The sequence below is a fragment of the Cupressus sempervirens genome, chromosome 2 (genome assembly GCF_028749045.1).
Source record: "Cupressus sempervirens isolate cs-2001-9-10 chromosome 2, ASM2874904v1, whole genome shotgun sequence".
Classification (NCBI taxonomy): domain Eukaryota; kingdom Viridiplantae; phylum Streptophyta; class Pinopsida; order Cupressales; family Cupressaceae; genus Cupressus; species Cupressus sempervirens.
In genome coordinates, this window is record NC_143119.1 from 339,475,934 (window position 1) to 339,548,022 (window position 72,089).

General features: G+C 34.8%; 1 protein-coding gene across 1 annotated transcript; it reads right to left on the reverse strand.

Annotated features, from left to right (window-relative positions):
• Window positions 1-10,547: 10,547 nt before the first annotated feature.
• On the reverse strand, window positions 10,548-39,698 carry LOC149572515 (1-phosphatidylinositol-3-phosphate 5-kinase FAB1B-like). The gene is made up of 13 exons (XM_089813639.1): window positions 39,569-39,698; window positions 39,374-39,484; window positions 37,957-38,801; window positions 36,976-37,779; window positions 36,654-36,807; window positions 36,216-36,560; window positions 15,274-16,122; window positions 14,813-15,144; window positions 14,172-14,298; window positions 13,900-14,070; window positions 11,841-13,775; window positions 11,487-11,753; window positions 10,548-11,295 (listed from the first exon to the last, which is right to left on the reverse strand). Exons 3-13 carry the CDS (start codon window positions 38,565-38,567, stop codon window positions 10,963-10,965), a joined length of 5,928 nt encoding a protein of 1,975 aa, XP_089669765.1. The 5' UTR covers window positions 38,568-38,801; window positions 39,374-39,484; window positions 39,569-39,698; the 3' UTR covers window positions 10,548-10,962.
• Between the last annotated feature and the right edge of the window lie 32,391 nt (window positions 39,699-72,089).

Here is a 72,089-nt window from a genome sequence, read left to right on the forward strand (position 1 = left end):
TTCATAATGATATAAAAGTTGTGGAATAGAGAGAAGAACCAAGATTTGAACTTAGAGAAGAAGTAAAATTGAGTCAATGACACCTACACCTAACAGGAATTTGACAAAGAATCACCCTACTAATTAGATTATTGGAAGTAAAGAAAAAGGAGTTATGACAAGAAATAGAGTACATGAAGAACTATGTTTGATTTCTCAAGTTAAGCCAAAGAGTGTAGATGAGGAATGCAAGGATGATCATTGGATTCAAACAATGAAAGAAGAACTGGATCAAATTGTAAAGAATGAGACATGGGAATTGGTTCCTAGACTTAAAGATAAGAATGTTATAGGTACTAAATGAGTTTTTAGAAACAAGATGAATGAACAAGGTGAAGTTGAGAGAAATAAAACAATATTGGTATGTAAAGGATATTCACAACAAAAAGGTATATACCATGAAGAGACATTTTCCCCAATTGCCAAAATTGAGGCAGTAAGAATGTTTTTGTTAGAAATAATAGTCTACCAAAATAAGTGGGGGGAAGGGGGGGGCGAGGAGGTGAATCAGTTATCCAACTAAAAAATTTGTCAAGCTTAATTAATCTTAACCATGTAACCAAAATAAACAACCATAACAAGATGCACATACAAAATTACACTAGTTTTGTCAACTAGGGAAACCCTTGATTAGAGGGAAAACCATGGTGGGAATGATGCCCACAAAGATGTTGAAAACACATTGATACAAGTATGATTAATGTGTTTCAATCATTATTTTGTCATTGATGTCAAACCTACTAATTGCTGGTAAGACAATTGCTTGTATGATTTAAATACTATCATTTATTTGATTAATGAAGAGGATTTGATCAAATGAGGTAACAATAGCACTTAGAGGAAAGGTTGAGATATTATATGAAAAAAGAGTACAAGAATCAATTAAGATAGTGATACTATAGTGAATTGATAATCTATTTAAGGTTACAAAGGTTGATTACACTGATCAAGTTTAGAAGAACAAGTTAAACAAAGTTTGTCTGCCAAGCTTGACAATTTGCATAGTAGGTGCCGAGAAAAGTTAGTGCAAGTTGAGCATAAAATTAGTTGGAGCCAAGAAAATTCAATTTTAGTGTAAGCCAAGTAAAGTTTAATTGATGTTGATCACCAGTAAACTTTATTTCATGCCAAGTGATTTGACAATGGATGCCAATAAACATAGTATGTCCCAAGCATTAGAAGGTAGTTAATGTCGAGTGTCAGCATTATGCGGAAGATCAAGAATTCAATGAATCTAATCTGACAAGTTTGATTTCTTGGATTGTGTGAATCATGTGCAAGATAAGGTTGATGAGCTAGTGGCACAGAATTCATGATAAACTATTTTGAGGCGGATTCAAGGAGAATTAAAGGAGAAGTTCCTAGAAGGAGATGAAATGAAAAGAAGGGTAGATTCACTGAATCCTACCTAATCTAACCTAACCCTAAAATAGACGATAGAGGATGAATGAAAAAATATCTTAATTCTCTTTTTATAGAGATGGCTGGTCAGAAACAAGGGTTGTCATGTGTGAGAACCTAAGGAAGAAAAGGATTCTAGGGTATTGCTTCATTCAGTGATCTAAGAGAAGAAAATGTATTAGCAAGCAAAGAAAGAAGGCTTAAGGGTATGGATTCTTGAAGCGTGAACAAGCTATCAGAGCTGAAGTGTGTGAAAGCTAAGTAGAATGGAGGATTAAAACAAAAATTTGTAATTTGCAAGTGTGTTGTAAGTTGTTATCAAACAAAGCCTTACTATTACTTTCTAATTATTGTATCAGTCTAAGGTAAATCCTTTGGATTAAGGTTGACCTAACAGTCATTTGTAAATCCTTTAACCAGGTGACATTCCAAGTAAATGATCGAAAGTCCTCTAACAAGGATCACTCCTAATATGGTGATTGAAATCCTTTAGCTAGGTCACTTTTAATAGTGTGTATTGTAACCCTTAACAGGTTTGGCCTTTCATAGGGCATCACTTCAGAAGAGTGAGAATGAGTAGCATGTTACTAGTGGTTTTTACCAATTGGATTTTCATGTTAAATTATTGTGTCAAATGTGTAATTGAATCTTTTAAATTTCATCTTTATATCCCTACAAATTAATTTGATAGTAAACTATAAGTTTAAGTGATTGCATAATGTAATGGACGCATGCATGATGAAAATGTTTTTATGGATATGGGTTCACTAAGTTGTGAAAAGTTTTAATTTTACATTTGGACCTTGGATAATTGATTCTCCCCCCTCTCAATTATTCTAAAGAATTCCAACAATTGGTATCAGAGCCATCTACTTAAGAGGACTAGTTTGAAGGTACTAGAAGCAACACGATCAAGATGTCAAAAAGAGAGGTACCCAAACTCAATAGAGACAACTTTCTTGCATGGAAAAGTTTGATGAAGCTACAACTAGGAGGACTTGGAGATTATGCACAATCTACCATTGATGTTGAGCATGTTGATCCTTCTAGAGTCTTAGCTTCTGAAGATCTGAAAAAGAAGAAAGAACACAATTAGGCAATGTTGGAGATTGCCTCTGCCCTAAGCTATGCCAAGTTTGATGATATCAAGGATTGTAACAGTGTAAAGAAAATGTGGGATGCTCTACACACTATCTATGGAGGCAACAGAAACGTTCCAAGAGCCAAAGTTGAAAGTCTTAAAGGTAAGTTCAATGATATGAGAATGCAAGAAAGTGAGAATGTTGCTCAATATTGTTCTAGGATAAAAGATGTTGTTAATGTAATAAGAGGAGCTACTAGTAAAATAGATAATGATACTATACTAAGCAAATTTTTGAGAACTATTACCCATCTATGCTATTAGAGTTTCTACAATACAAGAATTAAGATGTATACTAGGGAACGATCTGACTCTTGAAGGTTTGGTAGGTAGGCTCACTGATTTTGAGCTATCTAATTTTGATCATTACAAACTTGAAAATATTGAATCTATTTTCAAGGCTAAGCTATCATTGAAGGAACCCAACAAGAAAAAGAAGAAAAAGTTAAAATGTGTCCAGTGACAATGATAAAGATGAGGAAGATGTCGATCAACTTGAAGCACTATTGGTAAGGAGATTTCACAGAGGTAAAGGCAAGTTAAAAGGTAAGCTACCTATTATATGTTTCAATTGCAATGAGGTTGGTCATATTGCTACTAGATGTCAAGAGAAGAAGAATTACAAAGGTGGTGACAAGTACAAAAGTAGAAGAGATGAAGACAACAAAGATTACAAAGATAAAGGCAAGAAGTCTTCCTACATTGTTGAAGAGGAAACAAAAGATGAATATGCTGATCATGATGATGTAGTGTATATTGTAATGAAGAATGAATCCAATGAGGATGAGGCAACTGCACTAGTGTCTTATGTGAACAAGAATGATAGATGGATCATTGATAGTGGGTGTTTACATCACATGATCAGAGATAAAAGTAAGTTCATTACCTTGAATTGTTATGATAGAAATAATTTAAGGTTTGGTAATGATGCACCATGTTTGATAAAGGAAAAGGTTCTATCAAACTCATAATTTTTTTTATGTGACAATGCTTATTACATAGGACTTAACTATAATTTGTTGAGTGTGTCACAACTGAATAATTTAGAATGTAAGGTTGAGTTTGAGAAAAAAATTGCTAAGATATATGATACTAATGAAAAACTAATTGGAAAAGGTGATCAAACTAGAGGTAATTTGTTCTACCTTGATAAAGAGGACGATACTTGTTTAATTGTAGAATTTGATGATGTATGACTATGGCACAAGAGGTTATCTCATGATAATTTTGTTAACTTGGTTAGTATCAATAACATGAGAAGAGTTAGAGGTTTTCCTAAGTTGAAGAAGCCTGACAATATAATTTGCAAACAATGTCTATTAGGAAAAATGAAAAAGTCAAGTTTTAAGAGTAAGTGGTACCTCTAAAAGAATAATTGAGATTGTTCATACTGACTTGTATGGACCAATTGAAGTGCAAAGCTACAAAGGAGATAAGTACATTATGCTATTTGTTGATGATTATTCTAAAATGATGATAGTTATGTTTTTGAAATGGAAATTTGGTGTTTTCCAAATGTTTAAGATGTACTTAGCAAGAGTTAAAAAAGAAAAAGGTAAAATTCTAAAATGTTTGAGATCTGACAGAGGAGGAGAATTTACATCAAATGAGTTTGAGATGTTTTGTAATGATAGAGGAATCAAAAGATGGGCATCTGCTCCCAAAACCCCTCCACAAAATGAAATTATTGAAAGGAGGAATATGTCTTTAATATACTGTGCTAGTACACTCATAATGGAGAAGAATGTTGCTTTGAAATACTGGAAAGAAGCTGTAAATACAATTGTCTATACTTTAAACTATGCACAAGTCAAGAAAGGTACTCATTCAATACCTTTTTAACTATGATATGGATACTCAACCAATGAAAAATAGTTTAAGGTATTTGGAAGCAAATGTTGTATTCGCAAAGATTTTAGTAATGGTAAATTATATGCAAAAAGGGAAGAAGGTATATTTCTTGGTTATTCCATGATAAGTAAAGATTAGAAGTGTTTAAATACTAACACTAACAAAGTTATGGAAAGTGCAAATGTGAAATTTGATGAATATACAGAAGTATGTGAGGTTGAACCTATGAAGGAACCAGAAGAACACAAAACATATATATAGTTTTATGAAGGTATGTTTGCTAATGAAGATGTTGTAAATCAAGTTCCAAACCAACAACAAGTTTCAGTGACTATCAAGTCACACACTATGAATGTTGACTTGCATTCAGGAACCAAGCTACATTTAGGTACCGAGTTATAGAATGAATTTGAGGCACATTATGATTCTGAGATTAGTGTACATGGAAGATATTTTGAACTAATTAACAGGGATGCACATAGTGATTCAAAAGTTGAGAGACGATATTAAGAAAATAGAATAGAAGTTTGATTGTCTATGTCAAGATACATCACCCTACTGCACAAATCATTGGAGATAAAGATGCTACACTAATAGCAAGGAAAAAGTTGAGAAATGATACATGTTTGTTGAGCATGTAAGGACCCAAAATAGTGAAAGATGTCTTAGAAGATGTGGACTGGAGAAAAGCCATGGAAGAAGAGATTGAACAAATTGAGAAAAATAAAACATGGACTCTAGTTTCTAGACTAGAAGAAAAAAGATTGGTACCAAGTGGGTATACAAAAACAAGTTAGATAAAAATGGTGAAGTCACAAGGAACAACGCAAGATTAGTTTGTAAAGGATATGCACAGGAAGAAGGGATTGACTATGGAGAAACATTTTTTCCTATTGCAAGATTGGAAGGAGCAAGAACTCTACTTGGTTAACCTGCATACAAAGGTTTCAAAGTTTACCAAATGGATGTTATGTTTGCATTTCTAAATGGTATATTGGAGAAAGAGGTTTATATAAAACAACAAGAAGGATTTCTTGTATGTAGACTACACAAATATTTATATGGTTTGAAGCAAGCACCAAGAGCATGGTATGAGAGGCTTCATAACTATCTTGCGAAGATTGGATATGAGAGAACTGATGATAACAACAATCTGTACTTGAAGACAGAGAGAGGCAAAGGTATTTTGTTATTTGAAATTTTTGTTGATGATATCATATTTGGAGGTCAAGATACTTTATTTAAGGCTTTTGCAAATGAAATGAAGCAAGAATTTGAGATTTCTATGTTTAGAGAGATCAAGTTCTTTGTGAATTTGCAAGTACATCAGATGAAATATGGTATATACATCAATCAGTCAAACTATGTAAAGGAGGTATTAAAAACTTTTGGATTGGAGGATTCCAAGCAAGTAAGCACACCTATGGTGACATGACATAAATTGTCAAAGAATGATGATTTTGCTAAGGTGAATCAAACATTATACAGGTCTATGATTGGCAAATTGCAATATGTAGTACACAAAAGACTTGATATTGCATTATGTAGGGATAGTTGCAAGATTCTCTACTAATCTTAGGGAGAATCATTTGATAGATGTTAAGATAATAATGAGATATCTAAAAGGAATAGAAGACTATGATCTATGCTACAAGAAAAATGAGAAATTTGAATTAAGAGCCTATATTGATGTTGATTGGGCTAGAAATATTGGTGACAGAAAGAGCACCGGTGGAGGAACATTTTTCTTAGGCAAAAGGTTGGTTACATGGACTAGTGAGAAACAAAACTGCATTTCTCAATCTATGGCTGGAGCTAAATATGTTGCTACTGCAGTAAATTTTACAAACATTGTATGGATCAAATATCTACTCAAAAGTATGAAAGAAGAAATCACTGAACCTATGATACTTGATTGTGATAATACAAGTTCTATAAATATATCAAAGAATCATGTGATGTATACAAATACTAAGCACATTCCAATCAAGTATCATTACTTGAGAGAATTAATTCAAGATAATGAGGTGAAGATGGAATATGTCAACACTAAAAATAAAATTGTTGATATCTTTACAAAAGAATTACTTAGGGATGCTCATGAGTATCTACGAGGTAAACTAGGGGTGATACCCCTATCAAAGGCTATCTAAGAAGCATGAGGAGTGCCCTGCATCAAACAAGCTTGATTGACATATGTTACACATTGATGTAGTGGATCTTACTTTAGGAGCTACCTAAAGTAATCAAAGAGCTAGAACTACAAATTAGTCACAAGCTAGGTGACCAAGGGAGAAACTAAAAATGTTCATATCTGCATATGAAGATGACATGTCTTTGGCATTTTTGTCAAAGATGGAGATAAAGGAATTAAATAAGAGGGAGAAAGTGTACTAAGTTTTATGAAAGCTGAGGGAGATGAAGGAGAAATCTTGATCTACCTAATCCTGACTGTTGAGGGAGAAAGTGTACCTGTTGATTACATCTACTTGGTAAGAGGGAGATAATTTTGTGAAAAAATATAAGTGATCAAGAGGGATGCGATGTCCCCATCTTTTTAGTGACTCACTAGAGTTCTTAGCCTTTACATTCTTCGAAGACTAAGTGTTGAAATAAGGAGAAATTGATTAAATTAATTTCTTTTAGTGATTAATAAATTAAAATTAAAAGGTGACTTTATATTTTATTTTATTTTCTAGAAACACAATTAATTATTGTATTGCAAGGGAGAAGCTTCTAGAGAGTACATTTTTTAGAAATGGAATTAATTATTGTATTGGAAAACGGGAAGCTTTTAGAGAATGCAATTAAATAATATTTTATTTCCTTTTAGAAGAGTGAAGGAAAAGAATAAATAGAGGTGAGAGCTTCATTGTTAATCATCTGATTATTGTAAATTGCATTTGATATAAAATTAGGAGAAGAAACTAAGGTTTCTGATTTTAGTTAGCCATTGGAGAATGTCAACTCTTCAGTGTTGCAACCATTTGATGTGGTGAAATATCCACTGAATTTGGTATTCATGAGAGCTTCAATTTAGGAGTTCTATTTGTGCTTAAATTGGAGCATACATTTATTGTTGGCTGCTATAGTACACAAGAATGACGTCGCGCTACAGTACTTATGCTCGATTCATATCCATCATTGGGCATCACTATTATCAGGTTCCTCTTGCAACTATTAGTAATTAACATTGTAACTTTTTTAGGGCATATAATTTTGCTATGATAATTCAGAATCAGATTTTCGCATTACTGTAGTCATTATTGTAAGCCATTCGTTTTGGCAAACTCATAGCAACATTGGACATGAGAATGAATTAAATAAAAGAGATACATGTTGCATACCATTTGTTTGACAAAATGTCCATCTAATAGCATATATGATTAGCATAATAGATGTATGTCAATTGTTTGTCAAAATACCAGTTGGCTATAGGTATGCATTCCATATCTAATTTCCATGTATATGCATTGAAAATATAAAAAGAACTGCACTTGCATATTAGTTCATTGTTAGAGGCATTGTAATATCATTTGTGAACATTCTAAATTTTTAAGCATTGAAAGGCAGCAATACAAGTGTTTGACACTATTCCTTGAGGTAAAATTAGTCAGTTTGGGCAAGGGATATTACATTGGTATCAAAGCTAAATCCTACCATCGTGAGGGTTTAGCAATCACAAGCCACCTGGGGTTGGCTCTCATAGATTTTTCACTATTAAGCGAGCTTTGTTTGATAGGGAATAAGATTTTATCAGGCAGACAGACACCATGGGTGATAGGCAAGAGCATAGCCCACCAAGAGACAATAGGAATGAGGATCACGAAACAAAGAAATTTTTTAGAGCAATGGTTATAAGACAAAAGCGAATGGCTCAGGCTTTGCAAGCACTCACCACCATGGTTGAGCACATGAACCCACAGGATAGACAGAATTTGGAACAAGGGGATAACATGACTGTAGTGGGATCACCTAGAACTCATAGAACTCTTTCCAAAATAGCAGACAGACCCACACATCCTATTTTTGTTAGAGAGGAACCAGTGCAAGAACCAATAGAGGAATTTGAGGATAAAACATTTGCAGATATCCTTATGGCTGCAAATGATAAATGGGAATTATTGGCACTACAGGTTCGGGAGAGGATGACCTTTGAACGTTTTGTAAATTAAAAGAGAGAACATTACAGGTCACTTAGATAGGATAGGAGGCCTAAGGGTCAAAATAGTGAGCTAAAGAGGGCTACAGGAAAGCTTACTATGCCTACATTTGATGGGAGTGGTAAGATGACAGATCAAGTTTGTATTCATAAGCTTGACACATTCTTGGCACTGAGACCAATGACAGAGATTGAAGCTATCAAATACATCACTTTGCATTTAGAGGGAGTAGCACATAATTGGTGGTATCATGGTATGGTAACACTTCAACATAATCAGGTGACAAATTACCAAGACTTTGTGGATAGGTTGGTTGAAATATTTGACAAGAAAGATCAAGAGGTTTACTTTTGGGAATTAACATAGCTGAAACAAACATGCAACTTGGAGTATTTCATTGGTGAATTTCAGTAGTTGGCAGTCATGGTGTCAAACATTTCAGAGCATAGATTGATAGTTCTTTTCATTTAGGTCCTATATGAACCACTAAGAGGTTAGATAATGACATTTGATCCCATTTCTTTACAGGAAGCTATGAAAAAGGCAAGAAGTATGGAACATGCACTACAAACAAACAAATTTTAGTCCAAAGGAGCATCTTCTGGTAAGGATAAACCATTTTATAAAAAACCAAAGAAGACTGATTTTTAAAATGATTCTAAAGATAAAACTCCAGTACCTTTTGACAGGGAAACATTAAACGATTTGAGGAAGAAAAAATTATGTTTCTATTGTAAGGGACCCTATGATGCAAACCATGACTGTCCTCTTAGACCAAAGGGCAAAGCTAACAAAATTATGTGGGCATTCTATGAGGAATCAGAATCAAATAATTCAGACCAACAATCTGATATAGAAAAAATAGATAGTGAAAAAAAGAAAGACAAGACTAAAAACTTGTCTACAATGGAGTCCACAGATGGGGAAGGAGATGAGCAACTCAGGGAAGCTCATCTCACTAATATTAAGCAGGAAGGATCCTTTCGACCGAGAGGAGTACTTACTGGACAACAAGTTATAACTTTGGTTGATACCGGTGCCACTCATAATTTCATTGATTCTAGGTTGGTGGAGAAGTGTGGCATACAAATAGAGGAGTTTGGGAGAATTAGAGTGAGGGTAGATGATGGCTATGTCCTCAATTGTGATTGTAAGATCACCGGACTCCCTTTGAAAGTTAACAATTATGCATTTAAGGTAGATTTCTATGTTGTGCCTATGGGAGATATAGATATAGTTCTTGGGATGAGTTAGTTGCATGAGATTGGTGAGTTCACTCTTAATCTCATGAAGATGGAGATGAGGTTTAAAGTGAATGGGAAGACACAAATTCTAAAGGAAATCAGGGACAGTGATTTTAGAATGGTCTCTTTCTGGAGAATGGCTAGATTGATTCAACATGATTAGGTAGAGTGGGCACCAGAGTGCATGTTAATGGCATTATAAGAGGGACAACAGAAGACTGAATATTCTCTTGATATTTAGGAGCTTAGAGTTAAACACTCCTAAGAATTTTGGTAAAAATGCAGTATAGGAAGTATGAATATAAATAGTAGTACATTGTCCTTCGAACCCATACACAGGAATCATCACATATCAGCACCAGTCTGAGTAGACGATTTGTTTTACTCTTAACATTTTTGGCAACATGTCACATATCCAGAAACCAAACTATCATCTGCATGGGAAAAAAACTAATACCTGTCAGCAAACATGAATATTGTATGCCCATAACCGTATTCATATGTTCAGCAAAATTTGTTACAGTAACAAAGCCAGGGTATAATTAAAACAGGTAGCAATATTCAGTTGAAGTTGTCATACATAGCAATGAGCAATATCATGAAATACCAAAAAATGGCCCGAGTCATCTACCAGTTCCAACAAAAAGACATATAAGAAGCGTAATTTCATTAGAAAGCCTGTCATAAGATCCTTCTGAGGGCGCTAAGTTGGTATGAAACCTTAAGTGATTAATCACCAATAAAATTAAAGAATATCAATATCTACAACAAATATGTTACACAGCTTCAGAGTTCAGACCATACATATGGATGGACCTGAAATCAGCTGATATGATATAGGAACATTGTTTCATCTTGAATAACGTAGGCATCAGATAACACAGCATTCTCATTACTGCATGCTATGTTGCCCATTGAAACATGAGTTCCGAGAGATTACAATATGGAATGACTGCTTGTTCTTATTAAAAAACAAGGTGTAAGAATACATGGACTATTAAAATCTTAACAACATAATAGTCCAAAAAAGACATCGCATTTTTATATTTCATTGTCTAAAGAATGCAAAAAGACAATTCAGACAGCCTTCTAGAATAAGGCAATATGCCTTGAAATTTAGAAACTAAGGTGGATCTCCTTGTACAAAGGTTGGAGCAACATCCTCACAGATATCAGAATGAGAAACACTAGAGTCTACAGTGGGTGGAGTCCATTGATCAGGAACCATTAAAAAGTACGTAGACATTGCTTTTCGAAAACGCTTCTTGTACTGTTTTGGAGAAATGACAGTTGGTGATGCATTTTTTGGACCGCCAAGAATACCAGAGGCTTTCACCCACGTTTCAAGATGCTTGTCCCAGGTATATTGCCTCAAAAAATCAATAATGCCCAATACCAATTCACGGCGCTCTTCATCAACTCCAACCAGCAATGAATAATCCATCACATCTATCAACTGCAAATTGAACATCAAATCAAACATGTTACAGATAAAATGTTTTCTTTTTCTTTTCTTTTTCCTTTTTCCTTTTTTAAAGTAAAACATAGAATGGGGCAGCCAATAGATAAGGTAGTTAGAGAAGCTGCCCATCTCCATACTCTGCCGAATAGAAAAAGGAAAAAGAAAAAAACAGATTAGAATATTACAGCCAGAAATGCAGTATCATTCCAGACAGCTCTCTCCAACAAGCGTTTGGCCTTGTTCCCAACAAAAATTGGTGAAGTTGGCATAGCTTCTATAAGATTCTGGTCCAGAAGAACCTTATTGCTTCCTGTTGAATCTGGATTGTAGCGTGACCGAACAGATCCCTTAAGGTCATATAAACGAGTCACATTCCTGCCATATAAAAGGTTCTCCATTATCATCAAATCCATCTTGACCTCCCTTCCACCTTTTGCATGCTTTATAGTAACCTGTCATCAATCAACTGTTTATGAGGCAAGGTGTTGCTATCTTGCTAAAATTATATCCTACACCTGCAATTAAAATTTGATGCTAACCTGATAAATACCAAGAATCTTTGCAAGACAGGTTGGGCTCCCTGTACTGAGAGAATCTGAAAGATATTTAAAATATTCAGGTGCAAACTTCATAAAAGATTCCAATTCTGTCTTGGTAACCTGCTTGACAATGAATCTGTCATCCAGAGTTTTCGCAAAAAACACATTGCTCTTTCCACCTTTTGCTCCCCATGTCCTGCAGTGGCAAAGGGAACGAATGAAGTCCAACTCTGTTCGGCAACATTTTTTCCTAAGTGCCTCAAACTGCACTGCATAATAACAAGTCACCATGTATTTAACCTTCCAACCAAGGCTTTCATCATCAAAAGAAACTTTTACATGCATGGTCTTGTCAAAAGGAAAGGGATCTGAAACTACAGCCCCTTTGCTTCCTGAAGTAAAGCTGTCATCAGATCCATAGCTTTTTTCTCTATGAATGACTTCAGATAGCTCAGATCCTTCATACACCTGAAGGGAATAGCTATGAGCTGCATCTATACCAAATGAATCCTCAATTTCCTTTTCTTTCTCTCTTTCTTTTTCCTTTTGTTTATTCTTATCAGATATGTGGGCATGATATTCATGAGAGGTGAGAGCATAAGCTATTATGCTTGTAGGCTCATCATCATAAATAACAATAATTATGTCATCAATGCCAGGAACAAGGGATAACCTTGCTCCTCCTTGATCACCAAACTGACTGACTGATGATACAAATGAGGGAATATGGTTATCAAGGGAATCAAATCGGGGAGCTAACCCAGATAGAGATCCCTGAAAATTCTTACTGTAGGCCTTGTACAAATCAGAAAAAGAAGCTCCAATCCAACTGCCAAATTCCTCCGAAATGTCAGATTTCACTGGTGAGGTGGGTGCACTAACTTGTAATCGCTCTTGTTCACTTTTATCTTGTACATTTGCAATGTAATCTATACTTTTTGCTTTTCCTGCAGTCGGGGAGAAATTTTTTTCAACTTGCAAAGGATCATGCTCATTTCTAAAAGCATGTTCAATGTCAGGACAAGCATTTCCAAAAGCTATGCCAGTACTAACCTCCTGACACTGAGATGCTATTTTCACATCCTGAGCTTCAATTGACTGACCCTCACCAGTCCATGCTGCATCTAATGTATCAGAGATATTTACAAACTTATTAGCTTTCCCTTCAGACACTGTCCTGTTGAATTCGAAATCCCCCACAAAATCATCTTTTCCGTCCCCACCATCAACTGTGTCAGTGAGTTTATTTTCTTGGATTATTCTGTAGATGTGATTTCCATTAACATCTGTGCTGAGTGGATGACACGTCAAAGCTTTCTTTATTGTGCTTGGATCATTACAGGAGACATTTATATTAGTTTCATCATGTTGCAATAACTTCAGCTTTTCAGTTTCCAAGGACTTGTTCATTTTACCAACCGCATCTGATCCATTATCAATGTTCTCTGTGCTCATCAAACTGTCATTCAAAAGATGATTCTGGAAGCTATCTTCTATGCTTGAAGCTTGGGTGATACTTTGCCTATTCATAGCAAGGGTCCCCTCAGATTTCAACTTCTCAGAAATACCAGAATTGTCCTCAACATTTTCCCCTGATATGCAGCTATTGCTCTCAGCTGCTGGTGCTACAATTTTACAAGCATCTCCATCATTCTTCTCTATTCTGTTCCTCTGCAAAGTCTTTTCACATACACTCAAGTTGTCAACTCCGTCATCTTTGTTTTTCTCCTTTGGCACAAGCATATTTAACTCTTCTGGTATACTAGAAGTTGAACTACCAGGAGGCCTTTTAAGAAAAGAAGCTAAGAAGTGGAGACGGTGTTCCCACTCACGTGATTGACAGTTAAGCCTGAACCTCACACGATTCAACTCCAAAATATCAACAATGGGCTGCCCTGGTTTATGGCCTTTTACCATTGACTTCTGTATCATGTGCTGTTTCACAAATATATGTCAAACTAGGATTCCTTATTTCCTCGCCCAGTTGATGAGTTTGAATTAAAAATACAATGCTAAACATGAGAGGTCATTTAAATTAATTTAAAACTGTAATAATCACCTCAAGGCAAGTTTTCTCTTTCTGCAAGATCCCTTCAAACTCTGCAATTTTTCTTCTTGATTCTGGAACCTTATTTCCTGCATAGAAACATCCAGAGCTTGCAATTTTCTCTCCAATCTGTCGTAGTGAATCAAATACTTCAGCAAAAAGCAATTCTGCCTTATCTTCAACCTGTTTAGTACCATAGTATAGTCAAATTTGATAGCAAAATGTTGGTTCACATGCATGTGATGCTTTAAATTGAGTACAAATATGTATTCAAAATCACTTACATCTGATATTTCCTTTGTCAGCCACTCTTGTTGATTTGGGTTATTAAACTCCAACTTTGGAGGTGGCAAATACACAGAATAGACATGTATAGGAGCATACCGAAAACAGGCAACCATTCTTCCGAACCTGTTTTAATGTCTTTATTAGACAGTTCTAATTGAAGTGCTAAATACATGGATAATCTCTAACTAACTAAAAATCATTAATGAAATATTTTCCCAGTATTGAATCAAGTAGTTAAACCATCAACTATAGATTTATCATTGTGTAGTCCCAATTTCAAATCCTCAAAGTGACATATAAGCTGGAATTCTAAGTGACAACTCTTGGTGTTCCACCATTTGGCTTATTGTAATAACTTCCCAGTTGTTACTCTTAAGGAATTAACTATTTGCATAAGATAGCTCAGATGTTCATCTGAGCTTTATTGGCAGACTATAACACAATACTACTATAAGCCAAATAATGGAGGACCAAGAGTCATAACTTAGCAATCCACCTCAGGTGTCACTCTTGGGATTAGAAATGGGGGCACAGATGCTTGCTTAAGCTATATTTGTAGATTGTCATTTAGAAAAATGAAATACTACATGTGGAAGAAAATGGTTGCTCCATATATAAAAAGTAACAGCAGTAATACCCATAGAAACGAAGGCAATCCCTATGTAAAGAATGGCCACAGTTGGCAGCCCCACTTGCTGCAGCATGATTGGAGAAACTGAGCTCCAGAAATTTTCCAAATGATAATGCACATGCAGCATCCGACATAACTACTCTTCGTGTTGGAAGTGGTTTCCTAGTTTTGCGTGTGCATTTTACACAAAGGTGCCACATCCATATTTTGCCTTCTCTTTCACCTGGTAAGACAGTCTCATCAAGACGTTTCACAGCTATTGTAAGGCTTCCTTGTGGATGAGTATAGCAATGCACATGGGCCTCAGTTGGGGCATCACAGGAATTACATCTGTAATTCTGCCATTTGCAAGCTAAAGTGTTAAACATATAAACACTTTAATAAATTAAATCCAACATTACCTCAATTTGATAGAAACAAACCAGGCTAAAAACGATGAAAATTTGATAGAATTAGCAATTCCCTACCTGATTAAATATATCATCCCGTAAGAACCTTCCCAAAGGCTTGTCAAAACTTCCGTAGTATTTTATGCGAAATAGATGAGCACGTTCGCATATTGTTCCTTTCCACACACAACGAGTTGATAAGGAAACCAAAATACTTTGTTGATCAGGAGGTGGGAAGTCTTCTTTAGAGGGCCGTTGTCCCTCAAAATGCATGTTATTGTGGTTGTCATGCCCTGTTATTTTATGATCCATAAATAATGTGGCTTTCGGTTGCTTTTCCATATTGTCCTGGTTCTCCAATTGCAGTTCATGTGATTTTTCCTCCATCGGAAATTGATGCCCAGCAAATCCAGGAGTACATGTAACTGGGCTGTTATCTATAATAGATATATTTGACCTTTGATCTGCAGAATTAAAACTATTGGTGAATCCTCCATGTGAATTTGAACTTGAAAAGGGAACTGCAACTTCAAAAGTTTTCTTTATTGAAGAAGACAACTCAGATATTAAATTCCCAGAGGATGGCAAATAGGAAAAGTTTTTAGCGATTGCATGCATGTCATTTTGTTGCACGCCACTGTTTTCAGTCAAAGCTCCTTTTGCTGGAAAACACATATCTGCTTTATTTATCTGTACTGAAGAAGGAATCATAAATCCAGGAATTGTAGAAATGGACCTATCCAAATTTGATATCTTGTCTGGTAGAGCAACAGTTACTGGAGACCTGAGGGAAAGTTCAGGAAGGGTGGCACCTTCATCTGCCAAGAAAGAGGTTTCCACAGCTAAATGATAGGCTGCAAATACAGAATATTGAATAACACGTTTCACCTTCTTCAACTCATCACTATTTGAACCCTTAAGCAACACCTGGCAAGAAATAAAGAATATAAAACTTATCTTTAGCTAAATAAGAAAATTACAATCAGTTTTCATGCATTTACAAATAGATGTATTTCATCAATGTTAAACAACTATTTCAAAATGAAAACTAACTTAAATCTCCTATTTACATCATCCAAAACATACAGGTAACATTGTGCTTCCTTAATCAGTTTTAGCAGCCAATAAAGTGTTACAAAAATTTCTCAAGAGTCAAATTGTCATACTATTGTGTTACAACTAGAAAAACTAGTTATGAAAACATGTATAAGAATTATATTTCAAGTGAAACTTTGGCAATATGAATTGTGTGTCAAATATGTCAAATATGACTGCTGATTATTACTGATATTTTATAGACAGCGAGACTGCCATTCACCACTAATTATATGAAACCCTTATACATTAAAATTAACCATATATGAAATGGAATTGGATAATGAATTGTTGGATAAATGCGACAGTAGCACCAGATGAATTGTAAACACAAAAACCCTAATTCTAATTTTTATTTAGGCTAGCCAGCATAATCAACAATAGTGTATGCAATAGCAACTATAAAACCTCGTAAATTGCACATATTAGGTTTGCACATAATCTGAAAATGTCCTAAGACAATTCTTTAAAAATACCATTTTTAAATGTGTAGGGACAGGAGACTTCCAGAGGTCCCCGAGACACTCAAGGGACTCATGGCCGTCCTAGTGGCCATGATGGGACAGCAGGGGGCACCCTGTTCCCATCCCTAAGTCCCCATGACGTCTCCATCTTGAAAATGTGGGGCTCCAAGAGAGTAAATATGTCCAGTCTTTGGCTGTGAAAAACCAATTCATTTCTTGATGTTCTACAAGACATAACTTGCCTCAAAAAATCAGAAGGATCTTTTGCAAGAGTATAAAAATCAAAATGACATTTAAATTTTGTTTTAGGAAAGAAGAAAGACACCTCTTACCCACTGTTCATTACTTGACTGTCATGAGCCCAAACCATCTTAAAAGAAATGCAGTAATAAAAGCCAAATAATTGGGCAACATGACCAGAAAATATAGACAGACAACACAAATCTCGCAACAACTGTTGTTGACCAGTAAGAATACATCCTTCCTCTGCTAGAATCAAAAGAGAGCATCCTTTCGAGTCACAACAATGAGGTCAGCCTCAAACAGTTGTAGCACAAACACATTGAAAGGAGATATGTTACATAAAAGATGGAAAATTAAAAACAGAAATTTATTACATGTTTTTGGAAAAAAATCACTCAGTAAATCTGTTTCTTTTTCCCATCTCAAAAATTTATATTTAAAGTTTTGAAATTAATTTGCAAAATTTTAGTTCCGTCTTTATATCAACTAGTCAAAAATTCTCTAGTTTCAAAACATTGATGCTGATAGGGAGGACATTCTATGAAGGGTCTGTATGGTGGAGATACTAGAGGTGACAGTCACTGCTGCATCTGATTTTTATAAAGCAGAGGACAATTTAGATACTTGCAATGAGTTTGATGAATAGTTCATGTGGTTCTTGACTAATAATAGTTTGACAATTGATGTGATATGAATATAGAATGTAATATATATTATCAAATATGTGGCTTTTATTTATTTTTTATTTTAGTCTTCAATCTACACATCAAACTGATATTCTGTTAATTAATATTTATATTGTCATATTTCTTCCATTTATGTATAGATGTTTCCATGCCATAACATAGCAATTTTCCATTACAGGAGTAAAGCTTTTCTACCTCTAAAAGGATCCAGATGTGGGTGGCTATGTCACCAGCACAGACAAAACTTTAAACAATAGTTCCATCTCAAATTGCAGTGTTGTGAGATTTTCACACCATCACCCCATTGCAAAATGGGGACCCCATCTTTTTGCTTTAGTGGTAGGAGTAGTGGTCTTAGAAGTTTGAACAATTTAGGCCTGTTGGGAAGTCAAGTCTGTTTGGGATGTTAGCGAAAGTTGGGCTAAGCTAGTCAAGGATATGGAGTTGAAACCAAGTGATTTGTGATGAAATGAGTCATTAGAAAATCCTTGCTCCAGCTTCAATTTGACCTTAGAAAGTCACAAAAGGATATGGAGGTAACATCACTAAAGGCCTGCTATATCCTAAAGTTTGGCTAAGTCTAGAATTTTTAGAACCCCCAAAATCTAGAATCTTTATTAAACTCCTATGAAGCTGTCAGCTATCAAAAACATGCTAATAGTATTTATATGAAGTATAGGGTACTGGGAAGGCAATCATGAGGCAGATGTGTTGTCAAAATGGGCAACAAATTTCAAACCTATAGGGTATTGGGAGTTCGAAAGATTTGACAATGAAGGTCAGGAGATCTAATAAGGGACCGTGTACTCACATGTGCAAAATTTATTCCTTTATGCTTTCAGATGCAAGAAGTTTTCATGATGACAGGGTAATGATTTTTATTTTGGCTGGCGGAGAGCTTTTGTGCGAACTAACAAGGCATTAAATGATCTAAAGGATGGATTGGGTGTGTGTTGGATTATTAAATATCGGGAACTAGGAAGTATTGGTAAAGCTGGTTTTTTGTTTTGGTGGTTTGAAGGTTTTGTTTTGCAAAGATGACAGGAGGAGTGATGGAGCCTACTTTCACATTTCAAACTAAAAAACAACAGAAAGCTTTGTTTGGGCCAATGACAGATCACAAGCTGAAATTGTTCTTGAAGTGCCCATCACCAGGAGTAATGGCGGCTGTTAAGGAGACTCTAGGGCCACTTTTCCTGGAGTTGAAACACCACTTGAAGGTGAATGCAGACATAGTGTCAATGATAATGGCATGGGGACTGGATGTCATGTCCCCATTTTGGAGGCAATTTGATTTAATTAATTTAATTAATTAAGTTGTCCAAAATAATGAATATTTTATGAGGATCACTAATTAATTATTTTAATTAAATAAATAAGTGATATTAAGTTAATTATTTATAAAGTTATCAAATAAATAAATATTAAAAGGTAACTTTATATTTAATTAATTTAATAAAGTGACTTGAATTATAAAATATTTTTTATAAAGTCACTAATAGATAAAACAAAATAATGTTCTAGAAGCTTCTAGAGAAAGTGGAGGAAAAAGAATAAATAGGCACCCCGGGCTTCATTCTAATCATCCAGATTTGTTGTTGTTGATGTTGATGTTTGTTAATGTGCATTGTGGAGCCTAGGGTTTCTGCAATAGTCACAATTGGCCATTGAGAACGAAAACTCTCAATTGGTACGCGATTTTGAGGGTGTGAAATATCACTTGAAATATTGCAGTTGGGAGGAAGATACTTCAGTCTTCTATTTGTGCTACATTGAGAAAAATATTTGAGTACAAAAAGCAGGCCGAAAAAACAGTTCGAAAAAAGCAGGCCAAAAAAGCAGTTCGAAAAAAACAGGCCGAAAAAGCAGTCCGAAAAAAAAATAGGCCGAAAAAGTAGAATCGAAAAAGCAATCCGAAAAAGCAAATTCGAAAAAGCAAAAAAAAATTATTACAGCCATTTACAATCAGGGGCGGCAGCTAGAGAGGCACGACTTCGGCACTTGAGGAGGTTATTTTCTGTTCAGTGGTATTGCAATACATCTATTCTCTAAGGCGACTTCATATGCCAAATCTGATGTGTATTTTCATAGTTGCCTTTCACTATAGAGTGCTGTTGTAATTGTCATTTCGTATCAAACCTATCATTCATTAATAGATACATCATTCATTTTTACATTTCTCACAATGGTATCAGCAATCCATGGCTTTAGTTGTATTTAATCATGCATGTGATTAGCGTACTGCTGTAGGAGAGTATTGAAGTTAGATATTTAGTATTGCATTAGTTTTCATTAGCAGCTGTAGGTGCATATTATTTACCAGCAATCATCATATTTTGATATCTTTGTAAATGCCAAGAGTCTTGGCTAACTTAGTATGAATATTGTATTGGATACTCATTCTCAATTAAGGAGATACAATTGCTGGTCATTAATAGTTGTCTTTGAGCGTTAATATATCATTTTTTATCAGCTACTTAGCTTGCATACCAACTGTTTGTTAAAATACCAGTTGGCTGTAGGTGATCATTTTCATAATTAGAACTCATATATGCATTCACTATTGCCAAAATTAGTTGCATATTTATGTTAGGTTATTGTTTAGACAATTTGGAGTCTTTTGTAAGCATTCTCTTTGAGGTAAATCCAAACAGGAATCACTGCAGCAATCTGAAAAGTTATATCAGTCATATGACCCCTTGCTTGCAAAGTGTTTGACGAAATGTCAAACCACTGAAGTATAAAGATTTTTGGTGTTTGAAGAAGTTATAACCTGTTGGGGTTACTACAGTGGTATCAGAGCTATTGACCTGCCATCCTGTTGGGTAGATTGGACATTGAATCAGTTAGTTAATCATGTTTACTTCAAGTACCCAGAAGCAGTGGGACAAGGATATGAAGAAGCTTAAACAAAATTTGAAAAGGTTGGATGAAAGTCAAAAAAGGATGAATGAATTGATGGTTTCCATGTTTAAGAGGACTACATCACAGAACAAAGAGAAAGAGGAACAAGAGGTCTCTACAAGTGAGGTATCTAGAAACCTCTACAAGGAGTTTGCAGCAGTTGGTGACCAGCATATAGCCGAATCTAGGGAGGACAAAAATCAGACTAGCTTGGAGGAAGATGTTGGGCACACAATACTTCAGGAGGTAGTGGGAATGGATATTACACAGATTGATAGTAACGATCAACTTGATACTCAAGTTGAGACAATTGTATACAGGTCATCAAAGGGTGATGTCACAGGTACTCGGGATGGTTTAGTTCCAACAGGCAGTGACTACAACGTAGTGGGTTCAGATGATGATTATGAGGATGTTGTTGTGCATGATGGTGAGATACCTGGCAGAGATGAGCAGACATTCAGCACTCATGACTTTGCTGAGAGAGAGTACCAGGCATAGTTAGATGCTTCGTCATATGAGGTTGAGACTGGTAGTACTTCACAGGATTTGTCCAACCAGCTCAAGGTGAGCGAAGATAGTATTGTGACTTCATTATCTCATCATGACAGAATGCGGGATATGATAGAGGATCACATCCGGATGATTCAGTTACAAGGTCGACATAAGGGAGTTCAGGCAAAGTCTTCTTGTGTTGACTTACAGGTGATTAGGGAAGGAATGGGAACGATGAAGTTGAGATATTTACATCTTCTATCAGATCGTGACCATCTTCTTAGCCTTGTCGGAGACTATTCAGATGCCTTGAGGAGAAAGGAGGAGGAAGTTGACAGGCTTTCTCGCGAGCTTGAGGACATTTGAGCTTCTTGGATGAATACTCCATTGGCATTACAGGACTGGGAGAGACATGGGAATGGGCATGGCATGGAGCTGAGCTTAGTTTCATCTTGCACTCCTGATACTCAGTTTTCTGCGGCAAGCGGATCATATGTGGTCGTTGATAATGTTGTGAGCTCATCTTGCATTCACATTCAGGATACAAGGAAAATGTCACACAGGTATGTGGAGTTAGTTGGTATTAGTCATATTACTCATATGAGGAGTTTGCTTGAGTTACCAGCTGATTCTAGTTTACGGATATGGATTCGAGATTGTTATATTGGCGTTTGGGATTCACTCGACTGGAGATCTTTATCACTTTTTGGTAGCAGTGATTTTTTGGGTGCTATCATGGATTTGATTAGCAGATTGCACAGTGTTGCCTTTTCTTGTGCCAGCAGCTTGTCCGATGTTGGTATTAGTTTTTATACACTGGTGTTGGGCTTTGTTCATATATCCAGTCGACCATTCTTGCTGGAATGTGTTGATCTTTCATATTTGGCAGTGTGTACAGATGAGTCCCAAGATCATATTGGCCTTGATGACATCCAGGAGGATGCAGTGGGTAGTTTTGAAGACTTAGCTTCCTTGGTAGTTTCTTTTGGTACAGAGGAGTTGGACAGCAGCGCTACAGTTTTTGATACTCCGTATGTTGATATGAGCTTTGGAGTTGATTCGCAGGATATGGTTGGTAATACTCTAGAGACCAGTAAGTTTGAGGATACTCCCTTAGACAGTATGTCAGAAGAGGTTTGTAGGAGACAGTCTAGCCAGTGCTATCATGTGTCTAGTCAGTTGAGAGTTAGTGAGCGAGACATTGCTATCGCTTGCCAGCATTTCGATGCTGCTCCTCAGTTGTTAGCAGTTTATGGATGGGGTTCTCCTACTAGTGATGAGCAGAGAGGCAGTTATTTTTCCTTGATAGAGATCCACTCTTTATGGGAGGCTATTTGGATTCTAAGGCAAAATTATATGCAGCTGGTAGCCAACAGAGGTTATCTTATGGAGTGGGGGAGTACAGCATACGATGCATTATTGGCCAAGGAAGATGAGGTGAGTGAGCTTACTCAGCAGCTCGAGGTGACTTCTGAGATTCTTGAGAATACACAGTTGGCTTTCGAGGAGTTACAATTTCATTTGGCTAAGGTGACCATGGAGTTAGAGCGACTGCAGTCTTAACCAGATTTTGTACAGTCACAAGCTGTGGTGTCTGGTGATCCGAGGATGTCTATGGTCGAGATTGTCAGAGACAGTGGAGATGGGGATGCATCCATCCTTGATACTAACATTGGCATATCGGGCTCAGTTGAGTTGGGTGCTACAGCAGATTGTTGTGGTATGCCTGATATGGTGGTGGCCTCTAGTACTGATGGCTCAGAGACTAGAGATGTTGTATCAAAGATCATGTGTGATGTTGGTGAGCCAACAGTTGGCATGGTTCCTGCTAGTGATACTACTCCCTTGGCGATGTCTTCAGAGGTAGTAGTCTGTTCCAGCTTGGTTAGTGATCGATTGCAGTTAGTTTCATCTGGATTGCAGTCTGAGCCACTGACTAAGATTGGCGCATTCTATCGGCATTACACTGTGAGGTATGCTCATCAATTTACCTTTGATGACCATGTTGATGAGATGATGATACGGAGATGTACTTTGGTTCCTAGTGCTTGTCATCAGTTATGGGATGGTTTGATGCCACGGGATGAGAGTTGTGATGGGCATGACATGGCGATAGGTTCTACGGTTGATAGCTTGATAATACATGACTTAGAGCAGGAGTTTGGGAGTGATGCTTCAACGGTTGTTGTTATTGATTCTACTCCTTTGGCTATGACATCTCCTAACTTAGCTGGTGATCAGTCACAGTGGGTTGTATCACTTGTTCATGGTGAGTTGTTGACTGAGGTTGGTTCTTTTTATCAGTATTATACTGCAGGGTATGTACATCAGTTAGCATTTGATCCTTGTGTTGAGGAGTTGATGGCAGGCAGATTTGGTTTGGGTTCCATTTCTTGTTGTTTATCTTGTGATGTCTTTTCGCCAACAGCGGTGCATGGGAGGTATGGTTATGAGATAGTGGCCGGTAATTTGCAGAGTTGTGTTAACTACAGTAGATGTACAGTGCATGGATTCTTTGTATTTGGTGCAGTTTCATGTGGGAGTGGTCACCATTGTTGCAAAGTGGGATTGTACATTCCATATAGGCCAGTGGGATGCGTTGATGGTATTTACTGTGTTGGCAGTTTGAGTTGTCCACTTTACTTGGGTTCTGATGTTCTAAGAGTTTGTGTCTCGTGGGTTTCTGACTGTGGCAGTTGTGATTTTGGAGTTTGGTTGAGCTGTACTTGTGAGTTTGATTATGGATTTCTCTTGGTTATATTGCAGAGGATATTGCAGGAGCCTGTGTTAATTGACAGTAGTATAGTTCATGACTACATTTGGGATCCAGGTGGATTGATTGGTTTATTGTTCAGCCATTGCTTGGGGACAAGCAATTTCAGGAAGGGCGGACTATCATGTCCCCATTTTGGAGGCAATTTGATTTAATTAATTTAATTAATTAAGTTGTCCCAAATAATGAATATTTTATGAGGATGACTAATTAATTATTTTAATTAAATAAATAAGTGATATTAAGTTAATTATTTATAAAGTTATCAAATAAATAAATATTAAAAGGTAACTTTATATTTAATTAATATAATAAAGTGACTTGAATTATAAAATATTTTTTATAAAGTCACTAATAGATAAAACAAAATAATGTTCTAGAAGCTTCTGGAGAAAGTGGAGGAAAAAGAATAAATAGGCACCCCGGGCTTCATTCTAATCATCCAGATTTGTTGTTGTTGATGTTGATGTTTGTTGATGTGCATTGTGGAGCCTACGGTTTCTGCAATAGTCACAACTGGCCATTGAGAACGAAAACTCTCAATTGGTACGCGATTTTGAGGGTGTGAAATATCACTTGAAATATTGCAGTTGGGAGGAAGATACTTCGGTCTTCTATTTGTGCTACATTGAGAAAAAATATTTGAGTACAAAAAGCAGGCCGAAAAAAGCAGTTCGAAAAAAGCAGGCCGAAAAAGCAGTCCGAAAAAAAAATAGGCCGAAAAAGCAGAATCGAAAAAGTAATCCGAAAAAGCAAATTCGAAAAAGCAAAAAAAATTATTACAGCCATTTACAATCAAGGGCGGCAGCTAGAGAGGCACGACTTGGGCACTTGAGGAGGTTATTTTCTGTTCAGTGGTATTGCAATACATCTATTCTCTAAGGCGACTTCATATGCCAGGTCTGATGTGTATTTTCATAGTTGCCTTTCACTATAGAGTGTTGTTGTAATTGTCATTTTGTATCAGACCTATCATTCATTAATAGATACATCATTCATTTTTACATTTCTCACAATGGTATCAGCAATCCATGGCTTTAGTTGTATTTAATCATGCATGTGATTAGCGTACTACTGTAGGGGAGTATCGAAGTTAGATATTTAGTATTGCATTAGTTTTCATTAGCAGCTGTAGGTGCATATTATTTTACCAGCAATCATAATATTTTGATATCTTTGTAAATGCCAAGAGTCTTGGCTAACTTAGTATGAATATTGTATTGGATACTCATTCTCAATTAAGGAGATACAATTGCTGGTCATTAATAGTTGTCTTTGAGCATTAATATATCATTTTTTATCAGCTACTTAGCTTGCATACCAACTGTTTGTTAAAATACCAGTTGGCTGTAGGTGATCATTTTCATAATTAGAACTCATATATGCATTCACTATTGCCAAAATTAGTTGCATATTTATGTTAGGTTATTGTTTAGACAATTTGAAGTCTTTTGTAAGTATTCTCTTTGAGGCAAATCCAAACAGGAATCACTGCAGCAATCTGAAAAGTTATATCAGTCATATGACCCCTTGCTTGCAAAGTGTTTGACGAAATGTCAAACCACTAAAGTATAAAGATTTTTGGTGTTTGAAGAAGTTATAACCTGTTGGGGTTACTACACTGGAATTGAATGAGAAAGAGGCTACAATGTTGTGGGTGATGAACTCGTTTTTTCCCTATGACTTGCTTGTAGGTGTTGATTGTTTGGTAGAATGGGTAGTGTCGAGGTTTGGCTTCAATTATAGTGAATGTTTTGCAAACTGGGAAGAACGGGTGGACATAGGGCATTACTCTTTCCTCTGGTGGCCTGCGTGTTATGATCAAAAAGCTTGTAAGGAAGGCATAGCCGTGGCTTGAAAGAAGTTAAGGCTTGAGATTCGACGCTTTCAGGAGGCATAGGGAAAGCGGGTCTTATGCTTTCTGATGGTTATTCCTCATTGTCACCACTTTGCAATTCCGTGACGCCGAAGGATGAGGGTAAAGGTTTTTTACTCGAAGGCATAACTAGTGAACTGTTGGGAGTGGTTTTTTTTTTGGGGGGGATGAATTGTTGCCAAGGAAGGGGTGGCGAGGTTGAGAGTTGCAAATTCCTGGCTTTCAATTTTGAAGGAAAGAATGAGGGAAAATTGAAAGTTTGAAAGTAGAAGGAAATAAGGGTTTTTTGTGCTTACCTCACGGAAATAAGCGAGGGTTGGGAGTGTTCTGAAACCAAGGAAGCAGCGATAGGAGCAGCATGGCAAAGCGATGAAGGATGGAGACACAGATTTTTTTGGAAGAAATGTAAAGCTCGGATTTTGAACCAGAATGAGGATGGAGAGTGACATCACCAATAGATTTGTGTAGGCCCAAGGATATGATGAATAGAATTAATATGGCTAATTCTTTTTGAGCCATTTTCACCCTTTGTAATTAAGGAGATACAGCTGTTTATTTGTATTAATGTAGTAGGATGTATGGGGTTTGTAGTTAGATGATATGGCCCAAGATATGAGGCCCACTTTCCTTCTGTATATGTTTTTAGATATTAATAAAATATTATTGTTACCAACCAAAAAAAAAGTATAGCTTAAAGTATAAGAAAGGAAATAAATGTAACTTAAATGTTAGATTTTATATAACTCCTCCTACCCTCTAAGTTGAGAAAATGACTCAGTATAGAATCTAGACAACAAGCTATTAAGAGGAAAATTCCACTGAGCATGGCAGATTCAGCCTACCCCAAAGGAAAATTCCTTTGACCCCCAAAATTCCACCCCTTGCAAACACAAGCTCCAAGTCCATTTTGACAGAAAAAAAAAAGGGCAAAAAAGCTATTTTTTGAAGTGGAGTTTTGAAGATAGGAAATTCCTCTGAGCATAGAGGGTTCTACCTACCCGAGAGGGATCCACATTCCTCTAGCATATTTGATTTCCACCCTCAAGAGTAAAGAAAAAGAAAAACATCATGATATGGGGCAAATGAATCTTCCTCCTATTTGGAATTAAAGTTTGAGTTTGAGACTCAAAACAAATAAGTAGGAAGATTGAAGTATGAAAGAGGGAAATTCCTCAAGGCAGGGCAGATTGGAATTAAAGTTTGAGTTTGAGACTCAAAACAAATAAGTAGGAAGATTGAAGTATGAAAGAGGGAAATTCCTCAAGGCGGGGCAGAATCCACCTACCCTTGAGGAATCAAAAATCCTCTCCACCCCTTGATTTCTGCCACCTCATTGAAGGCGAAGAAGTCATGACTGAGAATTAAATTACTAAGGAGAAGCTAGCAGTTTGGATGGTAAAGGGCAAGGAAGATGATTGAACATGAAAGAGGAAAATTCCACCTGCCCTTAAGGAATCAAAATTTCCCTCAACATCTTCATTTCCGCATTGCTTGAGACTTGAAGATATTCAGTCCAATCGCCCAAATCTACATTGCCAAAAGCAATCAAGCTATAGATGGATTGTTTTGTGGAAAAAGTTTGAGGTATAAAGTTAAAATCCAAGTGCAAGAAATGATTCCTCAAGGCATGGTCTAATCTGCCAACCTTTGAGGAATCCAGATTCCTCTAAATATCTAAGTTTTTGACCTTATGCGGAATAGAGAAAATACAAGTTTGAGGCCCCTAGACTTGAGAAAAGGGCAATTTGAAGGCAATCTGATTACAAGATAGAGATATATATCATCTGAGTCAAGGTTTTTGAAGTGGAGATAAGGTTGGAGTGAGGAATCCAAAATTCCTCTTTGCATAATGATTTCCTCCTTGCCTTTATCACATGAAAACATGAATGGTGCCTCAAATAACTGGTGAAGATCAACAAAAAGGGAAATGTTAGATGGTTTGACAAACTTTGTGAAATATTGAGTTTGGAGGAAAAATGAGAAATTAGAAAGAAATTCCTCTAAGAGTGGTGGATTCCACCATCCTTTGAGGAACCCATATTCCTCACCCAACTGTCATTTCCGCCCCAATGAGAACAAGGCTTGATAATGTTGAGTATCAAGAGATATTTTCTCATCACCAAAGCATTTTATCAAATCTAAAAGATAAGAAAAATGAGGTGGCACCCACTTGTATTCAACCAATCAGACATTTCAACTTACACATGTCCAAGCACATTCAGTCATATTATGCCAAGTGTACAATTTCCTCATTGGCTCTCAAAAGCATTATAATTTTCTTATTGATCTACACGGTGCCACCTTCATGTAACTAATTGAGAGTGCAGCAACCCTATTTAGGGTTTGTAGCAACAAATCATGGCCCTTGATCTTGAATTGATCTTGGCCCTTCATTGTAATTAAACAACCATAAAAAGCCAAGGCCTTCTCATATGTAAGGAGTTAAACATTAGAGAAGTTAGCTAGGAGTAGAATCTGAGTAGGAAAGTTGACGGTGAAATTGTTGACATAATGCTATCAAAGTAATTAACGATTCATTGTTAGTCTTCATGGTGGATTACTTAATGTTGCTTTGAATTGTTGCATGGCTTCTTCAAATCCTCACTTAGTGTAGATTTCATTTCATGTTGTTAGTTGTACTGTTTGGTTGAATGGAAGTGATTTTGGATGTTTCTTTGGTGAACTCACTTAGACCAAACCACTAGCTACTTGGTTGTAAATTGACCTTGAGTGGTTAAATGACATTTATATGAAATTAACTTCAATTATTGCTTTTTTATATGCATCAATAGATGGTGTTAATGGAATTGTGCTAATTTGAACATCTTACATTTACCTCGAGAGATTGCACTAGCTTGGTTGATGTCGATGTTTAAACTAAGTCTTGTAGAGTCACAAAGACATCCATAGTTTCTTGCATTCCAGGAGTAGAATAGCTTTCTCTAAGCCTCTTGTTGAATTTTTTTTAACCAACATATCACATCATACAACTAAGTGAAATTCCACCATTAAGGAACCTTGAGGTTGTCTCATTGAATTGCAATTCATATACATTATTTAGCATATGAGCATCATCAAAAGAGAATTGGAGCTTTGTCATTTCATCTCAAAATACTAAGTATTTGATTTAGTATGTTGTAGTGGAACAAAACTCACATCAACACCTAGTTAATTTAATTTGTGAGAATGGGTATCAGGTACCACCATGAGCAATGAAGGTATTTGTCACAACATTAATAGCATCAGCCACCATCTTCAGTGGTACTTGGTGATTTAGTTATTTAATGGCCAGAGGTGCCGGCAAGATCTCCTCTTTGATTTATTCTGGTCTTGTTCTATTGTTCTTCATTCTGTAACATTATTATGTACATAAGCAAAGGAATATTATGAAACTTCTACTTTGGTGCATAACCAGAATAGTTCTTGTTTATTAAAAAAATTGTATTTAATTCCAAAAGTAAAGTTGAAAACCAGAACTCTTAAGCCTGGGAATTATTTGTGATCATCATAGGTCATATATTTGTATTTCTCCAATCATGAATATCTATATAGCTTTCTTTTGCCATAGAATAAAAAAAATCTCCAATCTTACATAAAATTGAAATTTCTTTCAACGGGATCTTCGATACAATTACACACACTAATATAATGAGAGTGATTTTATGCATTGCAATATTAACATTTTGGACATAATCAATCTTTAGATATTCATCTCTCACTCATTGTATAGCATCTTTAAGCTAGGATACTGATTCCTAACTCTTGTGAGTAGAGGCGGAGGCAGATTCTGGAGCAGATGCCTCTGGATGTTGGCCAGATGCATGCAGGGTGGAAAAATAATTCACCAAAACGAAAAGCCTTTCCAGTCAACTCCCCATTCTTTTCATCCCTCTCCCTTACCCGTTGCTCCAATAATTCCTTCTATTTCCCCCTATCAATTCTATGGGCACCAGCCCACTATATCCTTTAAGACATTGAGGCTTCCAGCTAGGATCTACTCCTAGTCCTGCATGGCTCCCAGATCCAACAAATTGAACTATATCTGAGAGGGACCAACCATCTTTCAATTCCCTTCGATAGTTGGCTGAAGGATGTCAGGAGAGGTGTTTGAGTGGGGCCTTTGTTACCACAAATTGGCTCGAAGGATGTCATGAGAGGTGTTTGGGCAAGGTCTCTGTTAATTGGCTTTGCTCCCCAACCAAGTACCCAACCATTACATGCAAACACTTGCCATATTTTCATTTCCTCCCCCGCAAAATGCAGTGGACTGAACATTTTTGTGAGCATGGGCTAAGACGGAAAGTTGAGGATTAATAGCAATAAATAAAATTTGACGTATGAAATTTAAAATCTGCTTCTCACATCCGCATTTGAATCCACACCCGAATTGGATTACTTACCCTTATAGGTAAGTAATAAACTATATGTGAATTGGAAAGGTCATGATATCTTGGTTATAACTCTGGCCTAGAAGGAATGATGAGATACAATAGGTCGCTTTGAGACCAATCTCAACAGTCTCCCTCAAGGCTTTTGTGGATCCAAGCCCCTAAGCCTCTCTTAGACATGTCCTCAAGGCATTTTTCGGGACGTTGTTCCTTACCTATCTCGAGATAACCAATTGGTTGAATTTATACAGGCCTTTCTCATATTGTATCCCTATTCATTTCTTCCAGCTCAGAATTATAATGGGTCTGAGCATGTTGTTATTGAGGTGAAATGATGATAGATAATCAGTGTTGGCATTGCCAGTTATCAGCTTAAGCCATCTGCAACACTTATTTATATTGGTAGTCCACTGTAATTCTTCTCTATTTTTCCCTTCCTTCTATATTGGTGAATTATGCCTGATTGCACCAGATGTAGATTGCAGAATTTTCTTTTCTTATTGGTCTATACCCTTCTTGGGCACTGTGCGTAATATAGTATCTGTTGTTTTATCGGCTATATGTGTCATGTATTCTCTATATCTTTTCTGTCTATTTTCCTTGTATATTATATGTTTGAATTAGACACTATTGATGAAAAATGAAGATGGACTACTACTCCCTACCAGGACTGAGCTTGACCATAGTCTGAAAGTTTTGTCAGATAGAACATATGGATGTTACAAAGATCATCCCAAATATCTGGTGCGATTATACTTCATCTCTACTGTGGAAACCTCAGTCTTTACTGAATGATGAATTTATTTCCACCTCAAACCTTTCTTATGTTTGTAAATTCATATTATTAGATGACTGCGAAAATAATTTGTTTTGTTCAACTTTGTTGTTCATTATCGAAGGCACTCTACAGACAGCGGAAATTCAAACATTTGAGAATGCGATTGGACTTTGCCATGGGATTAGTTCTGGGTCTAAGACCAAACTGAGAAATGATTAGCAAAAATGCATAGTGTTGTTCTTTTCCGAGCTCTTGAATTATTTCATGATTCACATAGTTAGAGGGATAAATACACTGCTAATTTTTCATGGAAGCTCGTCTGTTCATATTCCTGTAACAGGAAAGCACAGCTAGCATTTTTGTCTCTGTGAGAAAAGGCATTCCTTTGGCACGGATCTTTGTTTGGATGGAAATCTGGACCTTCAGAAAATGCATTAAAGACTCTCATCCCTCTTGGAATGAGTATTGTGACAAAGAGCCTGTGGAAATTATAATACATCACTGGGTCTGAGCATGATTTGAAAATATAAATCACTACCATCTCATTGTTGGCTTTGAAACAGGGTTAGAACTTGTAAAACTCTACTTCAGGAAATGTAGTTAATAGCAAATTGATAAAGTAGCTAAAAACTTCACTAATATTAATAAACCCTGATTAATAATATATTGTTGCCCAGTGACCATAAAATCATAATCTTATGAAGTCTCCATTCATGGCAATACTCGAACAAATGAAATTTTTAGACTATATAAAATATATTTCAAACTATTTATTTTTCCAAGCAATAATTTGATCAATCTTGTGGATTATTATATTAATTTTCTGGACATTTGCTTCTGAATAGAATCCACTGGCTGGCAGGAAAACCAGCTCTAGTACCATTGTAATGTCCCTTATTGGGATCTTCCTTAATTTATTTAGATTTTCTAATTGCAGACTAGTTCCCTGTATCTTCTTTCATATTTTTTCATATACTTTTTCTATGTTAATACTCTATATATAATTTTTCATTCTTAGAGTCATGTCCTTTAATAAATTTAAAATAATAAGTATATTATTAAATAATATAAAAAATTTATATTAATAATATAGATATATCAATTATATTTTTATTATTAATGATAAATATTAATAATATTATTGCATAAATATTATATTTTATTGTTTAATATAATAATATTTAATTCTCATATATATTATGCAATATTATAATATGATTATAATAAATTATAACTATACCCTTATTAATATTATATTACTATTATTATTTTATTTATTTATTATCTATCTATATTTTAATTATATAGATCTTATTTCGGCATGGATATCACATCAAGAAGTAATGGGATGATGAAAGATTACATGCAGAATCATGCAGGCTGGAGGATTGAATTGTTGGCACATAACTTCATTAAAGAGGAAGAAACTATACAAATTGTCATTGCGATTAGTTTTTGAAGTAAAAGAAATGGCATTCAAAGGGCTAGATTCAGAAGTAGAAATCAGATTCAGAGGGAGCTTGAGTGGTAGATGTAGACTGCCAAGTTCTTTACAGAATCGGCAAGCTCGTGTAGCAGTGCAACTGTAAAACATCCTTGGCCAAACATTGAAGTCATTTATAATTTATTGTGATAATCAAGTTGTAAGACTGCTACCCTTGTTGAGAGGGAGCCCTTGCTAAGAGAGTCTCGGCGTTAATGATACTTCCTTGATAATGCATTCTTCTTTGCAAGAGAAGTTCGAGGTGCAAGCCCTAGTTAATGCATTCTTCTTAGTGAGAGAAGTTTGAGGTGCAAGCCCTTATTAATGCATTATTCTTTGTGAGAGAAGTTTGAGGTGCAATCCAAGAGGTTTAGCTTAGTTGGTTCAATCAATGAGTTCTCATTGTGGACACCCTGGTTCAAATCTCAAGAGGGACATCTTTGTGGAATTCTAAGTTGTGACTCTTGGTCTTCTATTAGTTGTATTTGTCTCATTGTAAAAAGGTAGATTCTAAGTTGTGACTCTTGGTCTTCCAAATGTTGTTTCTAGTGTGGTTGCTCAAAAGGAGCTTGAATAAGTTTGTAATTCTCATGTTGTTGCTTGAATGAGAACAAGATTTATAAACAATTTCAATATTGAGAAGTTTGAGGTGTAAGCCCTTATTAATGCATTCTTCTTTGTGAGAGAAGTTTGAGGTGCAAAGCCCTTATTAATGCATTCTTCTTTGTCAGAGAAGTTTGAGGTGCAAGCCCTTGTTAATGCATTCTTTTCTTGACAGAAGTTTGAGGTGAAAACCCTTGTTCCACCTTCTGAGATTAGCCATGGTGGATCCACCCTCTAGGAGTAGCCATGTTGGATGTCATGTGAGAGACTCCATGACTTAGCACTTGTGTTTATTCACACTCTAGGAGTAGCCATGGTGAACATCATAATGAGATGGTGATATCATGTGGAGTGACTCCGTGATGAGACTTGTGTTCATTTGCATTTCCATACATGGGAGTAGCCATAGTGGATATCACTACATAACTCAGATATCAAGAAAAGCAACTCCCTAGCTAAGAGGGAGTTTTGATGATATAGCTTCAAGTGTTATATGAAGAGGCTCTCACCGAAATATATCTAGAGACATTCGATAAGGAATTGAAGGGACTCATGTATGGAGTCATGACGAAACTTTCATTAAAAAGAAGATGTATAGTTTTCCATGTGGACAGCTGAAGAGTCTCCCGTGTGGAGACGGTTGGTTCTTGTATGTTACAGCAATCAAGATAAATCTTTTAGTCATGTATTGCAAAGACAATGATCTGTATTTTTAGGATTAAGAGTTTGATCTCAGATTAGGATCTTTAATTGATTCAGATTTGAACTCAGACTTCTAGTTATATTCAATAAAGAGATTATTCTTAGGGTGGCAGGGTTTTTCAGCCTCAGGAAGAGGGTTTCCCCTGGATAGTTTTCTGTGCCTCTTTGTTCATTTGTTGCTTTGTTGCTTATCTTGATTCTTAGCTTAAAACATTAACAGCCCTTTGGAGAATTATACGGTTCCTTACATTTCTCACTTACAATACAATTTTCTTCATGTAATTAGTTGTAGGATTTGCTTTGAGTAATTTAATTGAATAAAAGTTGTTGTGGATGCATCTTTGTTAACCGCTTTAGACCAAACACTAGCTACTTGTTGATTGTGAGTTTGTCTTACATGGTCAAATGGCATAGTTATAAGTTTAACTTCGATTATTACTTGCCCATTCAAACACATCAATGAATGGTGCCAGTGTCATGATGATAGTTTGAAAATTATCAGGTTTACCTTCGAAGATTGCACTCGTTTAATAGAGTTGACGACAAGACCAAGCCTAGTAGAGTTGCAAGGATATTCAAAATATCTTGCATCCTAGAGTAGAAGTAGAAGCAGTTTACATTCATAAGCTTATGTTCTTTTTCATTTCATTTTGTAAGTTCGAAGTCAAAATAGTTCATAAAGACATATCATTTGTAAAATCGACGAAGCCTTTGTGAGTTAGTGTAAGTCCCTTTGTGATACAAGCATATCAAATGATTACAATTGAGTTAATCCACTATTAGAAGCAACCTTAGAGTCGCCTCAATGATCTTTCTTTGCAATCTTTAGCATACATAGTGTCTTTGTTCAAAGATAGTTGAAAATTTGGTATTTCGTCTTGGAATATTAAGTCTTCGATTATGCATGTTTTAGTGGCATAAAAATTGCATCAACATGATCTATAATCAATAAAATAATAAATCAGAGCAGAATCTAATCTAATGTTAATGGTCTGATGTTAATTAGTTTAAGTCTCGAAATGTTATATAGGTGTGATACATACATAGCGGTAATTGACCAGGGTGAGCGCTTCAGGTATACAGCCAAAATTAGGAAGCCTATGTACTGGACCAGGTCTATTCTAGAATAGCTGATTCAATCATAGAGACGTTTACTATTAGAATTGTGATTTGGTATGAAGAAATATTTCTTATGTCAGATAGCATAATGAGTCATATGTATAATTATTCACTTATGAATGATGTGAATGCAATCTCAGTATATAATATTTGATGTATATAAAATATAGACAATAATGTGCAACTCTTTATATGTTTCCTGCAATCAATCACAATAGGGATAGTAGGGTTGTACAAGGAGGTGAAATAATAATGAGGTCCACTTCTAAGCATGCCACCTCATGGTGATGACAAAGTAGTCTGGTGAGGCCAAGGGGATGCAAGGAGTGCCCCTCCTTTGGGCTTATAAGGGAAGGACGTTCCAGACACCCTATTGTAGTTTCCCCAAACCCTTACTGTGGTTGACCATTAAGTTGAGGAACTCTAATCATAAGGATGATATTCACTCTTGGCCCTAGGGTAGAGGATTAGTTTAGGCGCCCTTATATGCATCTTATCCTAGCTCTCCTATGGTTAAACTCCATCAATAAATTAAATATATCTTATGATTAGATTAATGTTCCTAATTCACTAGTAGAGAAGATCAAAGCTTTTAATGTCTCTAATCTATTTTGTGGATTATGTTTCAAATGATTTACTAACATGCTGCTTGATCTCAACCAGGTACATGATGTTACTAATTCTATTCTACTTCTTGTTCTACTTGGAATTTGTGATTTAGGGCCAAAACTGGGGCGTTTACAAAAGGGGACATTACAGATTGTTAAAGACCAAGGCACACAAAACCCAGTCTACAACACGAGCAACATTCTTTTTCACTAAAATCGTGGCTAATCTTAACAGCCAATCAAATTCCAAGGAGAAGACATGTACGGTAACTGTAATAAAGTTCTACAAAATACACAAGAGTCACTCTAGTGCTTTGACTTATTCGTTATTACCCAGCAGATGCATCAATAGTAATAAAAATTGTAATCTATTAATATTAATGAATTTTAAATAAAATTATATATAAAGTTAAAGTGGCAGGGAAGTATGGCATCAGTTTATTCTCAAAATGGAAACCTGGAATCTCCTCACCAGTTGATATCTTGAAAAAACTTAGAAGAGGTGATGCTTCACTTCAAATCAAATCCCAATTAACAAAGAGTGATAATAATTGTACGCAAGGAGATGTGGGGTCCCTATCCAATTTAATCTTTTTGTTTCAGCTTTTTTACAGGTATGGCGCACAAGGAACCCTTACTCCTATAATTATTTTTGCAGATATACAAAATCCTGATTTAATATTTTCTCTCTAACAGATTTTCCTTCAAAACTTTATACATCTGCATTTAGTAATGGAAGGTACTTGTCAAATAGTCCAAAGGATATTAATATCAAATTGTGTACAGAGGTACAGAAGAGTTACCGTGCAAGCAAGTGGCTTCGGACAGCCTTCAAAGAACATCAAAGTTTTTGGTGGGTTTCTTCCTGTTTGTCCAGCACTGTCATGCTCCTCCACAAATTTGTCCACATGGAAGGACTCGCAGTGACCCACTTTAGCTGCAGTGAGATTATCAACTGAGGGAACAATCTGTGCACCAGTGCAACGAGCTATACGCTCCAGAAGAGGCCTTTTAATATTCAACACCAAAGATATTTCTTTTGCCAACAGATAGTCTTGTGCTGGACGAGATACAGTTTTCTCAACCAGCAGCACATTAGGATGATGAGCTTCTACCTTTGCTACAGTCATCTTGAGATGCTCCTTTTCCTAAAGTAGGAAAGTTGTCACAACAGAATACAGATGTACATCCACATTTATAAAGTATCAAACAAAGAAGATGAAAGAGAAGCTTAGTCTAACCTGTTGAATCAAGGTGTCAAGTGATGACAGCACATTTGAAACCCGCTGATATTCAAGAGCGCCTCCTAAAATTAGCAACCGAGGGTTCTTGTAACTTTTGGTCATCCGCCTATTTGCAACATTTTTCTTGCATACAACTCCCTTAATCACTTCACTGTCAAAAGGGTTAAAGCCAGATAAATGTTGTGGCCAAAAAAAGAAAGTTCACACTGTTGCCTGAAACATATCAGCTAAAGAGAGATAAATAATAAGGGTGCAGTTGGAAAAGAAATATTTGTTACTGGCTTCTTCAGACTATACAAAACTGTGAAGGGATAGCTACCTTTGATATGGATGACCACAGGCAAGGCACTTAACCTTCACGTATCCCCCTGGATCCATTCCTCCTCCTCCCTTACTGGTATCTGGCTTCACAAGACTTGCTGCTTGCCATGACAATGAGGTAACTATTTCCAACCAGCTCTCCTTGTTGTTCTCTTCGCCTACAGGAACATTTTCTGCCTTAAGAAGCTGTGCTACAAGAGCCCTAAAGTGTCCATCCAAGACTGCTCTCATAGCCTTCCTATGCTCCTCATTTACCCGATCCTTGCTCTTGTATTCGCTGTCCGTAAAGCTGCCTGTGGAGTGGGGCAAAGCCCAACCACCACCATCATCGTCATCGTCGTCATATACACTATTCTCTTTCTCATCTTCTTCATCTTCTGGTTCTGGAGGAATCCATATAATCCCGTTGTTCTCTATATCCATTGGCTGTTCTGACTCAGGACTTGTTGACTCAAACATAGGTGATTCATCATTACATTCATCGCCATTGTCTGTGCTCTCTGATTCTTCTCCAGATCTTTCTTGCATAACTGAAAAGTAGTTCTCTGTTCCTGGGGCACCACTCTGGGATGAATCAGGCATCTTTTCCTCAATAAACTGCTCCCCATATGTTTGGGTTTTGCTCAAGAAGTCTTGGTCCATTGGAATTTTAAAACTCAGATCTACAGAATTGGCTTTATTAAAACTGTATACAGAGGGACAACTTATAGAAGAATCCTGATAATTTTCTTCTGGCTTCCTCGAAATGTGCCACTCTGGATCCTCAAACAGTTTAGTATATCCGTCATCCTCATCCTCACTCCTGCATAACATGGGTGATGAATATACATTTCATATGTTTTGGGAGCAACAAATTCTGACTGGTACAGCTTTTTACAGGAAAACGTATTATTTTCTCTTGCCAATTCTTGAGATAACAAATCCTTACACAAACAGCATGCAGACTAGAAAGCTTTATAAAGAGAAGATAAATAGTTACCTGTTACTGGAAATTCCATAAGTACTGGAAGTAGGTCCTTCACTTTGCAGGGTGGAAACCAAATCAGTATTATTGCTTCCTTGGTCAAATCCATTAGCTTCTACCAGATTGAGATGAGTGCTGTCGGTGCTATGCTGATAAGGGACAGCTGAGTGGGGCATAATGAATCTGATGCTGCTGCTATTAGTAGTATTCCTCTTACCAGAGGATTCACTGCTAGCCAAGCTTGTACAGGAGAGCGAAGGGCTGATCCCTGGAGACAATAATTCCAACCCATCACACTTTGCAGGCATAATTTCTTGTTCCCATTGCTTGAAACAAAATATGCAAACTCTTATGTGCTCCTCGTCTTCCTGTTCATAATTTCGGCCCTGTGCAAAAGCTGCAGGGATTGTGTTCACTGTGCACCTTCCACAGAAAACCCTACCACATATCCGACAATGGTGTCTTCTATTGAATATTGTAAATGGCAAGTCACACTCATAGCAGACCCTGCAGCTTTGATCGGGCATCCAGAAAACCCTTGATGTATCAGATGTATCTGTTCTACGAGGAATCCATGATCGAAACTTATCAACTATGCAATAAAATTTGGCTTCCACAGGTCCCATCTACCATGATACAGTGCTCTCATCGTGATTTCACAGAATCTCCATCAGTTTTGCTTCATTTACTCAGAAGTCTATCCGTGCAACTAAGCAAGAATTCCTGTCATCTTCCGATAGCCCTGCTAACATGAAAAAGCTTACTACGATTTCCGCCAAAACTCCCGAGTCCCGACAATTATGTCCATTTTTTAATCCCGAATACTGGCTAAGATCACACAGCACCTTACCACTTTGAAACTACAATCAAAAACACGAAAACCAACTATTAGGCAACGGCTCAAATTCTGTACAGAAAATCAGTTAACCGTTCCAACTTCCACACAGAAAAATACTCAATTTTGATTGCAACACAGGCCCCCCCCCACCAACTTCTATCAGTGCAATCAACCCCAAACTCCCACCCCATTCACACAATAACTCCGAAACCCTAATACAACATGTCGAAACTGTGTTTACTTATTGCCGGCTTAAAATTCAGCACAAACATCAGTAATTTGTTCAATTTCCATAGAATTATAGTCCAAGCTCGCTCAAAGATCCCCACAATTCTATCGGTGCGCTGAACAACGAATAGCAACTACAAAAACTAACTATATAGAGCCTTAACGACTAGAATTCATAAATTCATTCAATTCGCTTGTTAAAAAAAACCCAAATTTTCATTGCAAACCATTCAAAAATATATCGACCCGTAAACATACTGAACATCCCACAACCCTAACATCCAAACATCAAAACCAGCGTCGGCTCTCTAATTTGTTCACTTCGCTATTGAAATAAATTATGAATAAAACTCGTTACCCACTCACCAAATCAGTGCACCACCGTGGCTGGAAGCCCACGAAGCCTCAATCCCCGGCGAATTCTGCTAAAACCTCACGATTGCACAGTTGAAATGCCAAAAACCCAATTTCCAACCCCTGCATCGCGTAATTTCAACTGATGCAGGTGATAACAAAACGAAAATCAACAATTATAATAACTAAAGAAGAAGCAATAATGACCGGAGATTCCAAAAGCGTTGCGACCTCAGAGCGGCTACATCTATCTCTGGATGAAGTTACAAACCCAATGTAAATCTGTGTGGGAACGAAGTTCGAGGGAATCGAACCGGACAGTCGTGGGACCTCGAATGGATGAATGAAAATCTCGTATGACTGACAAGAATCTTATATCTCCAAACAAATTTGGTATTTTTTCCTTACAGCGCAAATAAATTAAACAAAACTCCGAGTGGGATTTTTGGGATTTTTTCGCGAGGAGCCTCCGAGAGTGCCAACAAAGCCGCTTTGCTGGCAAGGAGCGTCCGAATTCCCGTGTATTGTGGTAAGTGATTGGTGGCTTAAAAGAGACGGGAAAGCATCCAAATCGTTTGCTGTCGTAATGACTTTCTGTTTGTGTGGCGGGCTGATGCAGTTGTTGGAGCTGGAGCCTGCCAGGATTACGAAACACGCGGATGTTATCTTCTGGGAAGAAATCTAAATCAAAGTAGATGGTGATTTTGATGGACTGGATCTTTTATCTGCGACTCTGTAATTGGTGGACGATTTTTTAATTTAGACAACGATATATATGTAACTCAGTTTTTACCGAGAAAAACAATTGTCTGATCTTAGCAGCGGTTGAGCATCCTAATCAGTTGTAATTTTGGGGAACAGTTTTTAATCCACTAAATAGGCTTTCATCAAAGATCTTACTTTTATTGTCAAATTAAGCTCAAGTCAATCATCAATAGAGATCTTCTTTCAAGGACTTTTTGTTATTATTAATTTAAATTTAATATTTAATAGTTGTAAATGTGACATGTATGGAGGAGGGAAAAGTTTTAATGTTTTTCAAAATGCACATGAAATGTTTATTGTAGTTATACAAGTTTTCATGATGTGCTCCTACCATCTTCTATTCAAGAATATAATTGGTTTGTCTTTAGAGTGGATATCTTATCTTTTCCTTTGGTATGTAGAGTTGATGTCATTCTACGTCTTGTCTTATATTTACATCATAAAGTATGTTATTCTGGGATTTGAGTTGAATAAGACAACTCTTTTGCTTGAATAAACTTTGTAGTTTTGGACTCTTATTGTTTATAAACTAAGATGGGTTTTTCTATGTCATGAGCACCCCCCTCACAGACGAGATTGGAGAGTTCTTTGAGCTCATAGAATTGCATCCATCTTGGGTGTGACCATTATAACAACACACGATAGCTATGACAATCTAGTGTGGTTGATTAAAGAGCCTCCCAAGCAGTCAAGGTTCAAACCTAGGCATCTTATAATTGAGTTTTGTAATGTCTAACACTAAAGTTGTATATTAATAAACTAATATTTAGCACAAATATAAAAGCATTTTTTTCAATTTCCCTTTACTTTTATAATTCAATATAAATGAAATTTTGCTATTAATACTTCACTCAAATATATTAGGAACCCAAAAAATAGTTCTTCATGAGTACACAATAACATTGAATACCAAAAATCAGATGATGAGCCTCTAATAAAAAAGGTCCTAAGAGGTAAGAAAGTGTTATCTCAAGGGAAGGTTGAGGACAAAAGCATCAAGGAGGCGGATACTGAAAGAGATATTATGGATATGGATGAGGAAAACCTGAATCAGAGCAAGACTTGGGATGAATAGGGGTATATGAAGGGAATCCTTGGAAACTCAGGTGTGATGAAAAGGGACATTAGCAATATGAAGGAATAGATACATGATATCAAGAGGGATTTTGATTAGCTAAGCAGGACTACCAGAGGTGAGAGGACTCTTGGTCAACATTTGGATAAACTCTCAAATGTTATTGGAAATGCGAAAGAAGTCAAGAATTTAATGAAGAGAGTCCCACCTCTAGAAGCGAAGAATAGAGCTATGGAACAAATGATGAAGGATATGCAGAAAAAGATGGATGTTATGGGAAACAAAATTGACAATATTAAGAATGCGATAAAGAAACATGCAGACCAGAGTTGTTCCATCTTGAAGACTATAGCGGATAACATTAAGATTTTGCTAGACAAATTGGAATAGGGGAGAATTCAAGGTTTTAAGGACATGAAAGAGGATCAAGGCCCCAGTAAACGCACAAGGGCTAATTTAAAGAAGACAAAGGTTATGGATGACAAAGAAATTGATGAATTGAAGGCCTTCGTTGTGAACATAAATATCCTTGTAGATCAGGTTGTTGATTTACTAAAGACCTTATAGTTGTCCTAATGTTGTCTTTTTGTTGTCCTTTTCTTTTCTTGTTTAATGTATTAAGGTTACTGGTCATAGTTTGTATTGTTTTTTTCTTGCTGATTCACAGTTCCTCATGGGCTTTCTTAGCTTTTTTGTTTGATACTTTGTAAAAGGTTTAGGTCCTTCAAGACTTGTTTTTACTTAATCAAAACATTGAATACCCAAAAAATACCTTCATAGGTTATATATTAATAACCCAAGTTTACGAGTGTTGCATAAATCCTATAGAACCAAGAGTTTTTTTTTCTAATACGGTCAAGTATTAAAAATCTAAAAAGGATTTGTAGAGTGTTTGAAATGGTTATGGATGTTGTGTATTTAAAATATTTTACCTTGAAAATAGTGACCAACTTTAATAGCTACACCAATAAAACATGGTCATTATCATTATCATAAATCCACATGGCTAGCATGTTGTACAATATTTTCTACTGGAAGAATTCTCTCTATAATAAGTCATGATGTCCTAGTTGGCCTACACTAATACTCTAAATCATGCAAGTTGTAAGCAATTGTTAAAAAAAAGGTGGGATTATTAGAGTTTGGGGTGGAAGGTACCTTGTGACTCTTGCTACTTATTGAGGATTAGAGTTTGGGAAGCATATCAGTAGGAACAAGTTTGAAACTTTGGAAAAGGTAAGGAAGAAGAATTGGTTTAGGAGAGGGTTATATTTGAGATGTGGTTTAACAACCCAAAAAGAGGAAGGGAAAATTCTAGAGGAAAGACATGCAAGGATGAAGAAGTTTGAATGACTAATGAGAACCAAAGAAAGGTCAAACTTAGGTGGAAGACATGTTGAGATTAGGAGCTTTAAAATTCTAAAATTTTGTCAACATAAAAAAATGTAGATGTACAACAAAAATATCTCAAAATTAGAATCTTGAGACCTATTTAACTTCTAACATGTTGGTAACCATTCAAGGTAATGATGGTAAACCATTCTTTAGGGCTTGTCTTAAGTTATTGAAGATAGGAAATGAGTTCTTGTTCCTAATGTGGAGGTGACAGAAAAGTATCAAATGATCTCACTCAAGAGGTCCCAAAATGCCCTTAATCCAACAAGGATATGTCCATTCAACAATTCAACATTAGGGTCCCTACTAGTTATAGCTTAGTTTACTACTCACAATAATGCATTAGTGTTCCTAAGACTTCTTTGATTATGATTAGGGAAGCCTAAACACTTTCCAATTGGGTTGTACACAACATGAACCAATAAAACTCCTTGATTTATTTAGTTACCCTTACTATTTAGGCTTGATTTAAGGGTTTGAATGGCAATATGGGCTCCACATTTACCCTAGACTACTAATTGAGCCAATTCCTACTCTCTTAGTGTTGAAAACAATTGGTGAATTATGTATTGTCTTTGATGTTACACAAAATGTCATATCTTTGTCTGTCAATGTATGTCGAGCTCACTCGGGTGATGAAGACAATTTCTTATGTCTACTGAGCATTCCAGAGTTTGCCAAGTTCAGAAGACAATGTCTACTGAGTTCACTCAGGCGACAAAGAGAAGTTTGCAAAAGATTGAGTGTTAACCAAGCTCATTCGGTTCATGAAGGAAAAGATGGATGGAACTAGTATTAACCAAGCTCACTCAGTTACCAAAGTAACTTTGTGAAAATGCAGTGTTAACCAAGTTCACTTGGTTAACACAAGAAAATCAGTTATGAGTTAGTGTCTAGCGAGCAAGGTCGGCTAATGAAGGGTTTTCTTATTTTGGCATATTGAGTTCAATAGATTTGTTTGTTGGTTCTAGTCAACTAAGGAGATGAATATTAATTATTCTAAGTTGTATTCAAGCCAACTTGACAATGTCTATGATATAAATATAAGGTCAAGTTGAGGATTGAATGTGTGCAAGTGGATGGAAACATAGAAGATGCTAAGGGGAAGAAAATTAGAAGGATAAGAAAAATATCCTTGTGGAGTTGCAAAGATACATTCAATAAAAAAGGATCAAGTATACAAGCCAGAGTTGAGATCTATAATCAGTAATTCAGTTGCATTAGAAATTAGGTCATCTCATTGTTACTCTCTAACCATTGTAGCAATGATCTAAATCTCTTAACAAAGTTGGCTCAACAACTTTTTGTAAATCCTCTATCAAGGTGGCATTTCTAGATTGAAGTGTCTAAAGACCTCTAACAAGGACACTCCTAATAGGGTAATTAAATCTTGAATAGGGTCTCACCTAACAGTGTGTTTTGTAACCTTTAATAGGGTTGGCTCCTAACAGGGCTCACTTCACAAGAGTGGAAATCAATAACTGGTTGCAATTGGTGGTCTTTCCCAAATTGAGTTTCCACGTTAAATCTTGGTGTCACCTATGTTCATGATATTTCTTTTATATGTACACAACTAAGTTAAGTAAGGTTAATCACATAAAATATCATAAGATTTACATGTTAAGCATTTACTAAGTTACTTTTGGAAATATAAGAGTAACTAAGAGGCGAGGGGTAAATTAGTTACTACAAAAATAAATCCTAGATCACTTAGATGTCAATACAAAATTTTGATTAAATTGTATTCTGTTGTAACTTGACAAACAAGCATGCACTCAGTTTAGAATAGCAAATATTGTAACTTAGTAATAACTGAAACAACAACAATAACTTGGAAAATGCAAATCATAAGATTTTTTATGTGATTAGCCTTATTTAACTTAGTTGCATGCACATAAAAGAAATAACATGAATAGAAGTGACACCAAGATTTAATGTGGAAACCCAATTTGGGAAAAACCACCAATTGTAACTAGTTACTTATTTTCACTCTTCTGAAGTGAGCCCTGTTAGGAGCCAACCCTGTTTAACTTGGCAATATGACCAATCAATCAAATAAGGTGAGATATGTGGTTGTCATTTATGGAAACATATGTTTTGCAGTTTAGTCATGATTATTTGTGAAGGAAAATTGTCTAAGTATTGGACAATGTTATAGTAGCATGACAAGATTTGTTGATAGCAAAATATTCCCTTGGAATATTATCTTGCACAATTAACCCTAGATGCATGATGTCATCTTGATGATGCATACCAGTATGCATGTTCGTACAAGTAACCTAGTTCAATTTATGGAGGAAATACTAATGCAATTATTTCACAGTGTAGAACAGAGCATGTCAGTAAACTATGTTGAATGATTTGAAGAATTCTTTTAATTATCAAATCTTGATGATCTGACTCTAAGAATGATATGTGAGCCGACTAAGGAAGAATTTATTAATACGTTTGATATAAGTAAAGAACTTCAAATTGTGAAGTTAAAATGGAATGAGATGAGATACTATGTGATGTGAAGTAATGTTATGTGATGTGAGATATGATGCAAATTGATATATGTGCAATTTCCCCTTGTATGAAGAACCAACAATCAAAGGAAGTGTGAAGTACAACAAGTGATCCAGTGTTGTATGTATATCTATTCTCTTGAAGAACTCAATTGTATAGTTGCATGTTAGGGTAGTGGGCTCTTCTTGCACACATTTGTATGTGATCCACCAACTCCTAATAGAGTTGAAGCAACTCCTAACATGGTTGAGGCTTCTAACAAGGCCTAGTCTCCTAACTGGGACTCAAGAAACTATACATTCTTCATAGACTCCTAATAGGGTCAATATCCTTAATCAAATTCTTATATATAGTGAATCATCTTCTGGGTTTCATCCCCATCGGGGTTTTCCCTTGGCCAGGGTTTCCCTAGTTAACAAAATATGGTGTTCTGAGCTCTCTTTGTGTATGGTTGTTTATATTGTTCAACATTATTGGTTTACTTCCTTATGCATGTATTAAAGTAATTAATAATACCTAGTTGTGGGCAAAGAGATTGAAAATACTGATTCAACCCCCCCCCCCCCCCCCCCCCCCCCCCCCCTCCCTCAATATTATCTATTTCTAACAATTGGTATCAAAGCCTACTTATTCAGAAGAGGCTTTACAGATTGAATAAGATCCCTATGGATATAGAATAGTTGAAGAAGAATCTTGAAGAAGTTCTTGAACAAATTGATCTCCTTACTGATGAAAGAGATGGCCTAAAAGATAGATATAAAGATGCAAAAGCTTACATTGGTGAACTAAAGGACAAGATATATGACTTGAAGCAAAAAGGACCTAGTGAGCAAACCAGTGATGATGATATTGAAGATCTAAAGAAAGAAAATGAGATCTTGAAACATGAGTTAAAAATAGTTGAACTCCAGGTAAGTCTTAAGAAAAATGGAGGAAAGAATGACTCTAAAATAAAAGCTAAAAATGTAGATCTAAGATCCCAGTTAAGAAAAGTAACATCTAAATTGGAATCTATCAAGTTAGAGCATGCAATATTAGAAAAATACAACACTACTATGAAAGGTGAATTGGTGCAAACCAAATAGCAACTTGAGAAATTATATATCAACAGTGAAAAGATCAAAGAACAAATATTTGTACAAAGACCTAGTTATGAGAAGACTAGACTTGGATTCCTCCTTGAACAATCCACCAAGAAATCTATTGAGAGAAAAGAACATGATACTCCTAAAGTCAAAAAGGATCTAAACATAAGAAAAATAGATGATACATCTAAAGAGAATGTTACTCACTCTGATAAATCTAAAGAATGTTATCAAGATGAGGATAATAGAAGAAAGGAATCTCATGCCAGGTGTAATGAACTTGAACACACTCGAGACAATTGCAAAGGTAAGTCCTTTAAACCGATTTCAATTTGTTATTGTCATAATTGTTATGGATATGGACATTATGCAGTAGATTTTAAGAAACCTAAATTTGCTAATGATAATGCAAATAGTAGAATGTTTAGGAGCACTAACCATGTAGGCAACAGAAGAAGATCTCACAGCAATGAAAGTGGAGAAAGAAGACAAATTGTTTGTTACAGATGCACCTAACAACCAGAATAATGACCAAAGAAGGAATGTACTGATATGTCAACTATGTAATAACTTTGGACACATAGTAAAGTTTTGCAGAATGGATAGAAGAAACCTTAACAGGAATCAAAAATACATAAGGAACAACAGAAGAAATGATGACAGTCTGAAGGAAGAAATGAAGGAGCTGATAGAAGAATTTAAGGAAATATTTGTAAAGGCAAAAGAAACTAGAAGTTCTCTTACAATTTAGGAAGAAGCACATCCTAATGTACTTGATAAGACAGTAAAGTCACTTATTGTTTGTGACCCAACCTATTGGCATTGAGCATTCTCAGTAAAATAGTGTGTCAGTTAATAATAATTGATGTTAGAGAAATATCACAAGTTGCGTAGTTAGCAGTATATACTAGACATTGAGAGGAGTCTACAGTGAAGTGTGCATTGCTTAATATGACCAGTATAAGGTTATGTAAGAAAAATAACCTCTCTATTATACAAAGACAATACTTTAAACTGGTGGCAGATACACATTTAATGTGAAGTATAGATTGCAAAAGATTTAAAGGACACAAATTGATTTATGAACATCATTTGTTTGTGTGAAATCTTAAGTGCAAGATTAAAGAGAGATTTGAAGAATTTTGGAGATACGTGAGATCGCTAAAAACCCTAAAATGTGAAATTAAGGTATTTTTTGAATTTGTTGAGCATATTTTCAAAAATGGCAAGACAAGAAGTGTTTAATATCAGTAATACACCTAGATATAACTTCAAGAAACACCCATTTGTTTCTCTGCTTGATGAACCCATTGGAGCATTTTTGCAAGTACCAAAAAATGTTCTTCATGTCAAGGACATCAAAGGTTATATTCACTATAAAATAGAAAGCATAGGAGTTACTGAGATTCATAAGGAATTGGAGAAAATGTGCAACAATGATTTGTCATTGAAACCATAATAGGCATAGCTAGAACAACGTAACCTAGTTAAGCACATGTTCTACATGGACTTTGATAACCACGAATGGACAAGAATCATTTTGAGTAGAGTTCATGATGACCTTCTATGGTTGGAGATTCAATCATATGCAACAATAATGACCTAATTCACAGGTTCACAAGTTTGAGCAATGAAGGATGCAATCTTGTGAACATAAAAAATGTGTGCAGATTAGTTGAAACAAATCTCAACACAAGTTTTGATGGTAGAAACATGAAGATCAACACCATTCAAGAGGGTGGAGTGAGACTTATCAGTAAAATTTTGGGATATAAGTTCAACTATGGATCTAGGATAGATTTAGTTCCTACTAAATTTCTGCATGCAACTTATGTGATGGTAGTAAAGAGTGAAAAGGTTAATCTATGTGATATTATCCAAACTTAATTGTTGGATAACATATAAAAAATCAAGAAATCTAAGGAGTGTAGTCTTTAGGTTTGAATCCCTATTGACTCATATATTCTTCTACGCAACAAAGAAGTTTCTTGGTATTTCAAATTGGGATGGAAGTGAGTGCGTAATGCAAACTATCACTCATGCATACAAAACTAAACCAGAAACAGTTAGAGATAATGATATTGACAGAATGATGAAATCATTCCAAGCTGAAATGAAGTAAAGGCATAAGATACCTCCTACGTTGGTAGAAAAATATAAGGATGGACTATGTTTTTGGTAGAAACACATTTCACATGCATAGAGGTAGTAGTTCCTTGAGTAAAGTTCATTGAACCTATGGGTTATGAAATAATTGATGAACATTTTGAAGGATATGCATAGACAAGTCTACTCTCTGAAGTTGATTCTGAATGCCCTAGATGGGGGACATATACTGAGAAGATGAGAGAAGTCAAAACAAATCAAATAGTCATGGACTCTAAGAAGAAGGCAGAACAAGTAATTGATTCTATCTTAAAGGAATCATGGATGTTAAGAAAGGAATTTGAAGAGGTGAAAGGGATAGCCTTGGAAATGAAGGCCAGTGGTCAATCTGAACTATTGACCCCTACACCTATTACAGTGGCTAGACCTACTTGGTCACAGTTGCACAGACAAGTGTGTAAGCACCTACAATGCCATATGTAGTAGTTGCATAGTAGCAACCTCTGAGGAATCCAAAGAAAATAGAGGAAGCATCAGCACCAAGGAAGTCCACAAGGCTTGAGAAAACCAAACCCCCTCATGAGAAGAGAGTCAAGCAAACTACAAGTGGACCAAGTAAGAGGAGAAGAACCTTGCAAATTAGTTCCTTTGAATCTAATGAAGAGACTGATGATAGATGAGTAGAACCAGTAGTTCAGGAACTGAAGACTTTAGCAGGAAGAAAAGGATGGAAACCAAAGGTAGAAAACCTTAACATGCAAATTATTAATGACAATAATTTTGTGCAATTGAATAAGTATTATGACTTGTATAATAATATGGATAGAAGACAGCTAGAGAATGATGTAGTTAGAAATATGATCCTAAAAGATAAAAGGTTTGATAGCATAAGAGGTCAAATACCTCAAGATTTGTACAATAGACTAAGAAATAGGAAAAGTAGACTAATTGAGGAAGATAAGAAAATAAGGATAAATATGGTAAAAAAGTTATGTATAGTAAATAATGAGGAAGAGATAACGAGAATTCTGAAAGGAATAGCACCATTGTTGAGAAATAAGAAGAGATCCATTCTTCTTATGGGAGGAAATTATGAAGAAGTGAATATGGAAACTCAAAAGGCTATAGTTACATACATGTCTACTACACCTAAGGAGATTGAGAAGAGTGCACAGACAAAGGAGACAAGCCCTACTATGGTAACAGTCAGTCCACCTCACAAGTATGAGCAACCAACTGAAACTTCAATTCCAAGTGATTCATCACACATTACCATTGGAAGTGAATCTATGCAAGTAGATAACACCAATGTGACAGTGGATAGAACTGAAAACCCATATAAAGATTTTGGCTCTAGCATTGTTGGCAATATTGTTGATTACAACAGCACATCTGATGAGGAAAAAGAACATGAGCAAAAGAAAGAAGATGCACCTTCTACAAAGAAAATTGAATCTAGCACTGAAGTAGCTATTACAAGTGTGCCTACAGCCATAGAAGCAGTAAAACCATCTACACCACCTACACAAGCAATAGTGGTCACTACAACAGTAGTATAGTCAGATGAAGATGAGGCACACAACCTTATATCTTCTTTAAGTAAACTCCTTCAAAAGAAGAAAATAGTCAAGTCAATTTATAAGACTTTCACCTTAGTTTTGGATAGATTGGAGAAGATAATAAGTTCTATTGATACACCTGTAGACATTCAACAGAGAGCAACAATTTTGTGCAAAACCTTTGATAATGAGTTTACAATGCTTACCAATGAGGCTACAATTCAAGCACAAACTGAGCATGATGGTAAAATTCTTAACAATATGTGTACAAATATAAGAAATGATATAGACGCATTAAATGTATGCATTAAGGCATTAAGGCAGAGTATGGAGGAAGGGAAGTAGATATATGCTAAGTGCAACATGGCATACCTTCACCTTCATAGTTTTGATGAACAAATCAAAGAAAAGTTAACTGAGCTTCAGACAGTCACTGATAACTTTCTAAAATAGAATCATAAGTTAGAAACCTTTGAGCATACAATGCAAGTAATTCATTAGAGCATCTGGGATATACAAGTAGAAAAGGAGAAAGCTCTAAAAATATCTACTCTTTTGAGGGACCATTTATCCCCATAGATTACATTGTTACAAAATTAGTTGGAGGAATGCTTAGTAGCCAAGACCTCATATGACAAGTTTGTGGCTACAGATTTGAATGCAACAGAGTTAGCCACATATGCTCTATGTGCACTAATTAGTGTGTCAAATGCACTAAAAGAAAGTTGGAAGAAACATCTTGTGTAGTTGAAGACTAACTTTAGTGATTTTTTTTCTAGATTTTGATGTAGCTTTCAGATTTTGATAGGTTTTTCTTTTTTTTTGACACCTTTGTCATTGATGTCAAAGGGGGAGAAATAAGGAAAATTGTAATTGTATGTTATATAGTTGCACTCTAACATATAGTAGTAAGCTTTGCCTTAAGCAAACCTTGTAATAAGAGTTATAAGGGATGTAATCTTTTCAAAACATGAATATAATTCTTTTTTACTATGTTATGTGTGGTTATTTACTTTGATTGGTATGATAACATTTTTGGGACTTAGCCAATTTTCCCAAAATATTGCCATTAATGCCAAAGGGGGAGATTGTTGGCAATATGATCAATCAATCAAATAAGGTGAGATATGTGGTTGTCATTTATGGCAACATATGTTTTGTAGTTTAGTTATGATAATTTATGAAGGAAAATTGTCTAAGTATTGGACAATGTTAAAAACAACATGACAAGATTTGTTGATAGTGGAATATTCCCTTGGAGTATTATCTTGATCAATTAAACCTAGATGCATGAAGTCATATTGATGATGCATACCAGTGCGCATGTCCATATGAGCAACCTAGTTCAAGTTATGGAGGAAATATTGATGCAATTATTTCACAGTGTAGAATAGAGCATGTTAGTAAATTGTGTTGAATGACTTGAAGAATTGTTTTAATTATCAAATCTTGATGATCCAACTCTAAGGATGATATGTGAGCCAACTAAGGAATAATTTATTAATATGTTTAATATAAGTAAAAAACTTCAAATTGAAAAGTTAAAATGGAATGCGATGAGATACTATGTGATGCGAAGTAATGTTATGTGATGCGAGATATGATGGAAATTGATATATGTGTAGTTACCCCTTGTATGAAAAACTGACAATCAAAGGAATTGTAAAGTACAACAAGTGATCTAGTATTGTATGTATATCTATTCTCTTGAAGAATTCAATTGTATAGTTGCATGTTAGGGTAGTGGGATCTTCTTGCACACATTTGTATGTGATCCACCAACTCCTAATAGGGTTGAGGCTTCTAATAAGGCCTAGTCTCCTAACAGGGACTCGAGACACTATACATTTTTCATAGACTCCTAACAAGGTCAATATCCTTAACTGGATTCTTATATATAGTGAATCACCTTGTGGGTTTCATCCCCACTGGGGTTTTCCCTTGGCCATGGTTTCCCTAGTTAACAAAATATGGTGTTATGAGCTCTCTTTGTGTATGGTTGTTTATACTATTCAACATTATTGGTTGACTTCCTTATGCATGTATTAAATATATTAATAATATCTAGTTGTGGGGCAAGAGATTGAAAATACTGATTCACACCCCCCCCCCCTCCCTAGTATTATCTATTTCTAATAGTTTAAGGTTACAAAACACACTGCTAGGTGTGCCCTTGTTAGAGGATTTAATCACCCTATTAGGAGTGGCCTTGTCAAAGGTCTTTAGACACTTCAAATAGAAATGCCACCTTGTTCGAGGATTTACAAATAGTTGTTAAGACAACTCGATTAAGAGATCTAAATCAATGCTACAATGGTTAGAAAGTAACAATGAGATGACCTAATTTCTGATGCAACTGAATTGTTGATTACAAATCTCAATTCTAGCTTGAATACTTGATCCTTCCTAATTGAATGTATCTTTGCAACTCAATAAGGATATTCTATTTATCCTTCTAATTTTCTTCCTCTAAGCATCATAAAATATTCTATTCTCTTCCTTACATTCAATCCTCAAATTAACCTTATATTTATATCTTACACATTGTTAAGTCAGCTTGAATACAAATTAGAATACTTAATATTCATCTCCTCAGTCGGCTAGAACCAAGAAACTAAATCAATTGATCTCAATATGCACAAATAAGAAAATACTTCGTTAGCTGACCATGCTTAGTAGACACTAACTCAAAAATTCAATTTTCTTGTGTTAACTGAGTGAACTCAGTTACACTGCATATTCACAAAGTTCCTTTGGTAAACAAGTGACCTTAGTCAACATTGGTTCCATCCAACATTTTCTTCATTAACTAACTAAGCTTGGTTAACACTCAACTTTTACAAACTTTCCTTTGACAATTGAGTAAACTCAGTAGACATTGTCTTCAGAACTAGGCAAACTCTAGAATGCTTGGTAGACACAGGAAATTATCTTCATCACCCGAGTGAGCTTGACATACACTGTCTAGCAATGATATGATATTTTGTGTAACATCAAAGACAATACACAATTGATCAATTATTTTCAACAATCTCCCGCTTTGGCATTGATGGCGACACAACATGTCATAACACAATAAAATTTTTAGAGCAAGAATAAAGTAAGGAACAAATCCTTAGTTTTATTATGATTCTCATCCATGAGAACTCCCTTTATTAGTGTGAACTCCCTCTACCTTTATTTTCTCCCTCTATCAACTCTGTCTTCAACATCTTCTTCTAATATCTCTAAAGTAATAAAATTTATGTGAGATATGACAGTGAGAAAACTTCTCCCTCTTTGACATCTCATGTCAAAGACAATATTTAGTGAATATCAATGTAGCTCATGTACTAATTCATTTGCAATGTACCTTATCAATACTACATCAATTGAATGATGTTCAACATGCTCTGGTTGATGCATCATTAAACTTCATTTAGTGAGCTTCAAATAGGGGAATGACCCATAACTTACCTCTTAGATACAAAAATGCATCCTTAGGTAATGGCTTGGTGAATGTATCTGCAATTTTCTCTTTAGTATTCACATATTCCAATCTTACCTCTTTATCTTGTGCCAAATCTCTCAAAATTGATATTCTATAGCAATGTGCTTGGTTTTGGTATGCATCACAAGATTCTTGGATATATTAATTGCATTGGTGTTATCACAGAAGTTAACCATTGGATCCTTGGTCTCTATCTTCATACTTGCCAACAGTTGCTTAAACTAAACAACATTAGAACAATTAATTGTTATTGACACATATTCCACTTCTATTGTGGGCTGATAAATAAAATTCTACTTCTTGCTTGTCCAAGATACTAGTCTTTTACCAAGAAAGAATGCACCACCACTTGCATTTTTTTGTCATCAACACTTCTTGCCCAATCAACATCTATGAATTCTTTCAAATCCAAATTGCCTCCTTTTTTGTACCATAATCCATAGTCTTTAGTACCTTTTAGATATCTCATGATTATCTTGATTTCCATCATGTGATTTTCTTTGGGATTTGTTGAGAATCTTGCAACCATACCAACTATTAATGCAATATCAAACCTTGTGTGCACTACATACTACAATTTTCCAATCATTGATATGTATGTGGTTTGATCTACCTCTTTGGAATCATCATTTTTGGAAAGCTTATGTCTAGTAGACATAGGTGTTCCAATAGGTTTTGAGTCTTCCATTCCAAACTTCTTTAGTATCTCCTTGATATATTTGGACTGAGTAATATAGATGCGATCTTACTTCTGCTAAATCTGCAATCCAACAAAGAATTTTATCTCTCCAAACATGGACATCTCAAATTCTTTACTTTTCTCTATTGAAAATGCCTTGCATAAGTCATTGTTTCCTGTAAGTAAAGTGTCATCCACAAATATTTATCCCAATACAATCTTCTTGTTTGGTCCTTCTTTGATATACAAACCACTATTATGATTTATTCTTTGAAAACCAATCTTTATCAAGTAGTTATGAAGTCTTTCATACCAATCTCTAGGAGCTTGCTTGATACCATACAATGCTTTGTGTAATTTGCAAACCATATCCCTTTTTCTAGGATCTACAAAACCTTCAAATTATTCAATTTAGACTTCCTCATCAAGAATTCCATTCAAGAATGTATATTTGACATCAATTTGATAAACTTTAAATCCTATGTATGATGCATATGCTAGTAAAGTTCCAACACCTTCTAATCTTGCAACAAGAGAAAAAGTTTCACCATAATCAATACCTTCTTCTTGAGAATAACCTTTAAAAACTAACCTTGATTTATTTCTTGAAACTTCTCCATCTTCATTTAGCTTATTTCTAAATACCCACTTTGTGCCAATTACATTTTTTATCCTTTGTTCTAGGAACAAGAGTCCAAGTCTTATTCTTCTCTATCTATTCCATTTCTTCATTCATAGATTCAATCCAAATTTCATTATCCAAAGAATCTTTAACAATTCTAGGTTCAAATTCAACAAGCAAACATGTACCTTTCGATTTTATTTTTTATCATTGTTTCATCTAACTTGTCTCCAATGATCTAATTAGGTGCATGGCGCCTTCTGACATATCTTTTTAACACAGGTACTTTAGATTTAGAACATGTTCCATTAACCTCTTCATGATCTTCTATATCAAGCTTGGGTGCCACTATCTATGACTCAGGTCCATCTGACTTGGTTTGATCAAGCACTAGCTTGGTAACATTTGACTATGACTCGCATCCTTCAGACTATGACTCAGGTTGCACTGGATGCAACTCTTTAGCTTTTGGAGATTTGGGGACTCAGGAGGTGAGGCCTCCTAACTTCCAAATAGATTTGGCACTATATTAGGTTCATAATAAAAAAAAATTATGTAATCCTTAGGCTCTTTGTTTCTTTCCTCTTCACTCTTTTCTACAAATTTATCAATTCTCACATGTGCAATTTCTATGATCTTATGAGTAGTTAGATTCAAACACTTGTATGTTTTACTTCTGCAAGAGTATCCTAGGAATATGCCTTCATTACCTTTGACATCAAATTCATGTTTTTTAGATTCCTTCAAGATATAACATTTGCTACCAAATACTTTCAAGTAACTTACATTATGTTTGTAGCCATACCATATTTCATAAGGAGTTTGATTTGAGTCTCTCTTCAACTATACTCTATTCAAGGTATGTATTGTAGTATTGATTTCTTCCTTCTAGTATTTGATTGCAACACTCTTTTCTATCATTAAGGTTCTTGCACAATCCATGATAGATATGTTCCTTCTTTCAACTATACCATTTTGTTGAGGTGTACCAGGGGTTGACACTTGTCTCTTAATTCCTTTTTCAATGCAGAATTTATTGAACTCATTGGAAATGAATTCAACACCTCTATTTGATCTCAAACATTTCAACTTCTTTCCAATTTCTTTCTCTACTCTTGCCAGATACCACTTAAACTTTTAAAAAGCTTCAGATTTTTCTTTTAGATACATTACAGTCATCATTCTAGAATAATCATCAACAAATAGAATAAAATACTTATCTCCACTATAGCTCTCTATTCTAATAGGTCCACATGAGTTTTTATGTACTAGTTCCAAGAGTTCTTCTGAATGATAATCTTTTCTTTTGAAGCTTGTCTTGTCCATCTTACCAATTTGACAATTTTTGCATAGACCCATATCAGGTTTCCTCAAACTAGGAATACCTCGTACTCTTATGTTTTTGCTTATCTTGACAAGATTATCAAAGTTCACTTGACACAACCTTTTATGCCATAACCAACTTTATTCTACTTGAGTAATAAAACATGAACTTTCACTGAGATCTAGGTAGAATAGGTTACCTTTTTTTTATTTGCCAGACCCAACTAGATTTCCTTTTCCATCTAGCAATTTGGTCTTCCCATTCATGAATTTTACCTTGAATCCACTATTATTCAACTATGCCACACTCAGTAGATTATGCTTTAGTCCTTCATTCCAACAAGCATTGCCACATATAAATTCATTGGTTAGTGAAATACAACCTTTTCCCTTTATGCAACAAGGTTCATTGTTTCCAAATCTCACATTACCACCATCATAATGTTCCATGTGTTCAAATTTTTTTTATCACTAGCCATATGATGTGAACAACCATTATCAATGATCCATGTATCATTTTTGCTAACATGAGAGATAAATTCCATTTTATATCCTTCATCATCATATTCATCTTTTACAACAATATAAACCATTTCATCATCTTCACTACTATCTGAATCTTTAGTCATAAAACAAGATTTATTACCTTTGTCCTTGTAGTCCTTGAAGTTCTTAAAATATTTCTTTCCTTTGAACTTGTTGTGCTTCTTTTCATCTTTGTCTTCTCTATTTGGGCACCTTGTAGCAATGTGTCCAACTTCTTCACAAGAGAAATAGATTAGAGGAATCTTACCTTTATACTTTCCTTTGCCTTTGGGATACCTTCTTGCAAGCAATGCTTCAATGGCTTCAAGATCACCATCAAAATTGTCTTCCTCTTCACTTTTAGATTGTTTGCTTTTAGATCTTTTAGCTTTCTTCTTGAGTGATACCTTAGCTTGAAATGTAGACTCAATATTGGTAGAACTAGGAATATAATTATCATAGTTATCTAGTTCAAATGTTGTCAATCTTCCAACTAGATCATCCAAAGTTATAGTGTGATTTGGATCACATCTCATCTCTTGAATAGAAAACACTCTAATTGCATAGATAGGAAGAAGGGTTTTGAGTACCTTGCTTACCATTGTTACATCATCAATTGTTCCTCCAGAGGCTTTGATAGCACTGGCATTGCCTTTGATTCTATCAACATATTTTGCAATTTTTCATCCTCTCTCATTCAATCTGATCAAACTATTCTCTAAGACTATTAGCTTTGGCTCTTCTTACATTGTCATCTCCTCCATAGATGGCTTTTAGCTTGATCCACGTTTCATAATTAGTTCCATAATGTTTGACCTCATCAAATTTGGCATAGTTGAGAGATGAAGCAATATCAATCATCATGATATTATGACTCTTCTTCTTTGTAATTTCTTCAATAGTCATAGTTCTTGTAGGCATCTAGATTATTTAGCCCTATATCACCAATGGTTGCCAAGTGTAGCCTCATGAGTTCTTTCCATGCTTTGAAGTTATCTTTTTTTAACTTTGGAGTCTCCCTTCTGTAAGACATCCTAATCTTTAGCCTAGGTCCTTGAAACCTTTTCTGCAAGCACAAAAAGCTCTGATACTGATTGTTAGAAATATAAGAGGAGTAACTGAGAGGGGAGGGGTGAATTAGTTACTAAAAAAATAAATCCTAGATCCCTTAGATGTCAACACAAAACTCTAATTAAATTATATTCTACTATAACTCAACAAACACACATGTACTCGATTTACACTAGCAAATATTGTAACTCGATAATAACTAAAATAACAACAATAACTTGGAAAATGCAAATCATAAGATTTTTTTTCTATGATTAACCTTATTTAACTTAGTTTCATACACATAAAATAAATATCATGAACACAAGTGACACCAAGATTTAACTTGGAAGCCCAATTTGGGAAAACCACCAATTGCAACTAGTTACTAATTTTTACTCTTCTGAAGTGAGCTGTATTCGGAGCCAACCCTATTAAAGGTTACAAAACACACTATTAGGTGTGACCCTTTTAGAATATTTAATCACCCTATTAGGAGTGGCTTTATCAGAGGTCTTTAGACACTTCAAATAGAAATGCCACCTTGTTAGAGGATTTATAAATAGCTGTTAAGCCAACTCGGTTAAGAGATTTAAATCACTTCTACAATGGTTAGAAAGTAACAATGAGATAACCTAATTTCTAATGCAGTTGAATTGCTGATTACAGATCTCAATTCTAGCTTGAATACTTGATCCTTCCTGATTGAATGTATCTTTGTAGCTCAACAATGATACTCTACTTATCCTTCTAAGTCACTTCCTCTAAGCATCATCAAATCTTCTATTCTCTTCCTCACATTCAATCCTCAACTTGACTTTATATTTATATCTTACACATTGTTAAGACAACTTGAATACAAATTAGAATACTTACTATTCATCTCCTTAGTTAGATAGAACCATAAAACTAAATCAATTGAACTCAATATTCCAAAACAAGAAAATCCTTCGTTAGTCGACCATGTTCAGTAGACACTAACTCAGAAATGATTTTCCTATGTTAACCAAGTGAACTCAATTAACAATGCATATTCAAAAAGTTCCTTTGGTAACCAAGTGAGCTCGGTTAACACTAGTTCTATCCAACATTTTCTTCATTAACCAAGTGAGCTCGATTAACACTCAACTTCTGCAAACTTTTCTTTGATGACCGAGTGAACTCGGTAGACACTATCTTCTAAACTAGGCAAATTCTAGAATGCTCAGTAGACACTGGAAATTTTCTTCATCGCCTAAGTGAGCTTGGCATACACTGACTATAAATGATCTGACATTTTGTGTAACATCAAAGACAATACACAATTAATCATTTTTTTTCAATAGTTATGACATTTTCTAGTGTAAATCGAGTGCCTATTTGTTTGCCGAGCATCAATATTTTCAGTAAAGTTGATGTTTTTTGTTGACATCTAAGGGATCTAGGATTTATTTTAGTGGTAGTTGATTCAACCCTCCCCTCTCAATTACTCTTGTTATATTTCCAACACTTGGATTAAACCAACTAAATCTAACCATATTCCACAACTTTTTGGCATTTTCTACATTTGACTATATTATGACCCCAATTTTCTTACATTTTTCTTAGACATAACACAAGTGGCTTAATTACATCATTTTCCACTTGGTCTTTCCAAGTTTGACCATTTGACCCATATCAACCCTACTAGCCATAATTGGTCCTATATGATAATTTTGCCCCAAATTGGGCTTATAATTCACATAATTTTATAAAGTTTCCAACTCCCATGAACATTTGGGAATTATTACATATTTCCTAATCTACTTGAGTGCCAAGTCCATTTTTTCTTTAAAATTATTATTGGATGCCCCCGCACTATACCTTTTGAGATGAAAAAGTCTCAAGTCCTCTTAGAGAGTAACTCCTACAAATTTCCTCCTTGTTTCATTATACCTTCATCCAACATCCAAGTTGATTCTTCTTTAGTTAATCCTTTTAATTTTATTAGGTGCCAATAGTAGTTTTTTATCCTTTTCATCTTGGTCTCTCTACTATTCAAGATGCATTCTATATTTGGAGGTTGATTAGTAGGTAATTCCTTGACCTAGTCCCCCTCATTCTTCATTTCTTGTTCATCATTGTCTTCACATGCAATCACAAAAATCTTGTATAGGGTTAGGTCTGAGACATTGAAAATAGGGGAAATCAAAACTATAGGAAACAACTCAATCTTGTACTCATTATGTCCATATTTTCTTAGGATTCTATAAGGTCCTATATTTTTCATCATTAATTTGTTGTACTTCCCTCTATGAAGCTTTTCCTTATTCAAATGTGCCATGACCAAATATCCAACTTCAAATTGTACATCCCTTCCTCTTGTATCTTGTCTATCCATTTTTTTCTCTAAGTTTTACAATTAACTTTCCTTTACTTATTGTTGAATCTCCTTCATAGCTTCAACAAATTCTTATGTATGTGTGCTCTCCATATTGAATCCCTTGACTTTTCATATTTCAAGTACCCCTCTAAGATGACTCCCCTAAATAATCTCAATGGACTCATACTTGTGCTTTTATTGGTTGAGTCATTGTAGGCATATTCTTCTTGGTGGATAACCATGTCCCAAGATTTACCATGCTCCTTTGTCAAACATCTTAGAAAATTTCCTAATCACCTACTTTACCACCTCAATTTTCCCATAAACCTAGGGATGATAAATTAAATTAAAATCCAAATTTGTGCAAAGACTTTTCCATAAGTTCCTTCAAAAGTGACACACAAATTTGGTATCTCTATCTAATATTATGTTCAATGGTAAGCCATGTATTCTAACCACTTCCTTGAAGAAAAAACCTTCTATGTAAATTGCATCACTTGTAGTTTTGCATGTTATGAAATTAATTTTTCTAAACATGTCCACTACAAAAAATACACTGTCAAACCATATCTTTATTCTAGGCAACCCAAAGACAAAACCCATCCTTAGGCTCTCCCATGGCTTCTTTAGAACATGTAAAGGTTGGCGCAACTCTACGTTGGTTGATGTTCCCTTATACCTCTTAAAATTAGTGAAAGTATCTAAAAATTTCTTCATATCATTTTGCATTTAAGGCTAATAGTAGAATCTCCTAAGTAGATCTAAGGGTTTTTTCAACCCAAAGTTCACTCCGAGGACACTACTATGCTTTTCCTTGATAGGGTTATCCCTTTTTGAACATTTTTATATATACCACTATCCTCCTTTAAAAAAGAGGCCATCTTGCAATGTAAACTTTGAAAATTCAGTATGAAATGAGTTTTTGAACTCCTTAAAAACATTCTATGCATGTTTGAAGTCATCATTTTCTTGGCACATCCCCTTAAGGGCTTCTATGCCAATATTTGCAACTAGATTTCTTCAACAGTCATGACCCTCTTATTCAATGTATCTTCCACCTTATTTTCTTTCCGTTTCTTTTATTTTATTGTGAATTTGTATTCTTGTAGGCTCTCCACCCACTTCATGTGTTTATGGCTCTATTTATCTCGTGCATTCAAGAAACTCTAAACATGGTTGTTAGTATAAACAATGAATTATTTGGGAAGAAGATAATGTTACTATTTCATTAAGGCCTAAATAATTACACATAATTCAAGGTCATATGAGGAGTACTTCCTCTTGGCTTCATTTAGTTTTCCACTAAAAATGCTACTAGTCTCCCTTCTTGGATCAACATTTCCCCTATTGCCAAGTTTCTTGCATCACATTTAATAATGAACAACTTGTTGAAGTTAGGTAGAACTAGTATAGGATATTGTTCCAACCTCTACTTAACATACTCAAAATTGTAATTGTCTCCCTTAATCCATACAAACTTCACCTTGCCCCTCTGACTGTCTCCAAATTTAGAGCACAAATGTGATAGAAATGCTTTAAAAATTTTTTTTAAAACATGGTCATCCCATGGAAACTCCTAACTTCTCTTGTATTCCTAGGTGTAGGCCAATTCAAAATAGCCTCAATATTGGAGGGATCTATCTTCAAATCACCATTTGAGATTATAAACCCAAGGTATACAAACTCATGTTCCATAGATTAACCTTTCTCAAGGTTAATCATTACTTTCCACTCATGTAACCTCCTTAAATGCTTGAGGCATTCTTCCTTTAAACACTAGGATTTCATAAAGGTAGACCACTACAAATTTCCTTATGAACTCTTATAACACCACATTCATTAATATCATAAAGGTGAAAGGGGAATTAGATTGTGTCAATGATATAACAAGCCACTCATAAAGTCCTTCATTAGTTTTGAAGGTAGTTTTCCAATCATCCCCTTCTCTTATTCTAGTTTGATGATACCCACTTTTCATAAATTTATTTTGGATAAATAAGTGGCTCCTTGTAGGAAATCCATTATATCCTCAATTCTAGGGATAAGAAACCTATATCTAATGGTTATTCTATTGATGGCCCTAGAGTTAGTGTGTAGAATCTAGTTATCATCCTTATTAAGGGCTAAGATAGTGGGTAATGTGCAAGAGCTAAGGCTCTTCCTCACCAAACCTTTATCTAATAATTCATGGACTTTCCTTTTTATCTCCTGATTCTGTTGGGGAGTCATTTTCTAGGAAACTTTGTTGGGAAGGTTATATCCTAAAATCAAATTTATTTGATGTTAATGAAGGGGTAAAAGCACAAAGCTCTGTCACCGTTTGTGATATCTTGTACTGTTTCGGCCGTAACGGCTCCAGCCGTACACACATGGCAGTTTCGTGCGCCTACGTGGTGCATACTGTTTCGGCCAAAACCTGTTCGGCCGAAAGGGTTCCGGCCAAAACCTTGAGCCGAAATAAAAATCGGCGCAAACCTCTAGTGGCTATCATTGTTATTGTTGCGGTTCCTGGATGTTTGGAGAGCGGGTTAAGGGTTTCGACCGTAACTGGTTGGTGGTTTTATCCTCCCCATTTTTTAATAGTTTTTAAACATATTTTTTGATTAATAGATGTTAATCGTACATAAAATAGTTGTTTTTGACATATTTTGTGAGTGAAATGCTTTAAATTGTTTATTTTTTAATATGTTTAAATTATTTAAATTATTTTAGATTATTTTAGAATGGTATTTAAATTAATTTGTTAGCAAAAATGTAGTTAAACATGAGATAAAAACGTAGAAAAACATTAATTAAAAGTGTAGAAAAACATTAAGTTAAAATATAGGAAAATATTAGGAAAAACATTAGGTTAAAATATAGAAAAACATTAGGAAAAACATTAGGTTAAAATTTAGAAAAACATTACGAAAAAATTAGGTTAAAATATAGAAAAATATTAGGTTATGAGGTAAACATGTAGAAAAATATTAGTAAAAAATGTAGCAAACCTTTAGGGGACATTATTCAGTTTCTGACATAACCTGATGAATCTAGAGGTGAAAAAATAATATCTTATGGTGGAATTAATTTTGACATTAAATACACCTTCTAACATAACCTTATATTAACTACAATCATAACCCATACCACATTCTAACCATAACATAGGCCCTCTACTAACCGAATGAACCACACTTAGATATTGATGATGTTCATTTTAACAACTAGTTATTGTTAGGTAATAATGATTCTTACATTACCAAATGACACATAACGACCTCATGATACATTTCTAGGTATTTTTATCCATATATATGTTAAGGGGACCTAGGGACTCCTACTAGGTCATTACGTCTGTTATAGGTTGTAATAGGTATTCATATGTTTACTAGCACATAATAGGTATTGTCAGGTAATAATGAGTCTTACATTACCAAACAACACATAACTTGATCACTTATGTCAATTGCATTTTTCAATACGTTATCCATACATGTGTGTCTTAAGGGGACATAGGAGTCGTAATAGGTCATAGTATTTTTTATAGGTTCTAATAAATCTTAATATGTATTATTAGGATATAATAGGTCTTATTAGGTAATGATGATTCTTACATTACCAAATGACACATAACGACCTCATGATACATTTTTAGGTATTTTTATCCATATATATGTTAAGGGGACCTAGGGACTCCTACTAGGTCATTACGTCTGTTATAGGTTGTAATAGGTATTCATATGTTTACTAGCACATAATAGGTATTGTCAGGTAATAATGAGTCTTACATTACCAAACAACACATTACTTGATCACTTATGTCAACCGCATTTTTCAATACATTATCCATACATGTGTGTCTTAAGGGGACATAGGAGTCGTAATAGGTCATACTATTTTTTATAGGTTCTAATAAATCTTAATATGTATTATTAGGATATAATAGGTCTTATTAGGTAATGATGATTCTTACATTACCAAATGACACATAACGACCTCATGATACATTTTTAGGTATTTTTATCCATATATATGTTAAGGGGACCTAGGGACTCCTACTAGGTCATTATGTCTGTTATAGGTTGTAATAGGTATTCATATGTTTACTAGCACATAATAGGTATTGTCAGGTAATAATGAGTCTTACATTACCAAACAACACATTAAGATCACTTATGTCAACTGCATTTTTCAATACGTTATCCATACATGTGTGTCTTAAGGGGACATAGGAGTCGTAATAGGTCATACTATTTTTTTAAGGTTCTAATAACTCTTAATATGTATTATTAGGATATAATAGGTCTTATTAGGTAATGATGATTCTTACATTATCAAATGACACATAACGACCTCATGATACATTTCTAGGTATTTTTATCCATATATATGTTAAGGGGACCTAGGGACTCCTACTAGGTCATTACGTCTGTTATAGGTTGTAATAGGTATTCATATGTTTACTAGCACATAATAGACTGACCTTACTATCAACCTTAATAAAACTATATCCCATTTACTTTATTAACATTCTTAACTCTAATTCAAACTACTAAATTAAGTCATGAGTTCTAAATTGTAAACTAACATTTTCTAACTAAACTCATTTACTTATCTAGTAACAAATTTTTCTATCCCTATGTCCTAACTCTCATCTACACTCCCCATAATCATCAAAGCATTTACATCAAAATTTAGATTTTAGTCAAGAATTATATATTTTTATTGCATGTATGTACATGTGTACACTTAGTTATCATTTAATCAAGAAATTTTATTTTATTTTTATTGCATATACATGTACATGTACGAATATTTATTTTTCACATCTGCATGAGCACGTTACAATGTACATTAGATATGGTCTCTAATATAATTTGTTTTAAAATACATATGTATGTTACATGATTGTTCATTTAGCACAATACATTTAATGTTGTGTATTTATATGTACATGTGTTTCAAATTAGATTTAACTTTTAATTATTTTAATTTAAATAGACTTGTATGGTTATATTTGTATATATATGCATGTGCAGATCTCTAGATATTTATCACTCAGATTGTAGCTTCACATTCATATTCTCATATTTATTTTCATATATATATTATGGCATCCGGTTCTGGGGATCGTGCTCCTACATCCTCAGGGGATGCCAATGTTCATGGTGGGGGTCAGAGTGTTGAGTCTGGTACAACACGTAGATCGACCTCCTCCACCCATGATAGACAATAGTTATTTAGAGATACAGTGGCGAGATTATCTCGTGCTATGCAGGTTTTGGATACCTCGCTTTCCTCTTCTACCACCCTCCCTAATAGGGAGAAGGTCATAGCGATGCGAGAGGAGTTATTTTGTATGATTCAGATAGTTGAATCATACAACCCTTTTGATGATATGAGCATTGAGACATTTTATTCTTCTTTATCTCACAGTGTCACTGGCACTGTGAAGTACACACAGATTGACACTGAGATTTCCACTGGCATGGTGAAAACCATGTTTCCATCTTATGCAGATCGTCACAGAGTCAGAGGCTACTCTACAACGAAGTGTACTGATCCACTCATCGCACCATTGATGTATCCTCGTTGGTTGGCTACTCATCATAGATGGCCACAGAAGGATGAGTTCTCCCTATATTTCTGCAAACAATTGTTTGCAGAATTTCATTTACACTATGATGTTGACTATACAGATTATCCAGGGCATGTTGGGCAGAGTCAGGGGAGACTTTCTGACAGATTTAGAACCGCAAACACTCCTGTGCCTGTTAACAAATGGGCAATGGTGGGTCCAAACCTTTTGGTTATGCCGAGAGGTCCACAGATGGCTACTGCAGGTGAGAGTGTTCCTGATGACACAATTAGGACATAGATTTTTTTGAGCATCGCCACCATCACCACACAATTACACGAGATTTATTCTGATCGATGTAGTCGATATATGCTACGGTCTCGAGGTACCGCTCCCACAGTTGCATCATCTAGCACACCTGTTGATGATGATTATGGAGTTGCAAACATACCTTCTCCTGTAGACATTTCTGTAGTCTTAGAGGTGGATGCATTGCATCGTTTGGCATCATATTTAGCATCTGATCTTTTAGATGCATATCGAGCATTATCTACACTCTCAGGGATTCCACTTTGTGACATGAGCTCTCAGATTAGACATATTTTGTCACGTACAATAGTCCCAGAGGATTCACGGAGGCAGGAGGACATTCCTACACCTTCTACTACTCCTACTGCTACATAGGCCCAGGCTACAGCACCAGCCCCAGCTACTCAGGACCCTACAACACCCCCCCCTACTCAAGATCTTAGTGGCACCATACAGCCTGGTCTATTTACTTCCATGCTTTCAGATCAGAGCCACACTATTGACTTGGATGTTGATACTATTTTTTCATTACATGATTCAGATATTAGTCAGATCGAAAGAGCATTACATAATGCTACGGTAAATATCTCTATATGTTTAGATTTATTTTTATTATAGTAAATAATATGTCTATATGTTTAAATTAATGTATATGTGTGTGTTTGTGTATGTGTTATAGGGCTTGAGTGATAGTATGTTATGTTTTGCTGATCTGCAAACACCGACAGATCCTACACGTCGTGAGTCCCAGGTATGTTACAATATATATATATATATATATTTGATTTATATACATGTAGATCTTGATATAATTTTTCTGTACACATAATTAAATGGTTCACTTGTTATCATTTGACACAGGGTTCAGATGTAGCTGATAGACCCTTTTGGGGACAAGGCCCAGGATCAGGAGGGGGGATGTAGCTGATTAGATCATATGTGGCCTTTTATTTTATTACACACATGTTATGTCTAGATACATATTTATATGGACAGTTTGATGTTTTATATGTTATTTCCATATGCATACATTTTATATCCAGAGACTTTGATGTCTTATATGTTATTTTCAGATACATGGTTTATATGGACACTTTGATGTTTTATATGTTATTTCTAGATACATGTTTATATCATAGACACTAAATGATGTTTTATATGTTATTTCTAGATACATGTTTATATGGAGATTTTGATGTTCTATATATGTTATTTCCAGACATTTGATCTACATGATCTATTTTTATACATTTGATATGGGTACATTATATTCTCCAGATATATGCACATGTATGTTATTGATCTTTTAATGTAATGTCTATTTTATTGATCTTTTGATGTCTTCATCTTTTATGTAACTTATGTATGTGTTATGCACATGTTTCTATATGTTATTCATATTTTCAATATTCAAGTTTACATGTATATGTATAGTTATTCATCTTAATGCCTTAATCTAAGTGTAATTAACTATATAATTTTAATGGTCGATGTACATAACAATATAACATATATTTAATGACATGTCTTAATTAACTGTATAATTAACTATATTTAGTCCAATTATATTTAATGTAGATCATGTATTAACTATATTTAATGACATGCCTTAATTAACTATAATTAACTATATTAAATCTAATTATATTTAATGTCTTAATAATTAACTCTATTTAATGACTTAATTAACTCTATTTAATGACATGCCTTAATTAACTATAATTAACTATATTTAACCTAATTAACTATAACTAACTATATTTAATCCTATTAACTGTATTTAATCTAATTATATTTAATGTCTTACTAATTAACTCTATTTAATGACTTAATTAACTCTATTTAATGACATGCCTTAATTGACTATAATTAACTATATTTAACCTAATTAACTATAACTAACTATATTTAATCTAATTAACTATATTTAATCTAATTATATTTAATGTCTTAATAATTAACTCTATTTAATGACTTAATTAACTATATTTAATGACATACATTCTTAATTAACTATAATTAACAACATTTAATTAATAAAATATAATGTACATGTAATATGTAACATAGTTCATCTAACATATACATGTAAGAACATAACGATTATATACAAACATAAAGAATGTATCATATAAGAACATATAAAGATTATATGTACATACAAATACATACAAATACTAAAATGGTTGTCTTAAGGGGAGGTCCTAAGAGACCTGGTCTTAAATGAGATATCCATGTCAAATTTAAATAAAAATAACAATACATGTCTAATTTTGCATATGCAAGATAAATGATCCAATGTACAAAAATTTATAAAAAAAATATCCTATCAATATTAAATATTAAAGTATAAGAGCTATACAGGCATAACTCAACTAGAGCTCCACAATAAGTACATAGGTAAACTAGAGCTCCACAAACAATGTATTGTTAGGATCATCTCTACTTTTTATTATCTCTAGAAGTTTTTCATGTTCTTCAATAGGCAATTTCCACTTTTGATTTCCATGATGTCCTTTTCTTTGTACTGCTTCAAATTGTAATTTGGTTGCTATAACATGATTACTGTAGTGTAAAACCTTTTCTCCAGGCTTGTATTCAATAAATTCAATACCACTACCAATTACCCTTGTTTGTTGATAATACGTTCCTTCAATAACAATTGATCCAATTGGATATGACTGTTCATCAGCATCTATAGTTCCTTCTAGCAGCTTGTGTTTTGCTTTTGTGCATCTTAAAAGATAATAGTCCACATTTTCTACATTATCTGGTAAGGCTTGAACTACAAAAATATCTCCTGCATGTATATAAAAAGATAAATATAAATTAATTTTAAAAAAAATATACATTTATATTAATTTATATATATGTATATATGCACACAAACCTGCCACAACTAAATCAGAAATGTGCTCATAATCAGCTGAATATACAGGATCATGAATGTCAATGTCAATGTCAACATCTTCAAAAGGAGGCTTTCTAACTATCTCCTTCAAATCCCAATGGGAAACATATCCATTCTCAATATTTTCACATGCACTCACTACATTGTCCTTAATGCAGTCATCACAAAAATATGTTTTCTTTCTTACTTTAAGTACTGGAGGTTTATGGTTTCCTGTAGTCATCACTTGATGTAAACTTCTAATTCCAGGAATCGTTTGACAATTGTAAGGATTAGATCGATCTATATCTGTTACAAATACATAAACTAATTGTCATATTTCAAAATAAATATTTAATTAAAAACTCAACTTGATTTGAAAAAGACATTAAAAATAAATATAACTTAGTTTACCTTTCACCTCCCAAAAGTAACGCTTATTGTATTCAGTATCTCAAGTAGCAAAATGAACTTTGCACCATTCAACAATTTGATTTGCGCTCTCTATCCTATTCCCTGTATGTACATAAAATATGCATGTATATATAAAATTTAAAATATATGCTATTAGAGTATTAAACATGTACATTTAAAAAATGCATATATTTATCTGCAAGTTCATGTTGTCGAAGCGCACGTTTTATACATGCTCCTGCTCCATCATGCTCCCCATTTCCGTTTCCACTTTCAAAGAAATTCCATAAAAACTTAACATTGGTTCTAGCATGTTGCATTGCTAACCAATTAAATGCTTTTGCAAATTTGAATTGTCCTATGAACGTGAAACATGATAAGTATCTACAATTATCCAAGTACATATATTAAATAGAAATAGACATGTCCAAATAAATACAAGTTAAAATAAAGTTAAATAAATGTGTAACTATTTCGTGTATACTAACCTGCACATCCATCAGACCAAATCCAGTGCTCTGAAACATTTATTCCACGATTTCTGAGATCTTCAGAGAACATTGCAAAACAATGAGCCACATAACTCCTGTCATGAACTTTATCATCACTAATATAGAAATGAACCTCTTTGATGATGATGCGTTCATTTTCATCCAATCTTTCTATCTGATCCACCTCAAATTGTGCATGTCTATAGGTCTCTTGCACAAATATTGCAACTTGTTCAGAATGATAATATTGGCTCTGGAGCTCTGTATGAGGTACAAATGTATAATTCTCAGAAAAATCTACAATTGAAAGTATACAACTAGGTGGAAACAATTTTTGGAATCATGAAACTGTTTAGCTTGCCATCGTGCACCATGACAATGTTGGATATGTGGATATATCAATGGACTGAACTTGGCCATGAACTCATCATAATGCAATTCACTCTCCTTCAATACAATTTTTTTGGATTCATCCCCTCTATTATTTTGGTATGTCTCATATTCATATCTCATCCATGAAACTAGTGTGGATTCATTAATATTCTCAACTTGCATATTTTTAGAAAATTTGTGTAAATCTGCACAAACTTCACACTGATTTTTGATGCATTGCACTTTGAATTCATCTGAATCTTCTAATTTATCACATAATATGGACCTCACAAATTGTGTTGTACTGCTAGGGATGACCAAATTAGGATCAAGTATTGCCATAACTTTTTTAAATGATTGCAAGTGTAGACCAAATTCAACATGATTTCTACAACAACAAGTTTCTCGCATCTTATTTATGCGTACAAAGGAAGGACATAAACTCTCAAACATTCTCTGACATATTTTGACATTTGAAAATTCTTGTTTGACTGCTTCAAAAAGTTCACTTTGAGTTATATCTATGAAATGTTTTGGATGTTCAATTTTGGCCCCTATTTCTTGATCTTTAATTTGTATAGTATCACGCTTGTTGGAAGAAACACGAGAATGTGTGGTCCAAAATTCAATAACTTGTCTTTTTACTTCTTCAGAAATCCTATTTTTTCGAGAACTCTACAAATATTCATCAGTTATTCTCAATGTTATCATCTAGCATATTTCTCCTCTTGATGTATCTTTGGACAATTCTTCTAGATATATGTAGTACATCAGAAATTGCACGTACCTGTTTTCTATGTGTCAATTTTCTACTAGATATAGTAGTCATCAATGCTCTACGTGCATTACTCAAATCACCTCCTCGAGTTGTGTTGTCAATTTTTTTATAAGCATTTTGCAAATTTTCAACTATTGTTTTATTAATATTATGAGCATGGCTTTTCCTATTATCAACACCCAACAACTCTAAAACAGGTCTCATATCTCTTCTCCTAAACAACTTGACAAATAATTGTGCCTGTCCAAATATACTTTTATCCTTGAAATATTCATCCCACATGTTCTGACAATGCTTTTTGATAGTGTTATCATTTATCATATCTTTAGATGGAATTTGGTTAAAAAGTAGTTCTTCATCCAAATCCATCAAATTTTTTATGCTTTCTAATTTGTCTCTATCAATAGAACTGCCAATTTCTTCCTCTTCATTACTTTCATTTTCTTCATGAATCTCATCATGTTCAGGAATTTCAGTAGGTTGGTTTTGAGCATGTTTTGTATGACCTTTCATTTTGTCATCTCTTTTTCTATCATATTTCCTTGATCTTTTCCTTTTACTACCCATTGAATATTTCAATCTATAGAAAATAAAAAAATAAAAAATTTAGATTTCACTAAATATCAGCTAATGGTTCAATATATAATACATAAAAACAAAAATAATTAGAAGAGAAAAAAAGCACCTTCAAAATATTCGATCCTTTACAATATTGATTAAATCTGCAAAACAGTTGTTGAAAATTGCTTCAAAATAAATTGTTTTTTGCAAATTTTCTTCCAATTTTCGCTATCCCTGTATATTTAATTTTTAAAAAAAGAGAAAAAAATATTTTTTTATATCAAAAAGTCACATTAACTACTAGCGGTTTCTCAAGCCGACAGGTGTTTCAGTCGAAACAGTTTCGACTGAAACGGTTACGGCCGAAACTGTCTATGTGGCAGCCAAACAAGCAAAAATCAGAACTTCTATAAACATCTCACTTTGAAGGCCAATTTGACCTACTAAATTGAAGTATTTTTTAAAACTAAAAATATACTTTTGTAGTTCTCGGAGTCACGATTATGATTGGATAATTTTTTTAAAGTTTTGATTATGAATAATATGTTATAATTTGAAAATATTACAAGTAGGTATCTTAAGATTCAGGAAGATGTCTATTCAAAAATAAGAAAAAAATAGTAAATCATGTTAAAAAATTAATTTTTTTTTTATGGTGCACTAGAGGAGAGAGTCTTCTTCAAGAATATGTAATTTGTTTTAAAAAATATGTAGATTTGATGGAAAAAGTTTGACGGGAGAAAAAAACTATCTATTTCTGATAACTTTGACTTTGACCAGTTATAACTTCAAAAATATTAGCCAAATTTCAATTTTTCTTTTTTGGTGCA

Bases quoted from the DNA above. Each gene is read 5' to 3' on its own strand.
- LOC149572515 (XM_089813639.1), bottom strand. From the start codon at position 38,567: ATGGGACCTGTGGAAGCCAAATTTTATTGCATAGTTGATAAGTTTCGA. The intron at 36,808-36,975 runs GTAGCTATCCCT...CCCTTTTGACAG, and splicing joins TGTGGTCATCCATATCAAAG to TGAAGTGATTAAGGGAGTTG. The intron at 11,754-11,840 runs GTTAGCATCAAA...GATTGATGACAG, and splicing joins AGATTCTTGGTATTTATCAG to GTTACTATAAAGCATGCAAA.